This window comes from Mytilus californianus, unplaced genomic scaffold (assembly GCF_021869535.1).
Source record: "Mytilus californianus isolate M0D057914Y unplaced genomic scaffold, xbMytCali1.0.p SCAF_1, whole genome shotgun sequence".
NCBI classification, from domain to species: domain Eukaryota; kingdom Metazoa; phylum Mollusca; class Bivalvia; order Mytilida; family Mytilidae; genus Mytilus; species Mytilus californianus.
Window position 1 is genome coordinate 64,265,655 of NW_026262581.1, and position 60,697 is coordinate 64,326,351.

Consider the following 60,697-nt stretch of genomic DNA (forward strand, 5'->3'; position numbering starts at 1 on the left):
AATTCTTAAATTCGTGGTTCGCTGTGACCCACGAAACCCACGAAAATTGGTATACCACGAATAAAAATGAATCCACAGTATGGGATACATTTTCATATTCATTGCTCATTAACTTCCTACTTACCGAATACTTATATTTTGTTACACATAATCGCTATGTATGAAATTTTCGTTGCATGATCTTAGGAAGTACAGATTAGACCTTCCTTAAATTTTGCATTTGATTTTCTTCTTAAGAACAACTGAATCAAATTTGGAACAAATGCCACATTGGCGGCACTTCGTCAATGAACATGGTTGCCATGGCATATCTGGTTTCTGAATGGCTCAACTTCTTCTCAACTACCATTAAATAAATTGGAAGGAAAACGAAGCATATGAAAATATTGTGACCTACTTCATCTGGCATGTTATGATTAAGTTCTTTCACCCTTATTGGAAATGTGGCATACTCATATGTTATCAGTCTAGTATAAAACTCTTAATTATATCTCACGCTACGAAGAGCCAGGGATATAAAAGTTTTGACCCATCCGTCAGTCATTTTCGTTCCCAGATGCTAACACCAATACTACATTTTGGATTGCAACCATACTGTGATACATAGGCACATATAATGAGAGGAAACCCCAGTTGATTCTGAGGTCACTATGTCTAAGGTCAAGGTCATAGTAACTAAAAGATACTGACTGAAATATCTGCCGAAAAGAGGTTTCCGGATGATAAATCGAATACTACATATGGGGTTGCAGCCGTACTTGGGTATAGGGTTACATATAATGGCAGGAAGTAAAAATTTTACGTCCTGCCATTATATGTAACCCTATACCCAAGTACGAATATGTAACGCAGTTTCCGTCTGTATGTCCATTTTCCTTGACCTGGTTTTTGACTCTCGTTTTCATGGTTTAGCTACTATAGTTTTTTTTCTGTCTTCTGAATTTCTCACTTATTATTAGTAATAACATAACTATATATATGGTATATATGGGAGTCTTGTAAGGTCTACATATCTGCCAGACAGGGTTCATCTGATCTCGACCTCATTTTACGGATGTGATAAATGTTAAGTTTTTTTTTCAAGTTCATTTCTTAGATACTATATGCAATAGATCAACTATATTTGGTGTATGGAATGATTATAAGCTGTTTATATCTGTCTGGAAGGATTTATCTCATTTAATTGTTCATTGGTCAAATTTTTTTTTCTGTTTTTAAGATACTATAAGCAATATAACTGTATTTGGTATATGGAATGACTGCACTTTTAATAATGACAAGAATCAGTCAGTACATGAACTTATTTTAAAAAATTTAAGAATTGGTCAGTCTTGTATATATTCAAATTATATTAAATATTTGGATAAGTTCTTTGAAAGAACTAATATCAGTATAGTTTTCTTCCTAACTGTAAACAAAAAAAAATTGTAGTATGACCCAGGAATCAAAAGAATTATCCAAAATCAACACAACAATTTTAGATGTTGTATTTATTAACTTGAAAGTTCTCCATTACAGTTTAAATGTCTAGTTTCTTCCAGTCTGATGTCTTTATCGCTTACTTCAAGTTGTCTATCATATTTAGATATATCTTCTCTTCTCCAGTTTGAAACCAGACAAAATATTAAGCAGACCATTACAGAGATCACTATGGTTACACTAACACCAAGAAATACTTGTAATGTGTTTGTGGTTTCTTCTTCGAATGCATGCGCTATAGGAGCTGTAAAGAAAGAAATACAAAAAGATAGGTTAAAAAAGTAGAGAGAAATATATGATTCATTTTTGAAAAAATAAAGAATTTATAGACAGATTTTGTTATTCCTTATTCAAACTATTTTAAGAGAACTGCATTGTAAGCACTCTCACACATACATTTATTGTAGGATTATTATGAAATTTATATCAAAGGTGTATATCAGTAATGTCTTGGGTGAGTTCTAAAATCAGGGCTGATCAATTATTTTTACAGCATTTATATCTCTTTGAAATGTAATTTATATTGAATATTCCATTGTAATCACTTTCACACCTATATTTCTTGTCAATTTTTTTATGAAATGTATATCATAGGCTTATATCAGCATAGAAGGGTGCAGACCAACTTTTTTTACAGGGGTTGTGCCCTTGTAAACAGAAATTATATGGAAAATCACATTGTTGGCGATCTCATGCCTACATGTCTTGTAAAATATTTATTAAAAAGTTTAAAAGATAAAAAAGAAATACTTTCTTTTTCAAAAGTGTATAATACATAATACCCCCCCTCCCCCCCAAACCACCACCACCACCACACACCCTCCCCCTAAAAAAAATTTAAGACAAGATATTAAGTTGTTTTTTTAAACTGTTGAAATATATAAACTAGAGGTACTGCGAGCAAAGCTAACAAATGATATTTTCAATTCTTGTGAAGTCCTTGATTGGCTCAGGGAAAACCCGAAGATAATTCGAATTTAAAACAAAATAGAAGATCCATAATGTCATTGTATGGTTACGATTCTGAGAAAGTTTAAATAAGTTCTAATACGGGGTTTAGGAGGGTTGCAGATACAAAAAAAGATATCTTCAAGATAAGGCAATGCCAAAAATCGTGATTTGCTAAGAGTAATCCAAAACACTAATTCGGACCAAAACAGAAATGGATAATGATATTATATGGTGAAGATTCTGACAAAGTTTCAATGAATTATAATAAGGGGTATAACAAGGGGTTTTAGAAGAAGTATGTACTATGTGCGATGGAGTGTGCGGATATGACAAACTTCATGTCATGTCAAAGGTAATGCAAAAAATCATCCAGATGAAAAAAAATGAGCTGTTGCGGGTTAAAAAAAAAGTCGAACAGAAGGACAAACTCACGAATTCCGCAACCACCAGGGTATGAAAATATGTAATGTTAATCATAAGACTTGAACGAAACCTGTAAAGATCTACAGAGTTTAGCAGTAATCTGCATACGTATTTTGTTCTCTGGTGTAATTTTTTAGAGACAGTTGACAAGTGCTTATATTGACTAAGAGCTCAAATTTAAACAAGGCAAAACTTTGTCCCAGACTGTACACACATGAAACAGTACATGTGTTATAGTAGTCTCACCAATACATGATCATTAGAAAAAATTAAATTATGGGTTAATTGTGAAAAATACTGTAATGTATAATCAAAAGAAATAAAATATTTAAAATATGTAAAGCAATCTTCAATAATTTAAAATCATATTCGGTCATGTCTTTTGATAGTAAATGTTAAGGAAATTAACGTATATGAATCCCATTTCGTGTTAACGCAGAAGTGCTGACTCCTTGGTAAGTAATAACATCAGGGACAAAACGTTCACCAGCAGTGTCATCGACCTAACGGTTGTAAAAACTCATCGGAGATACCAAATCAAGCTTATATTTTGGTACGCCATTCACGGGTTTACATAAGACTTATCATTGGGGCTTGAATGAAAACAGTTGTGAGACCAAATCAAATACGTAGATGAAGAGCATTTAAAAAAAACCAAAATCTCCGTAAGTTGTGACTCATACATCTAAGACTGTCTTTGCTTTGGGAAGAATATTCAAATGTACGTATCAGTGCTATTTTAGGTCAATACAAAGGTAGTGACTACTGGGCTGGCCTAAATCGATCGACAAATCAAGAGTCTAAATGTGAATAAATTAAACAAAAACTATCAAAGCTCTGCCATCAACACCAAATTCTGCAAATAACAAAACATACTAAGAATTGACATATGACAACCATTGACGATGTTCCTTATCATGTAATGGGTTTCAACTGTTGTTTTTAGATTTAAAATATCCCCCAGGGGACTAACAAGTTTGAAAATGATATGGGTGTTATTTTGCTGGGCAACTCACAGCAAACAATATTACCAGTGGGTAGAATATAATTAGCTTTAAATGTAATGTACAACATGTCTTTAAGCCTTTGGCATAATCTTCAGTGACCGTATACATGGACAACTTTCATAATGTAAATTTACATATATATATTGGTGGTGTGCCTTAATGGTCAAGATTAAATATTTACATGCAGATGTCTGTGGCGTACAATGCTCGCCTCCAAATCCATCCAAACACCCATGAAGACATCTCCCATCGGTAGTATTACATACAGCTCCTTTACATTTACCACACACCTTTATACAATTCATTCCAAACATACCACTAGGACATTCCATGGAAAATATAATACATGTACTTGTGGCCAGAGCAAAAGCTTTAAATAAGTTGCAAAATATTGCATTTCGTATATATGGACATATTTTTTGTTCTTTTTACCACAGTTACAATGGTAAATAAATAATAAGACAAATTTGATATAAAAACATAAGTATGATCTTATCTTATAAATGCTGAATATGTTGAATTACCTTCTAAGCATTTATTTCCCGTCCATCCAGGTTCACACGCACTATCACATGTACCATTTACTAGATCGCATACTTTCTTTTGGCAGTGTCCACATAATTCACCACATCTTAAACCCCATCTACCAGGAGTACATTCTAGAAAGAACAATAAGTAGATGTTATGTGTCACGCGCCTATTTCTATTCATCTTACTTAAAAGGTCAGTGGGCTACTGTTATCATTTTGCATTTAAGTTTCGTCTTAAACAACTGGACGTTTAATCTTGATGCGTATGAATCTATAAATTGTTCCTAACAAAATCTCTCAAATTTCGCTAAGGTGAAAATGTTTAAATATTGCTAGTGTTTACGGCCATTTATATATATATTTTTTTCCTTTTTATATGTTTTATCTTTATTCGTATGACAGACTTTTTGCATAAGATTTACAAGAAAACCAAAAAGGGGCTAGTAAGATCATTTAATATAAGATTAAAGAGAATAAGTTAACTTTTGCTACTTTTGCATCGAAACTGACATTCATATAAAAAATTACAGTTAAAGGCCAGTTGAGAAAGATAGTTATCAATAAAAGAGATGACTTCAATTTCTGCATATGTATAATGCTTAAATACATGATGTACACGCCAATGAGACAGCCACCCAACGACACAAAAACCAATAGACAGAACAGGTCTTTGTCAATTTGAATAGACAATAATTACTTTTTATACTTATGAAAAAAGGGAAATGTTGTGTATTTCAAGCTGTAAATTACCCCCGAGTCTAAAAAGTTGTGAATAATTTGACAATGCTTTTTCAATTCTTATTTATAATTCCATAGAATCCTTATCCGGACTTCTTAGAGGATTGCTGATAGCAGTTGACTGCATGTTAGTACGTTCCTAAAGGTTAATGTGCAATGATCACTTTGATTTTATGGACGACATCTGGACTTTGTTCGGATGACCATAACGGAGTACGTTTGTCATATATGCAAACTTTGATGACAAGTTGACAGTAGACACATTTTTTTTATTTTCCCTCTCTCTTTGCAAATGAATAACTACGAATTTCAAGACTTTTGATATGATGGCTGCCACATGTGGAAATAGGTTTAGAACCTGCAATCATCCAATGTTATAGTGGTGTTCGTGCTTCGCGTCGGTTTTCTATGTTATATTAAAGTATTGATTGTTTTTGTATGTTTGTTCTTTTTTCATGTTTTGTCTGTTCTTCAGTTTACTGTTTAACTATTTCATAACACTCTTTTATAAATGGATAATTTATAAGAGTTCGATTGTACGAAAAGACTGTACTATTTGTAATACTATCATGGGAAAACTTGCAGATTCATTAAAATTTTACTATACGTATACTGTAAAATATGCAACCATTTAAGATATTTGCATGCCAAAATATAATAAATGATTATCTGTTATCACATGAGTGTAAACAACTATTAATGCCCTTAGTACCATCTGTCGATACCTGTATCACACCTGTTCCCTTGTAACCCAGGCTTACAGCCAGGTGTACATTCTCCAGTCTGTTTATAAAAACGCCAAAAAAAATCGGCTCCAAAGCAAAACATCACCTATCTGACAGTCTATTCCTAGATGACCAGTCTGATACCTGGATGCTATTGCTATTCAATACAAAAACCTAGCTGACAGTCTACTCCTAGACGACCAGTCTGACATCCGGATGTTATTGCTATTCAATACAAACCTATCTGACAGTCTATTCCTAGACAACCAGTCTGACATCCGGATGTTATTTCTATTCAATACAGACCTATCTGACAGTCTACTCCTTGACGACCAGTCTGACACCCGGATGAACATTCCCCAGTTTGTATATCACACTGTTCGTTTGGCTCTTTACATGAACAGTGTCGCTCACATCCTGGTCCAAAGCTATATTTACTACAAACTAGAAAAGAAAAAAAATCATCAGAAATTCGACTTTATTCCAGGACGAAAAGAGCTTGATATAAGGAATTCCTTGGTAAAACGTTGCTTGCAAGGAAGCTACTAATACAGAAGCTCTCAATTGTAGAATTAATCATTTCTTGGAAAGTTTAACGTGCGACATCTTGACTTGGTTACAGAATAATGACCACAGGTATGTTGCATTCGTCGTAGCCTCGATCCTGAAACTGCTTACCAATCCAAATCACCTGAGTAATCCCCAGGTTTTTTGGTTGGGTTCGTATATTGTTTTTTATTTTCTCTTTAATGTTTTTAGGAATAACGTGTGTCTTTCCACTTTTTTTTTCGTTTTGTCATGTTGTTGTCAGTCTTTCTTAGACAGCCATAATTCCGACTGCTCGATAGTATGAAGTCGAAAAATTGCCGATTGATCAATTTGACGCGAGGGTTTACTTAAACAATTTATACAGAATTTGATCATTTTAGTCTGCAAATTGTCTTTTCTATAGCCCACAAGATTGACAGAACAAATAATACTTGTATTCAAATATGAGGTAAAAAGTTCGTATTTGCTGCTACTGCGCCAAGCACATGGCAACTAGGTAAAAGAACAAATGTTGGTCGACTCGGAGTCAGAATAATCAAGGATTTGTGTAGTAAGTTCTTACTACACAAATCATACTATACAAATCCTTGGAATAATGTATCTTTGTACGGTAACATGTCTTCCTGTTGATGGTCTTGTGTATCATAGCCATTAGATCACTATTTATTAGTAGCTGATTATGTTGGCTGTTGTCAGTTTTGATATTTAGCTACTAGGTCTTAGCTTTCAACAGTTTCCTATTTCTTTCGTTATGTGATATTTTGCAAGAATGCATTTCAGCAACTGTAATTTAGGAGCCTTTAATCTTTAATAGATTGCCCAGTTCTATTTTAACACATCTTATTACCAGTTTTAAAGTTCTAAACCTAGTAAGCTGCCGGAAATACCTCTGCATGTCGTCTTTCCGTTTGTCTCTCCGTCTATGTTTCCATTCCATTAAATTTTTGTCGCAATTTACTTAATAGGAGCTACAAAACAGAGCTTCCTAAAGTTTATATCAAGCTTCATTTTAGCTTGCTGTAATATGGGATACATTTTCATATTCATTGCTCATTAACTTCCTACTTACCGAAAAACTTATATTTTGTTACACATAATCGCTATGTGTGAAATTTTCGTTGCATGATCTTAGGAATTACAGATTAGACCTTCCTTAAATTTTGCATTTGATTTTCTTCTTAAGAACAACTGAATCAAATTTGGAATAAATGCCACATTGGCGGCACTTCGTCAATGAACATGGTTGCCATGGCATATCTGGTTTCTGAATGGCTCAACTTCTTCTCAACTACCATTAAATAAATTGGAAGGAAAACGAAGCATATGAAAATATTGTGACCTACTTCATCTGGCATGTTATGATTAAGTTCTTTCACCCTTATTAGAAATGTGGCATACTCATATGTTATCAGTCTAGTATAAAACTCTTAATTATATCTCACGCTACGAAGAGCCAGGGATATAAAAGTTTTGACCTATCCGTCAGTCATTTTCGTTCCCAGATGCTAACACCAATACTACATTTTGGATTGCAACCATACTGTGATACATAGGCACATATAATGAGAGGAAACCCCAGTTGATTCTGAGGTCACTATGTCCAAGGTCAAGGTCATAGTAACTAAAAGATACTGACTGAAATATCTGCCGAAAAGAGGTTTCCGGATGATAAATCGAATACTACATATGGGGTTGCAGCCGTACTTGGGTATAGGGTTACATATAATGACAGGACGTAAAAATTATATGTAACCCTATACCCAAGTACGAATATGTAACGCAGTTTCCGTCTGTATGTCCATTTTTCTTGACCTGGTTTTTGACTCTCGTTTTCATGGTTTAGCTACTATAGTTTTTTTTTCTGTCTTCTGAATTTCTCACTTATTATGAGTAATAACATAACTATATTTGGTATATATGGGAGTCTTGCAAGGTCTACATATCTGCCAGACAGGGTTCATCTGACCTCGACCTCATTTTACGGATGTGATAAATGTTAAGTTTTTTTTTCAAGTTCATTTCTTAGATACTATATGCAATAGATCAACTATATTTGGTGTATGGAATGATTGTAAGCTGTTTATATCTGTCTGGAAGGATTTATCTCATTTTAATTGTTCATTGGTCAATTTTTTTTTATTTTTTTCTTTATTTTGTCTGTTTTTAAGATACTATAAGCAATATAACTGTATTTGGTATATGGAATGACTGCACTTTTAATAATGACAAGAATCAGTCAGTACATGAACTTATTTTAAAAATTTTAAGAATTGGTCAGTCTTGTATATATTCAAATGATATTAAATATTTGGATAAGTTCTTTGAAAGAACTAATATCAGTATAGTTTTCTTCCTAACTGTAAACAAAAAAAAATTGTGCTATAACCCAGGAATCAAAAGAATTATCCAAAATCAACACAACAATTTTAGATGTTGTATTTATTAACTTGAAAGTTCTCCATTACAGTTTAAATGTCTAGTTTCTTCCAGTCTGATGTCTTTATTGCTTACTTCAAGTTGTCTATCATATTTAGATATATCTTCTCTTCTCCAGTTTGAAACCAGACAAAATATTAAGCAGACCATTACAGAGATCACTATGGTTACACTAACACCAAGAAATACTTGTAATGTGTTTGTGGTTTCTTCTTCGAATGCATGCGCTATAGGAGCTGTAAAGAAAGAAATACAAAAAGATAGGTTAAAAAAGTAGAGAGAAATATATGATTCATTTTTGAAAAAATAAAGAATTTATAGACAGATTTTGTTATTCCTTATTCAAACTATTTTAAGAGAACTGCATTGTAAGCACTCTCACACATACATTTATTGTAGGATTATTATGAAATTTATATCAAAGGTGTATATCAGTAATGTCTTGGGTGAGTTCTAAAATCAGGGCTGATCAATTATTTTTACAGCATTTATATCTCTTTGAAATGTAATTTATATTGAATATTCCATTGTAATCACTTTCACACCTACATTTCTTGTCAATTTTTTTATGAAATGTATATCATAGGCTTATATCAGCATAGAAGAGTGCAGACCAACTTTTTACAGGGGTTGTGCCCTTGTAAACAGAAATTATATGGAAAATCACATTGTTGGCGATCTCATGCCTACACTAGTTTAATTGTAATATATTTATTAAAAAGTTTACAAGATAAAAAAGAAATACTTTCTTTTTCAAAAGTGTATAATACATAATACCCCCAAACCACCACCACCACCACCACCACCACACACCCTCCCCCTAAAAAAAATTTAAGACAAGATATAAAGTTGTTTTTTTAAACTGTTGAAATATATAAACTAGAGGTACTGCGAGCAAAGCTAACAAATGATATTATCAATTCTTGCGAAGTCCTTGATTTGCTCAGGGAAAACCCGAAGATAATTCGAATTTAAAACAAAATAGAAGATACACAATGTCATTGTATGGTTACGATTCTGAGAAAGTTTAAATAAGTTCTAATACGGGGTTTAGGAGGATTGCAGATACAAAATAGATATCTTCAAGATAAGGCAATGGCAAAAATCGTGATTTGCTAAGAGTAACCCAAAACACTAATTCGGACCAAAACAGAAATGCATAATGATATTATATGGTGAAGATTCTGACAAAGTTTCAATGAATTATAATAAGGGGTATAACAAGGGGTTTTAGAAGAAGTATGTACTATGTGCGATGGAGTGTGCGGATATGACAAACTTCATGTCATGTCAAAGGTAATGCAAAAAATCCTCCAGATGAAAAAAAATGAGCTGTTGTGGGTTAAAAAAAGTCGAACAGAAGGACAAACTCACGAATTCCGCAACCACCAGGGTATGAAAATATGTAATGTTAATCATAAGACTTGAACGAAACCTGTAAAGATCTACAGAGTTTAGCAGTAATCTGCATACGTATTTTGTTCTCTGGTGTCATTTTTTAGAGACAGTTGACAAGTGCTTATATTGACTTAGAGCTCAAATTTAAACAAGGCAAAACTTTGTCCCAGACTGTACACACATGCATAGATATATTATATCTATGACACATGTAACAGTACATGTGTTATAGTAGTCTCACCAATACATGATCATTAGAAAAAATTAAATTATGGGTTAATTGTGAAAAATACTGTAATGTATAATCAAAAGAAATAAAATATTTAAAATATGTAAAGCAATTTTCAATAATTTAAAATCATATTCGGTCATGTCTTTTGATAGTAAATGTTAAGTAAATTAACGTATATGAATCCCATTTCGTGTCAACGCAGAAGTGCTGACTCCTTGGTAAGTAATAACATCAGGGACAAAACGTTCACCAGCAGTGTCATCGACCTAACGGTTGAAAAAATCATCGGAGATACCAAATTAAGCTTATATGTTGGTACGCCATTCGCGGGTTTACATAAGACTTATCATTGGGGCTTGAATGAAAACAGTTGTGAGACCAAATCAAATACGTAGATGAAGAGCATTTAAAAAAAACCAAAATCTCCGTAAAGTTGTGACCAATACATCTAAGACTGTCTTTGCTTTGGGAAGAATAATCAAATGTACGTATCAGTGCTATTTTAGGTCAATACAAAGGTAGTGACTACTGGGCTGGTCTAAATCGATCGACAAATCAAGAGTCTAAATGTGAATAAATTAAACAAAAACCATCAAAGCTCTGCCATCAACACCAAATTCTGCAAATAACAAAACATACTAAGAATTGACATATGACAACCATTGACGATGTTCCTTATCATGTAATGGGTTTCAACTGTTGTTTTTAGATTTGAAATCTCCCCCAGGGGACTAACAATTTTGAAAATGATATGGGTGTTATTTTGCTGGGCAACTCACAGCAAACAATATTACCAGTGGGTAGAATATAATTAGCTTTGAATGTAATGTACAACATGTCTTTAAGCCTTTGGCATAATCTTCAGTGACTGTATACATGGACAACTTTCATAATGTAAATTTACATATATATATATTGGTGGTGTGCCTTAATGGTCAAGCTTAAATATTTACATGCAGATGTCTGTGGCGTACAATGCTCGCCTCCAAATCCATCCATACACCCATGAAGACATCTTCCATCGGTAGTATTACATACAGCTCCTTTACATTTACCACACACCTTTATACAATTCATTCCAAACATACCACCAGGACATTCTATGGAAAATATAATACATGTACTTGTGGCCAGAGCAAAAGCTTTAAATAATTTGCAAAATATTGCATTTCGTATATATGGACATATTTTTTGTTCTTTTTACCACAGTTACAATGGTAAATAAATAATAAGACAAATTTGATATAAAAACATAAGTATGATCTTATCTTATAAATGCTGAATATGTTGAATTACCTTCCAAGCATTTATTTCCCGTCCATCCAGGTTCACACGCACTATCACATGTACCATTTACTAGATCGCATACTTTCTTTTGGCAGTGTCCACATAATTCACCACATCTTAAACCCCATCTACCAGGAGTACATTCTAGAGAGAACAATAAGTAGATGTTATATGTCACGCGCCTATTTCTATTCATCTTACTTAACAGGTCACTGGGCTACTGTTTTCATTTTGCATTAAAGTTTCGTCTAAAACAACTGGACGTTTAATATTGATGCGTATGAATCTATAAATTGTTCCTAACAAAATCTCTCAAATTTCGCCAAGGTGAAAATGTTTAAATATTGCTAGTGTTTACGGCCATGTATATATATATATTTTTCCTTTTTATATGTTTTATCTTTATTCGTATGACAGACTTTTTGCATAAGATTTACAAGAAAACCAAAAAGGGGCTAGTAAGATCATTTAATATAAGATTAAACAGAATAAGTTAACTTTTGCTACTTTTGCATCGAAACTGACATTCATATAAAAACTTACAGTTAAAGGCCAGTTGAGAAAGATAGTTATCAATAAAAGAGATGACTTCAATTTCTGCATATGTATAATGCTTAAATACATGATGTACACGCCAATGAGACAGCCACCCAACGACACAAAAACCAATAGACAATACAGGTCTTTGTCAATTTGAATAGACAATAATTACTTTTTATACTGAAAAAAGGAAATGTTGTGTATTTCAAGCTGTAAATTACCCAGAGTCTAAAAAGTTGTGAATAATTTGACAATGCTTTTTCAATTCTTATTTATAATTCCATAGAATCCTTATCCGGACTTCTTAGAGGATTGCTGATAGCAGTTGACTGCATGTTAGTACGTTCCTAAAGGTTAATGTGCAATGATCACTTTGATTTTATGGACGACATCTGGACTTGGTTTGGGTGATCGTAACGGAGTACGTTTGTCATAAATGCAAACTTTGATGACAAGTTGACAGTAGGCACATTTTTTTTATTTTCCCTCTCTCTTTGCAAATGAATAACTTCGAATTTCAAGACTTTTAATATGATGGCTGCCACATGTGGAAATAGGTTTAGAACCTGCAATCATCCAATGTTATAGTGGTGTTCGTGCTTCGCGTCGGTTTTCTATGTTATATTAGGGTATTGATTGTTTTTGTATGTTTGTTCTTTTTTCATGTTTTGTCTGTTCTTCAGTTTACTGTTTAACTATTTCATAGTATCAAACACTCTTTTATAAATGGATAATTTATAAGAGTTCGATTGTACGAAAAGACTGTACTATTTGTAATACTATCATGGGAAATCTTGCAGATTCATTAAAATTTTACTATACGTATACTGTAAAATATGCAACTATTTAAGATATTTGCATGCCAAAATATAATAAATGATTATCTGTCATCACATGAGTGTAAACAACTATTAATGCCCTTAGTACCATCTGTCGATACCTGTATCACACCTGTCCCCTTGTAACCCAGGCTTACAGCCAGATGTACATTCTCCAGTCTGTTTATTACATGATCCATCAAAACAGTTTCCACACGGCTGTAAACAATCTTTACCAAAATGAGTAGTATTGCATTCTGAAATTCCGTTTAAATTTTTTTTTTAAATTATTCAATGTAAATATACGTACAGATTTCTTTTGCCTATCATGTTGGGTCGTTGGTTTGCTGTCTCATGGACATATACCCCACACTGATATCCTACATCTTTTTTTCGTATGTCCAAAGCATACTTCACATCCGTTTTGAAAGTATATGTCGTTTTAGGATTAGATGTGTTCAATAAGAAACAGACAGTCATAGTTAGTCTCTTTGGTCACAGTTGTTTTCTTTCGAAAAGAAATGTCCGACTTTCTCTTGTCATCTCAAAAACTCTGCAAAAAATATAGAGAGTAGATGTACTTTATGAGCAGCGCTAGTCAGTTAATAAATAATAATGCTATATTGTTCCTGAATATGCATTAGAGTTTCATTGAAATGTGTTCACCGATTGAGGAGAAATGAGGATGTTTGTGCAAATCTCTATTTGGAAAAAATACAAAGGCTATGTTTTCTCTCTGTAACTTGAAAAACCATTCGGTTAATAGCAACCAGGAGGTGAACAAAACATTACTAATCAGTCAATTCACTGATTTAGGAGGAGTAGCAGACAGACGAGGGTACTAGCGCACATCTAATCACTTCCACCACCGCTATCATTAGTCGGGTAGAGTAACAGCATATTATACAATTTACGATTTAGCCGTTTTTCATACCTTCCATACAGGTTTTGCCTCTCCAACCAGATTGGCATCCACTGGGACAACTTCCATTGACATGATGACAAATCAAGTTATCGCTGCAGTGCCCACACCTGCTATTACATTTGTATCCATAGAAACCGACACTGCACTCTGGTGTAATAGAAAAAAAAACATAACAGCATTATAAAGTTGTTTCATTGTTGTAATATATAATATTTGTAGTTACTTACTGTATACATGGAAAGAGTGACCGTAATTTTGTCTGGAATCATTGAAAGTATTTTAAGCTGGCATTTTACAAACTATCTTTTTTTTGCTTTTTCAATATTGTTGAGAATATGCAAATATTCCACTAGGTTTTAAACAAACGGATTTTCTTTTATCCAATGACAGGCTATCTAACTATTAAAACAACATTAATGTATGTTATGAATTGTATAATTGTTTGCTTAACTTGGGTTTCAATGATAGATAGATAGACCTTGGCCTACTGGCATGTTTTAGATTGATATTTCATGTTTCGCCTCGAGTTCATACGATTTCGATTGGTTTTCATTCCAATATTTGTCGATGTATTATATCTTGACTTGTTATATTCGAACTGACATCGGCATGCCATTAGCCCAGGATTCTTACTTTACCTCTATGACATGTTCTGCCTTCCCAGCCTGGGTCACATTTGTGTAGTGGACAGAGTCCAGACATAGACTCACATGTAGTACCATTTAAACAATGGCCACACTTATAGGAACAGCCTGGACCATAAGACCCAAGACATTCTGTAAACAAAACCAAAGTTAAATTATTTAGCTAAAGGTAGATAAAATAGAATAACAAAGGATAATTCGTCGGAAGTATATATATATATTTTTTTTCAAAATCAATGAACTCAACATCAAATTGTACGCCCTTTTTTGTTATCCACTATAAGTAAGCAAGTTTTAAAATAACAACCCTTTATCATGTCTTTGTAAAACAAAACAAAAGTAATGTGAATATGCGTGTTGTTATTTTATTTCAAGAACAAATCAAGGCAAAAGCAAGAAGAAAATACACCGTATTACGAACATGCGCCATAAAAAATCGGCTCCAAAGCAAAACATCACATTACCAGATATCCAGATGACCAGTGTTTCAATACCAGATATTAAGATTGCTTTTGCTATTCAATACAAACCTATCTGACAGTCTATTCCTACACGACCAGTGTGACACTCGGATTTATTGCTATTAAATACAAACCTGGATGCTATTGCTATTCAATACAAAAACCTAGCTGACAGTCTACTCCTAGACGACCAGTCTGACATCCGGATGTTATTGCTATTCAATACAAACCTATCTGACAGTCTATTCCTAGACAACCAGTCTGACATCCGGATGTTATTTCTATTCAATACAGACCTATCTGACAGTCTATTCCTAGACAACCAGTCTGACATCCGGATGTTATTTCTATTCAATACAGACCTATCTGACAGTCAACTCCTTGACGACCAGTCTGACACCCGGATGAACATCCCCCAGTTTGTATATCACACTGTTCGTTTGGCTCTTTACATGAACAGTGTCGCTCACATCCTGGTCCAAAGCTATATTTACTACAAACTAGAAAAGAAAAAAAATCATCAGAAATTCGACTTTACTCCAGGACGAAAAGAGCTTGATATAAGGAATTCCTTGGTAAAGCGTTGCTTGCAAGGAAGCTACTAATACAGAGGCTCTCAATTGTAGAATTAATCATTTCTTGGAAAGTTTAACGTGCGACATCTTGACTTGGTTACAGAATAATGACCACAGGTATGTTGCATTCGTCGTAGCCTCGATCCCGAAACTGCTTACCAATCCAAATCACCTGAGTAATCCCCAGGTTTTTTGGTTGGGTTCGTATATTGTTTTTTATTTTCTCTTTAATGTTTTTATGAATAACGTGTGTCTTTCCACTTTTTTTTCGTTTTGTCATGTTGTTGTCAGTCTTTCTTAGACAGCCATAATTCCGACTGCTCGATAGTATGAAGTCGAAAAATTGCCGATTGATCAATTTGACGCGAGGGTTTACTTAAACAATTTATACAGAATTTGATCATTTAAGTCTGCAAATTTTCTTTTCTATAGCCCACAAGATTGACAGAACAAATAATACTTGTATTCAAATATGAGGTAAAAAGTTCGTATTTGCTGCTACTGCGCCAAGCACATGGCAACTAGATAAAAGAACAAATGTTGGTCGACTCGGAGTCAGAATAATCAAGGATTTGTGTAGTAAGTTCTAACTACACAAATCATACTATACAAATCCTTGGAATAATGTATCTTTGTACGGTAACATGTCTTCCTGTTGATGGTAATTGTGTGAGCTAACACGGTAAAAAACAGTGTGTCAATACTTTATAAATTTGGTGCGTTCGAAGCGCTTTCCTCGATTGACCATCACAAGGAACGTTCAAACCCAAAACTGAGAAATTCCCAAAAAGTTTATGCTAGATTGAAAGTGTCCTTTACCACATTTTATTTGTAACAAAGTATTGAGAAATGCGTTCAATTTCATTTACATTGTTTTCATACTTATCCAGTACAATTAAAAGAGAAGAAATAAATGAAAAATAAACGGAGTACAATCTAGAATCAAACTAACTACATAGTTTCAATAGCATCCTGAATCATACCTGAATATATATATATCTAGTGTGATACGATATTTATACACTCAAATATTTAAAATGTAACTGTAGAGAGTGGATAAATATCGTATTGCACGAGATTTGGTGGTGGAATGTTTCCCTCATGATTTTAGACGCTATAAAGACAATCTTGATTCTTCTTTCGAATGATTTGCTAAGCGAGATGATCAATGAGATCAAACGAACCACACGTTGATTAAATAAAAATAATCAACAGGTCAGGAAAGGGATAAATCGGGTAAGAATTAAGAGAAGTATATACATATACATATATTACTAACATATATTTCCAGATCAGAGAAAATATGAAAAAAATGTATATTTACAACTTACTATAAACTGACAGATCACAAATAACAACAGGACCGTGTCTATTTAACACAGCTAGATATTGTCCTCTCTTTGGTCTATCACAAAACACAGACGCTGACGACTCATGAGATTTGATCTCGCTACATCTCACCATAGTAAATAGGTTACTGTCATCTCCTACTATGATCTGCCAATCAAATAATGAAGTGTTTGTACCTATTGTTTAAAATAGAAATAATGAGTACAAGAAATTCTGTCAGGCGATATTTTTGATTTGCAGGAATTCTGGCAGCTATTTAAATCATGTTTCATACTGATGTACAACAATAAAATAAATTGTTTGCTAATGACTTCTACAAATGTTCCATAATCACAAACATATGTATTTTGTCTTATAAATACCATATCATACATTATATAAATAAAGCCCGAATAGTTTAACCAAACAATGTCATAGAAATGTCCACCCTCAAATCGTCTGTACATACATATTTGATTTTAAAGTAATCTCTCGAGAGACGAACTTCAGCCATTTTCTATATCCTTCGAAGATCATGTGGCTAGCATATAAAGACAGATACGCTTACCACTACACCAGATCCGATCCTCAAAAGAGTTCGTTTAACTGGGGGAAGTGTTGCATTGGCTTGTCACGAAAACTTATATATATTAGTAGATATAAACAAGTCTAAATTGAAAACAACGTTCAAACCTATGATTGCGTTGGATAAAAACCGCAATTTTTATACGTGTGCATGCATAAAAAATTTCTTGGTAGAGGGGTTTAAATACAGCACAAACAACATTTTCCAAAAGACCAAATGAGTGAAAAAGTATATTTTAACAAAACGCATTTGGCTAGCAGGTCGAACAACTGATGTTCTTAAACCCTGCTGACTGCCATTGGCGATTGCCAAATAAACGGATCACAAGATGTAACAAAATAGATCTTAGTAGATATAAATATATTTGCAAACGTATGCGTCTTTACTTCAAAAACTTTTCATACCTGAGTTGAGATATATTTTATGGATTGTATGTGGTTTATCAAACTTGACCATCCACCAACCATTAACACCAGCCGAAGTTATAGCACAGGTACTAGTATTACCATCAACACCATACCAAGATTCTGTTGATCCTGTTCCTACTTTGTGTGATGTAGATGCGTTAAACGACACATTCTCTGAAAAAACAACATGTTAATCTTATGATCTGAATTCAGTTTTGTTACGGATCAATGTAATATGTCCCACCTCAACAACCACAAAAGTGTATATCGCAAAGGTCATTGTACGACATTTGGCCATGAACAAAATTCCGTTCTTTTTTCTAAATTACTTATAAATAAAGCACGCGAAAAAAAAAGTATCAAAATGTTGGTCGTTGATTGTTTCCTTGTTATCTCATCTTTATATCCTAGACGATAAAACCGCCTCGGTGGTCTCGTGATAGCGTGTTCGCCTCGAGTGCTGGAGGTCGTGGGTTGGAACCCCGGCAGGGTCAAACCACAGTCTTTAAAATTAGTATTTACTGCTTCTCCGCTAAGCACGCGGCATTAAAGAGTAAGAGAAAAGACCGGTCAGCTCGGAGTCAGAATAATGTGTCCAGTAAAGGTGACATGTCTTCCTTTGGACTGTTACCTTATGAACTAGCACGTTAAAAATCCGGCTCAACGTGTCGGTCTAGTATAAAGCAGGGCTAAATTTCATATTATATTTATAGTTCTCGTCCTGAATATGCATATTAATTTGCCGCTGGACATTAAGCAGCCATCCATCATCATCATCATCATCACCATCATCATCTAGACGATAACATTCAAGTCAAGTAGATTTTCTATATATTTGTTCGGCGTAGTAAGTGTTCTCACCTTGCTGACAGTTTCTACCGGACCATTGACCTGTGCATCCAGACTCACAGTTACCAGTGTTTTTATCACAATCTAGAGGCTCCTTACAATGGCAACGAAACTGACACATTGTTCCGAACGTACCAAAGGGACACGCACTTTCTGAAAGATAATAATTTTGACAGTTCAATATTGGAAAAAAAAAAGAACAATACTTAAGATTTTAACGCAGATGAACCAGGCACCTTTTAAAATGTACGTTGATTATAGACGTGTTTCTTACAAAAATGTTTCGGCAAAGCAGAAAAAAGAAGACTTTGAAACCAAAAGTTTACCTGTTATCAAAGAAAACATGACAACTCCAAATAAACAGAGTAGTGTTCGATGAATGTTTACGGACATTTTTATTTTATTATTCATAAACATGTGATGATAAAATGTCGATGTTCAAAACATTTATTCTTTTGGCACAGATAATCCTTTTAAACGTAACAATACAAGCGTGAATCTTTACCTTTATATGTGAGGTGTAAAGAAATTTCTTTTAAAATATGATCATATAAATTGTTTACATGAAAAGACTTGACTGAGAAACAGTGAAAGTAAAATATTAGATGTTTAATATCGTAAACTATGAATGTGGAGGGATATCATGACCGTTGTATATGTAGCTTGCACAACAAGAGGTCTCCTTTATTCTGGTCTACGTTTTAAGTCAAGTGTCCGAGGTCAGCTTAAGATGTTTTAAAGGCGACCAGAATATGTACATTGGAATATTTCTGACAAAGATTGAATAATTTCTTTTAATACAAATCTCATTGAGAATAACTACATATTAACATATTCAAACATTACCAAATTGAAGATTCTCTTCAACATTGTCATTTCAACAATGGGAAAATCTCAACATTTGTTTCTAAAAGATAATCTGAATTCTTAAGGTGAGAAAATAAATATCAATGAAGGCTACCAACCCTTTTTCATTTGACGGAAATAGGAAATAAACATCTTGATAAAACTATCTGTTTTATACGACTATTTAGGTTTATATATTTACCATAGGACTTTTTAGTATACGGCTGCGGGTGGTATACCGTACGTTGACAGTACATATATAAATCCGAATACTGACGGTAAGAATCTTATTAAAAAGACAGGAAAAAGGAAAAATACCATGACAATATCCCCATCCCTGTGGTGATAACACCCTCTTATAAATCAGTAAAGGCGCCTTTCCAATGGAAGAGTCTGTAATACATGTATAAAGATGCAAATGTTTTAGTTTATTATATTTATTCATTTACAGAGGATTACCAACAGCAAGTGACCACGTTTCAGGTATCCTCAAAACATTTTCCTTTACACTAAAACATTTAAAAATGTATACTAATTCAAACTGAAATAACATTCCATTCTGGTCATTCGTTCTATCATCGTTATAAAACTATTTTCTTCATTTATATGATTTTTGAGTTAACTAAATTGAGTCAGATTCGAATAGCCTTAAAACAACAACATTTCTGGAATACTAAATATAAATAAGAAGATGTGGTATGAGTGCCAATGAGACAACTATCCATTCAAGTCACAATGTGTAAAAAGTAAACAATTATAGGTCGTCAAAGTACGGCCTTCAACACGGAGCCTTGGCTCACACCGAGCAGCAAGCTATAAAAGGCCCAAAAAAAGACTAGTGTAAAACAATTCAAACAGGAAAACCAACGGTCTAATCTATACAAAAAAAAAAAATGAGAAACGAGAAACGAGAAACACTTATGAACCACACACACAAACAACAACCACTGAACAACAGGTTCCTGACTTAGGACAGGTGCATAAAAATGCAGCGGATTTAAACGCCAACCTTCACTCTAACCTGAAACAGTGGTATAGAATTACAACATAAAAGACAAACAATAAAATATCAATTGAAATGACTTAAATCGATCAAAAAGACAATACACAAAAACAAGTAAACATACACTGAACGAATAAGTTTGATCTATGACACAATATAAATAAAAAAGATGTTTCAATGTCAAAAAGACAACTTTATAAAAAATGGCGTTAATTAAAGTAACGTACACAGGTAAATTTAAATGTAATAATTTTGTTGTTAGGAGTTCAGAAACATTTTTCACAAAATAAATTTGTTAGTCTTTTTAGTACGTGTACAGAAGTGAAAATTTTTTCGTCATACTAAATACTTATTAACGGTGGTACATATTAAAAATAGTAAGGCGAAATATAACACAAAACAAGTAAACATTGAATAACAGAAATGCATTACAAATTGTGTCAACAGGTCAAATTAACACGAAAATACGATTTGAGAGTACTCGCAGTTACTGAAAGCTAGTTAAAAGCCAAAAACAATAAAAAATAAAAAATCATGCACCAGAGACTAAAATCAATTAAAACACATCCCCGGCAGGGGTTTAGTGATTTAACGCCATGGACAGTCAAAGAAGACATGACTTGTGCAATGCCAAAATAAAAGTAACGACAGATAGTAAGATAGTTAGGATTTAACCTTATAATAAATATGTATGATGTTATGTATAGATAAAACAATTTCTAAATAGAAAATAAACGTGGATGTGTATGTATACATCCCAAAAAACATTCGAAAAGAATGCTAATTTAGTTATGTTTTAATTGTGATGTAAGAAATTGGCACTCATACCACATCTTCCTATATCTATTATCTCATTTCTGATTTTTTTTTCATTTTGAAATATATTCTTTCACATATTAGTCAGAAAGAACTTATTTTTTACTTTTGTTCATCACAAGTTCATCAAACGGAAAATTAAGAAAATGTTGTAATCAATCAGTCAATGTTAAACGTAAATCTAATCTGTCAAGGAAAAAACGTACAGATTTTGTAGCATTAAATGTGCATTTCTGAAACTTTGACGTTTCAGATTTTGCCAGGAACTTTCAGGATTTTTATTTTAATCCACCTGCGCTGAAAAAAAAACCACATTGCTTTAATCCTGCATGGGGGATTTGCAACCCTGGTCATTGTGAAAAATTGAGTAGCTGCGTAAATTCATAAAAATGGACATAATGAATTATATTGCTAATTTCAAAATATTGACTCAAAGCGGATGATACCGCTGTATGGGGACTAGCAGTCAACCATCATGGGTATCGATTCAATGCTAGAGCGGGTGGTACCAGCAGTAAGTAACAGTCCACAATCATGATTATCGTTCCAGTTCTAGGGCGCACGATACCGCCTTTGACCACCAGCTTAAGCATCAATCCAGTGTCAGACCGGGTGATACTACCTCGTATTTACAGTATACGACCAGCATGGGTATTAATCCAGTTCTAGAGCAGGATATGCCGCCGGTAACTAACAGTCCACAAGGATGGGTATCGATTCAGTGTCAGACCGGGTGATACCAACGCGTATTTACAGTATACGATCAGCATGGGTATCAGTCAAGTGCTAGAGCAGGAGATATCACCGGTAACTAACAGTCCACAAGCATGGGTATCGATCCATTTCTAGAGAGAACGGTAACTCATTGGACTTATAATCTACCAGCATGGGTACTGATCCAGTACCAGAGCGGATGATACCGCCGGATACTTACAGCCTAAGACGAACATGACTAGAGCAATTGATACCTCCGGGGACTAACATTCCACTAGTATGAGTGTTGATCCAGTGCAATTAGATAAAAAAAATTATATTCATTAAGAACTTACGGAGTCAACAGTTGAGGCATTTAAATATTGGTGAATATTTATACACGGAGGGTTGTATATTTAAAATGCCCCCAAAATATGAGCAACATTTGACGGTCTTAATATCATATATTAATGAACTAGGTCAAGGTCAGATAAATCCTGTCAGACAGACATATAACCCAATTATTTCATACACCAAATATATTTGATCTATTGCTTCTGGTAATTGATAGACCAAAACACAAAAAATAATTCAAAGGGAAATACTCTTATAAATTCCTTTCAAGTTTTTGACAAAAATGTCTGACAATTTGACACGTTCAGTTACAATTTTCGTATGGAATGTATAGTTTCGCAGTCAGTTTGACATGAGCGGGTTGGTAGTGGCGTCTCACACTTCAAGGAACGAAACATTTCATTGCTGAAAACTGTTACAACAAAATGACATATATCGTAAATTTGCCAACACTTTTTAGTAAATTTTCCATTCTGGTCATTCGTTCTATCATCGTTATAAAACTATTTCTGGTTTTTTTTCTCCATCTGATGAGCTGAGACTTTTTCAACGGATTTTTATAGTTTGTTCTTATGTTGTACTGATACACCACTGCCCCAGGTTAGGGGAGGGTTGGCGCCTTCAAACTAGTTTTACCCCGCCACATTCTATATGTGCCTGTCCCAAGTCAGGAGCCTGTAATTGAGGGGTAGTTGTTGTTTGTTACTGTTTATCATATTTGTTTTTCGTTTATTGTTTTGTATAGTGTGTTCTTGTGTTGTGCTGTTGCACTACTGTCCCAGGTTAGGGGGAGGGTTTGGCGCCATCTTACTAGTTTATCCCCGCCACATTCTGTATGTGCCTGTCCCAAGTCAGGAGCCTGTAATTCAGTGGTTGTCGTTTATTGCTGTCTATCATATTCGTTTTTCGTTCATTATTTTGTACATAAATCAGGCCGTTGATTTTCTCGTTCGAATTGTTTTACATTTGTCATTTCGGGGCCTTTTAAAGGTGACTATGCGGTATGGGTTTTACTCACTACTCATGCCGTACGGTGACCTATAGTTGTTAATTTGTGTGTCGTTTGGTCTCTTGTGGAGAGTTGTCTCCTTGGCAATCTTAACACACCTTCATATTTTTATATTTATCACAAAATATAGATTCGTTTCTCGTTTTTATATAGATTAGACCGTTGGTTTTTCCGTTTGAACGGTTTTACACTAGTAATTTTTTGGGGCCCTTTAAAGCTTGCTATTCGGTGTGAGCCAATGCTCCGTGTTGAAGGCCGTACCTTGACCTATAATGGTTTACTTTTATAAATTGTAACTTGGATGGAGAGTTGTCTCATTGGCACTCATACCACATCTTCCTATATCTATTTATTGTGGAGGTAGGACTACAACTGTTGTAATCTAATAAAAAGTTATATTTCACAGAGAGGCGAAAGATACCAAAGGGACATTCAAACTCAAAAGTCAAAAATAAACTGACAACCGGCCACATTTGGCAAAATAAGAAAAAGACCAAAAGACAAACAATATAGAACATGTCAGTTAAGAAATTATCTTTCAAAATTTTCTATGTTGAATTTTTTTTAGATATTTATTCGCTTATTCAAAATTTGTTCAACTTATTTCAAATTTTGTTGCAAAATTAGATCATATTAATAGATAAATAAAAACGCATAAAATTATGTTTTGACCTGAAAATATGGAACTCGGTTTACTTTGAAGTAATACTTAATTACCAAAAATGACTTATATGTATATAATCTATGAAACATAATAAAGCAACACCAATAAATTCGCTTTCATCTGAAGATCTCAAACTTAGTTTGTGTTGTAAAGATAACATTAATTGTCGGCTCCTTGTACCACTGTAACAAAACTATCAAAAAATATACTGTACTGGAGCAACCGTTTGATCTTTTAAACTATGTGCAACTAGTAATTTGGCTCTAATTATTTATCATTCAACTGTACTTGAAGTGCATTATTAAAACAATACATTAAACATATAGTTTGTGTTCCGAAAGATAGTATCTATGAAGATGTTTCTTTTCAGTAAAGAATTTTCAATGATCAAAGTGTGTCATAATTTACGTTGTTTCAATTTGTCCATCTTCAATCCACCTTTTAAAATTATAAACATACTACTTCGTAATGAGCTTCTGTCTCCTTTAATAGTCACTTACATTCATCACTCTGCAAATACTCGTCATGGTGCATGTTACATTTCAATACGTGTCGAAATACTTAACTCTATCTTTTGTTCAATTACATTGTCACATCTAACGTTTGAAGGTGCATCCAATTACCATACTAGATGTATGTATGACATAAGAAGAGCAGGTAAGACAAAATATATTTTGTTGTTTGTTCTACATGGTCATTAAAATGCAAGGGTAAACCACAAAACATATGTTAGTGGTCCATAATTGATTTTTTATCTTATAGAATCTGGTACTCCCGACAAGCACATAACATATACTTTACATGCAACAGGTGTAAAAAGGACAATTTTTGCTGACCCCAGCATGACTAAAGGTAACGTAATAACGAGAATGTTCTAAAAAGAGATGTCTATTCTTTTATGTGCATTATCTACAAAATCATGAATCGCCGCTCGCTGCCAAGTACATTCATAAATTTACTAAGGTAATTAATAACTTTATTTCACAATAGTTAGGTGGCAGATAATAAGTCATCTAAGTTTATGACATAAAATACTATTGTTTTCATTACAAAAGACCACAGTGCTACTACTGTCATTTATAAATATCATAACTTAATTAACGACCATGCAAAGCTTACAGTGCACTAAAAGTGCATATACATGTGTACCCGAGTGCCTTTAAGTTTTGTCATTATATTAAAGTCCATGACAGAATACAAGAATAGATATACTATACAATGTTTCTGGTTATTCAAAGAAAACAAATATTAATTTTACAAAAGTTGACAAATTAATTTAAAACAGATCTCCCAAATGTCCACTCTCGTACATCTGATATGATAACTGGTGTTGTGGTGGACTCGGCTATCAACTGGATGTGACATTGGAGTCTAATAACAGGAAACATCTAGCAGATGTTTATCCTGTTAATTGATTGATTGGTGTTTAATAATAGTCCAGTGACAAATATTTCATGCTCATTCTTGACGAAAAAATTTGAATAAATTCAAGAGGTAGGTTTTGTATAGCCTTTCGCCTGCGAAAAAGAGGTTACGTTGAATAGGAGACAATGTGTCGTGTAACAGGCAACCAATGGAACCCTAAAAGAGTTTTTTTACTCTCCTTATACGTCCCTATTCCGACCGGACGTGACTACGTATTTATACATTCAGACAGTCAGACGGGTGACATTGGTTTTTCTGCCAGATAGGAGAACTCTAGATAGCCTCACCTCTTTCCATTCGTCAGTGTTCGGGGTCCTACCATGTCGACACACCTGGTTTTTCTTTTCCTTAGTCAGCTGGCGGGTTCCGACTCTATCGACAAACCTGGTAACACACCGTATTTCTTGAACTTAGGCAGCCCTTGATGTCTTATCCTTTGGACAGAACATGTATTAAACCGTATTACTTTACCATTGTCAGTCCTTGGGGTCTTACCCTGTCGAAACACCTGTTATCACAGTGGTCTTTTTTTCACCTTAGTCGGCCCTTCAGTTTTCACCCAATCGACACTCCTCCTTTCACCCCCCCCCCCCCCCCCCCCCCCCCCCGGTATTTCTAATTGTTTTTACTCAGAGTATGTCTATGTGTACCGTGATTTAATTGAAGTACTATCTTCTGTTCATATATATGTCCTATTCTATTCCTGACACAACTTGTGCCTTAAGGCCCGTTATGACTATCAAAGTTTTCTTGTACAATTATTCTTGGTCAAAGTTTTTGAAGGTATTTTTATAGTGACAACCGTCGAAGAAAACTTGGATGAAGAACTTTGACGGACTTGGATGGAATAGAATTTCATCCTACTTTTCTTGTAACTTGGATGGACTTGGACGGGAATTATCCAATCACAATGCAGGTTATTCTTTGACCAAAATAACTTTGATAATATGACAACCGATGACTTGGATCAAATTTACCTGGTCAAAGTTTTCTTTGACCAAGTTTTTGATGAAAAACTTTGATAGTGGCAACAGATGACTTGGACAATGTTTACGCGGTCAGAGTTTTACATTAATAGTGACAACCGGGCTTTATTAGTCTTGTAAATGTGGAGGGCTGGGTCAACTCCATTGGCATGTTGTTTAGTTTAACTACTACCGGATATCGAAGCTGTTTAACCATAAGATTTTTACACTGTTGATGCTTCTAATTCAATGTAACTTTGGTTTCATGCCACAAGTTAAAGATAAGAATATTTTGATGCAATTTCACGTTTAAGAAAGACCTTTCGGGTTCTCCTTAGTTAGTCCTTTCCTGCAAGAATAAAGCAAATATAGATATTTGCGGATCGTATACGAAATGTTTTGAAAAATGTAAAGGAGTAGTGTTTTATTGCAATAAAGTGTTTAAGAAATGAGCCTAAAGCATGGACACCTGTAGCACACTTTAATCCAGTAATTCTGATGTTTGGAAGATTATTAAAAGCTAATTGTCTAAAATCTATTTCCGAAACAATTGGATAAACACTGTACCTCTGAATTGTCTGCATATATCATTGTTAGGCGTCACAATAGTTTTAGAGTTGCAATACAGATCAATACAATATAAACAATCTTTGTTAGTTAAAAAGTCTGGAGTTAAACAATACGATTTGCATACATTTTATGAATCAACATATTTATAGAATTTTACAGATTGATTTTATTTTGATAATGAAATTTGTAGGAGTGCCCTAAAATTTTACTATTATGTACGACAGTAATTTTTAATTCATTCGAGTGACGTGAACATCATCTTGACTTTTGTGTCTTATTTTCTTTGATATAAAATTATTCAATATAAACTGCATCAACAAGGCAAAAGAGAACTATCAAGCATTTCTTTGTTTATAGATTCACATAGAAAACCTACCCTTAAAAGTCTTTTGATGTGCTTTAATGATACTCAACCGGAGCTTAGGCCCATTTAAAAGGTTAAAGGTTGCATCCTTCTTTTAAACTTGCAATTGTATATCTCCATTTAATTATCTTGTTTAATTCCACTTTAATATACCGATTATAGGAATTGCAATTATTAAGAAAATATTTGCTTATAAACTTTTCAAAAAAGTTAAATAAGTTGATAAATGTATAACATTATTAAATACTATTTTTAATGTTGTTGATTTAAGTAAGAATACAATAATGATAATCAGGGAGCTATTTAAGAGTCTCCATTTAATTTTAAATGTAAATTCTATGTACTTTAACGTATCATTGTCCATTTTGAATCTCCATTAAAGCAGGACAAGAATGACCAAACCCGTCTAATTATTTGATATTTCATTTGTCGATGTATAAATGAACAATAGTATTTCTGAATGTTCGTTTTAAAAATACATATTTGATTCATCATTTTCACCCATGTTGGCCCAAAACGCATTTTAATCCCTTAAAAGAAAAACCCAGGGTTTTCTGTCCAAGGCTAACTCGACTGAGCTGTAAGCTTCGCAAAAATACACTGCTGAAAATAAAAAAACGAAAAACGTGTTTTCTGTGCTGACAAACACATATATAATATGTGCGCAGTATTTGTTATTTTAATACGCTTGAACCATAAAAAGGCATATAGATAATTTTGTTAATTCGTCCACAATGAGAAAATACTTTACAGACGTCGGCTAAAGTCTTAACAACTATTGGAGTGAAACAATCTGAACCACATCATACCAAGTGGAGTGAGAACAGTCAAACAGGGTACGTATCTCCGACTGGGAATATATCACCCGTAACAAGGTAAACATCTCCAACCGGGAATATATCACCCGTCACAAGGTAAACATCTCCGACTAGTAAATATCACCCGTCACGACGGGCAAGCCTCTCCTGAGGAAAATGTATCAATCTTCACAAGGTAAACATTTCCGACTGGGAATGTATCACCCGTCCCAAGGTTGACATCTCCAACTGGGAATGTATCACCCGTCACAATGTAAACATCTCGGACTGGGAAATATCACCCGTCACAAGGTTGACATCTCCGACTGGGAATGTATCACCCGTCACAAGGTAAAAATCTCCGACTGGAAATGTATCACCCGTCACAAGGTAAACATCTCTGACTAGGATATTTCACCCGTCACAAGGGTAAGTCCCTCCTGAAGGAATTGTATCAATCTTCACAAGGATAAGTAGCTTCTGTTAAAAACTAATCAACCGTAACAAGGGTAATAATCTCCTGCTGGGAATATATCACTCGTCACAACAGTAAGCATATCTTGCTGGCAATGTATCAACCGTCACACATTGTAAGAATCTTCTTAAGTGAATATATCACTTTAATTAAGAAATAATTTGTATTGGACAGTATTTCTTCTGTTAAAATATGGTTACACGTCAAAACGAAAAAGAAAACGTCATGAAGGTCATATGTATGTCATTATGGTATACGACACGCCGATCTGTGTGCACTTTTCACCTGGAATAACTTTTGAAATGAAATATTTAAAATATTTGACCCTTAGATCAATGCATATGGCCATAGTAATGTTTTGGTCAAAATCAAGCTCAATAAATTTCTTGTAATGAATAAATATCATAATAAAGATAAGGAGATGTGGTATAATTATCAATGAACTACCCACCAGAATCAAAAAAGCATTCTAGTATTTAAGAACAATATGGTAGTTTTAGCCTTGACGTGACACGACTAAAATGAGTATAAAATTTTAAAACACAACATTCATAGTTTATTGTAACTATTTTGGTTTAATTTCATTAAAAGCTATTTGAACATCTCTAAAAATAAACAATATAAGAAGTTATGTAATTGTCATTAGGTTGTGTAATTTTCATGATTATGCTTCCTACTAAAAGTCAAATTAGATTATGTATAAGTAAAAAAGGGAAGCTGACGTAAATAAAACTAATGGAACAGAAACTTTTTAACAGGTATGCCAAGGTTACAGATACTGTATGCCAAGGTTACAGATACTGAAAAACATGCATTTTGAGAAGAAACCTTTTGATCAATTCGATCCTTTTAACATATCGTTTTTGTTTATTTTGTTTTGTTTTGTTTTTCTTTTTAATTCTTGACAAAAATGTAATGTGCATAAGTTGTTAGATATGATTATGTTTTTTGCTTTTATTTCGTTTTGAATCGATAAGATGTAAGTTAAAGCTTCCATATCAGTTTTTGCAGTAATTCTAAACTAAATATTGACGCAAAAGTATTGTGAAGTGATGAGCAGAAAAACGCAAGAATAACATCTGAATGTCTGGTGCGTTTGAAGGGTGTAGCTGTTTATAATGTAAACAGAAAATCTGTTGCAATTCCACATTCCTCTACAGTGTACATGTTTATGTAATAGACCGATAGTGCAGCTAGATGTCAAAAATTCAGATTTCTTCAAACACTTAAAAGTGTTTTACATCGTTTATAGAGCACAAAGTCGTTGCTGCTATAGAATTATCTTGTTTTCGTTTTAATTTTCTCCCATAATTCAACGTGAATTATGATTATTCAGGTCATGAGTGTTTGTCACAGAGGTACCATAATTAGAATAGTTAGCCATATTTAGATAGTCGGTGAACGAATCGTCATCATCTTCTTTGCTACAGAATGCGTCTTGTAACATCATAGTTGAGATAATCATTCCTCCTAATGCGATGAACCCCATACCCACTGTAATACAAATGTCTAAATTATATCCTAAAGTAATGTAAAAATTCTCAGTTGCTTCCATTTCACGGGCTGGTTTATTTGGATCGAAGTCATAGCCGCGTGGTACTGCAAATCCCACAACCATGAAAACCAAACCAACAATCATTATCACCATTGGTACGAGTGTACAGCGTTCATCACGTGCAGTACAGCAGCAGACGATCGATGTATCGTCTGGTGTTTCATCTGTTTGCCGCGGTAACATCGACACAAAACATAATACCTACAAATATTATGTAATTTAAATAATCTGAAATGATATGCATTATGTATTTATTCTTGTTTATTGTACTTTCAATGTCAAACAACATTTCATTCGTGTTTTGTAATAGTAAATCAAAAAAATGATAAAATCTTACACCTAATGTAAATTTAGTAGCAGGTACTTTGGTATCCTTCCAGTCTTTATGTAACTTCATTTATTTATACTTTGATCCAGTTTCTAATGGTTTATTTTCTATTATGATTATGCAATGTTCTAGTCGGAAGGAAATTTTCGTAATCATAACAACATCTTCACAAACATAAAACATTAGGATTTAAGAAATGCTTTTCATGATAATGTATCAAAAAATATATATGCTAAAGTAAAACTGATTAAGGACTTTATTCTAGTAATGGCATTTGGCACAACTAACGAAAGTCTTGCTTTCCCGTGATACGGTATTGAATTCTCTATCAAAGATGACTGAGCCAGCATTCAACATGTTTTTTTCAACATGAAGTACCTTTTTTTAAATGACTGATGTTTCCGTCTTATATTTTGTGTGATCTTGCTTCAAACATATAATGCCATGTCCTCTTTTTCTTTCATTATTCAACATTCCCTTGTTTTACAGTAGCAATCCAAATTTCCCGCTCGCCATCTCATTAAACTCATTATACTTATCAATGAATTGCTTGATTTGTTCTCGTCCTGATTGTGAATGGAATATTTGAAACTGGATGTTAAGTAAAATCAACTAATCAATCGTCTCAACATCACATAGCAGTAGGTCTTACGATTCTTTGTCAATTTTTGACCCGAACTGCTGAACAAATTGAGACCAAATCTGACAGAACTTCCTTGGGACGTTTACGAAAGATTGAATACTGGGCCTGCCAAATGCTCCACGAAACCTCTTTCAAAAATTATTAGCTTCTATTTAATAAGCTACCAAAACTTCCAAATTACTGTGAATTAGCTACTTTATTTTGTAGATATTAAAATATCTTTTCTTTGGGTGCACTTTATATCTTTTTCTAAGCCCCTCCTTGTAAAATAGTACTTAAACATTTGAGCTCTCTACCATTTACACAAGAAACCTCATTCTAAACTTTAAGACAGTGAATAATTCTCATGGCAGTTGAAACAATATTCGAAAGCTATCGTTTCTTATCATAAGTTCCTTCATATGCATTCATGTTTTTAGAACCGCTGTATCAACTAAAACCAAATATTGCCAAAAGAGAAATACTTTGGAGTACATACATGTCGAACATTGTAACTTTGACGTACGACTTAGCATAAAATTGTAGCACAGGGATAATACATAGAACAAATATTCTTTTTGTGACTCACTAAACCAAATTTGACAATGTGATGCACTTGCCTCATATTTTTTTTTGTGACGATCGGCTAACTAAAACGGTTATAGTAATAGATAAAGGGGGAAAACTTGCCCATGAAGATATTTTTCTTATTACTTTAGTTGAAGCAAATATGACTTGCAGTTTCCTTGTAAGTTACAGATTGAATGCAGTAACATGGAAAAGGAGATTCCTCGTCAATTAATAAGACATGGTTGTCTAATGATACACACGAACTCATGTGGGACTCTAGTTTAAAAATACATTACTCAAAACTGTTGTTAAATACGAAATATATCAATCTAGTTAAGTTTCATGTAAAGGGTCTAAAGTACTAGGTCAAATACGGATGTGCAGTTAGAAATTTACCTAAACTTAACTTTTACCTTTCTTTTTGAACATGTGATAAACTGTATAAGTTACAGTTGTTGACATTGATGACGGTCATGTCATCCCTTTGACGTGTCATCATAAGGTTAAAATTTTCAATAGGAATTATGATTTTTGACCATCAATAAATCTATCTGTCTAACATAATTAAACATATGCAAATAAAACCCAAAAAAATCTTTTCAACTTCCATCGATTGTAATAACTGAGAAGGTTGTCTTTATCAATTGACATTTTATAAGTGGAGGTCTACTCACAAAGTCAGTGAACTTCCACGCTTTGACCGAGGACACATAATTAAGCAACTTTTATGAAGAAAATAAAATCAGAATTTGTACTTACCACTATTTAATAGCCATTCAAATCGAGATATTTCGAGCGTGTTAGAAAGCAAGTACTAATATGAGTTATACACAACAGTGTAACAGATGTTGACATAGAAATGTTATAAAACCAATCAATGATTATAATGTTAGTTATCTATAATACTATTTATGGATATATTATTGTATTAATTCTCTTTAGGCACAGATCATTCTTCTTTTTTAGGGAGGGGCATGATTTTTGCTATGTACTTTACAGTGTTATGAGGAAGAAGTATCTACATGTAATTTAATAATAACGTATAAAAGCTTTCTTTCTTTGAACGGAAACGATAGGGTTGTAAGCATATGCTCTTATTGGTTTGACCCCCCTTTTTAGCTCACCGGGGCCCGAAGGGCCCCATGTGAGCTTATGCCATCACTTGGCGTCCGTCGTCGTCCGTCGTCTGTCGTCTTCGTCTGTCGTCGTCTGTTGTCGTCTGTTGTCGTCTGTCGTCGTAAACTATTTCAAAAATCTTCTCCTCTGAAACTACTAAGCCAAATACCTTCAAACTTTAATTAAATGTTCCTTATGGTATCTAGTTTATAAATTGTATTCGAAGTTTTGATCCATCGACAAACATGGCCGCCATGGCTAAAAATAGAACAAAGGGGTCAAATGCAGTTTTTTGCTTATATCTCAAAAACTCAAGCTTTCAGAGCAAATCTGACATGATGTAAAATTGTTCAATTGGTCAAGATCTATCAGCCCTGAAATTTTCAGACGAATCGAACAACTCATTGTTGGGTTGCTGCCACTAAATTGATAGTTTAAAGGAAATTTTGCTGTTTTTTGTTATTATCTTGAATATTATTATAGATAGATATAAACTGTAAACAGCAATAATTTTCAGCAAAGTAAGATCTACAAAAAAGTTTTATATGACCAAAATTGTCAATTGACCCCTTAAAGAGTTATTGCCCTTTAAAGACAATTTTACACAATTTGTTTTTCAAGTTTGCTAACATTTAAAAATCTTCTCCTCTGAAACTACTGGGCCAAATACCTTCAAACTTCGTCTAAATGTTCCTTAGGATATCTAGTTTATAAATTGTATCCGAAGTTTTAATCCATCGACAAACATGGCCGCCATGGCTAAAAATATAACATAGGGGTAAAATGCAGTTTTTGGCTTATATCTCCAAGACTAAAGCTTTTAGAGTAAATCTGACTGGGTAAAACTGTTCAATTGGTCAAGATCTATCAGCCCTGAAATTTTCAGACAAATCGAACAACCCATTGTTGGTTTGCTGCCACTAAATTGGAGGTTTTGAGGAAATTTTGCAGTTTTTTGTTATTATCTTGAATATTATTATAGATATATATAAACTGTAAATAGCAATAATGTTCAGCAAAGTAAGATCTACAGAAAAGTTGAATGACGAAATTTGTCAATTGACCCTTTAAGGAGTTATTGCCCTTTAAAGACAATTTTACACAATTTGTTCATCAAGTTTGCTAACATTTAAAAATCTTCTCCTCTGAAATACAGGTGAGCGATTCAGGCTCTTGAGAGCCTCTTGTTTTCTTTTTCATTATTTGTGTTGAATTCTTTGTGTGGATATATCTTTATTATCTTAACTTATTTTCATACATTTAATGTGTTTTTGCTCGTATCCATACGATAGTACAATAACAGGAGTTTATATATGCTGTTCCTTTATCCTTAATTTCCACAGGATAGATGAGCAGCATGTATACACTACTGTTATTGTTATACGTATGGATAAGAGCAAGAACACCAGTTAAAAAAGTGAAAATAACTTTTAAAAAATAATAAAAATATATAATATACTAAAAAAAATATACAAAGTAAAAAAATTTAAAAAGGGTACATGCCCCAAGCGCCTGCAGTTGCAAGGTGCTTTTGTTTTAAAGAAATAGCTACCTCGAATTGTACAAAGAAACTTTTGGTTTATAAAATGTCAATTCCAGTTGCCCATTCTTAAGGTCAAAGTTCAATGAGTGAACACATTACGCACAATAAGTTTATTTCAATTGAATGAAAAAATAATGTTAAATATAAAAAAAATGGAATTGTGGTATGATTGGCAATGAGACAAATATCCATCGAGACCAAAAGGACGAGAATGTGACAACAATAGGTCATCGTTCGGTCTTTAACATTGAGCAACACGCATAAGGTATAGTAATCTATACAAAGTACATGCATAACAAAATGTGAAACAACACAAAAGAAAAACCCAACGGCCGGACATTATTGGTCTCATTTTTTTCAAGTTCTGTATATAATGAAAACAACACTTTATAAGTTCCACGCATCCGAAGCGCTTTTCTAGTTTTACATTCACCAAGAACGCTCAAGGCCGAATATTTGAAAGCCAAGAATTTATAAGAGCAGTTAAAGAGCTATAAGACCAAAAAGGACCTTAAAATAATAGCCAAATCCATCTAAGCTCAACTTTGCCTGAGGGATTTGACAGCCTAGTTACTAAATAACTTCTTAATTTATAATCGGACAATTTTAGAAAGGTTTGTTTTAAATCATGTCAGTACCGAAGTTCAGACTGCAGAGCTGGCAATACCCTTTGGGACTGATAGTCCTACAGCAGCTGTATCGACCTGTAAAATAATGAAAACAACACTTTATGAATTGCATGCGTTCGAAGCGCTTTTCTGGATTTATCTTCATCAGGAACGCCCAAAGCCGAATGATTGTATCTAGTATCTAAATCGTTCACCATTTCTAAAAACAGAACCATTTGAAGCAAGTTTTTGCTTGGCGGATAGGGAACTGAATATCGTTTGGAAAAGACCAAGTTCGACGAACCATCGTCGCATTTTTTTCCTTTGCATGAAAGCAGATAAATACAAAACAAGACCGAAAACGTGTTTTCCCGTAGGAGAACTTTAAATCAAAATAAAAAAAAATGTCATTTTTACTATTCTATATTAATTTAAGTAATCATGTGTTTTGCTCTTGAGTATTTTTCTAAGCAAGCGTGCCATGTAAGACGGTACAGCATATGGAGCATTTAAATACATATATTACTCCAGGACAGGTGGCTCTTATGCAAGATATTTTACCACGTTATAATTTCTTTTAAAAGAAGAGTCCTGGTAAATTGATTATAAAAAAACTGCAATAAAATATTGATATTGTCTTACATTAATGAATTTATAGTGTGTTTGATTAAATCCAATTAGGCACATGCGTTGTATGTCATCATGGATTTATGAGGGGCCTGATGGGTTATTTTCGTTCTTCGTGATCGGCGCATTTTCGCTATCGTGATCCGTTTTTCTACAGATTTATTTTTTTTTATATTTTCGTGATCCGTGATCATGGAAATTTATTTTCTGTGAATCGTGATTGACAAAAAAATCAACTCGTGAATCGTGATGAGACCCCCCCCAATCAGGCCCCTCATTTATATGCTGCTGATTCACCATGGCATTTTCATGATACGAAACTTGAAAAAAAAATAACAGCATATTTCAAAATGATTTAAATGCTGTAAAATCTTGGTGTGACAATAATAGTATAAAAAATTAATGCACAAAAACCAAAGTGTATGAAATTGAGTTGAAAACAAAAACTTACACAACTATCAGAATTATGTTTTACCATCAACGAAACCTGTATTCAGAATGTCCATTCTTTCAAATTACTTGGAATTGACATTAATGAAAATTTAAGCTGGGAAGAATATGTTGGTCGTATATGTAAGATTATCTCATCTAACATATCACTTTTGTATAAACTTAAAGAATATTTGCCTATATACATAAGACCACTATTTTATAATACATATATTCTACCATATATAGACTATTGTAGTTCAGTTTGGGGAAGTTTATTACAAAACGATTCAGATAGAATCATAAAACTTCAAAAAAGAGTAGCAAGAATTATACTGGTTAGAATATGAAAACTTTATAAATTGCTGCCATTTAAATGTTTAAATGATTGATTTGTATATATTTAAATTGTATTTTGATGTATGAATGTTAACTGTTAACCTTCGGCTGTTTTCTGCTCTTTGGTCGGGTTGTTGTCTCTTTGCCACATTCCCCATTTCCATTCTCAATTTTATTCTGTTTGAGGGCCTCAATGAAAATTAGACTAATTCTAATTGAGTCGCCCTCCTTAAATAAAGAATTTATTATTATTATTATTATTATTATTATTATTATTATTATTATTATTATTATTATTATTATTATTATTATTATCAAAGAATATATTAAACCTGGCAAATATAATCTTTGCAACATTACTGGTGCAACACGTCTACTCATTTTGTTATCACGCTTACATTCTCTAATAAATATTTGCACTGGAGTTTCAGCCTTTCCGGTGAAGACCTTCCGTCTAGACTATTGTTTTTTTTGCATATTTAGTATATGAAATTTGTGTTTCAAATTGATGATTTTTGCTGAAGATATAACAGTTCGTTATTCCAAAACATTTCACATAATTTCCATTGTAATCAGATATGGTATGACACTTACAACTGTAATAACTGCTATTTTTATTCAGGTAATTTTAGAAATGTTAAAAGGCAAAACATTTGCATTTCACGACTTGTGATAAACTTAATTTCTTCATAATTGCTACGATAAACGTATTTCCAGATTCCATAATCACTTTGACTTAATATTATGATCAAAATATGATAGTATCTGTAGTTAACTCCATTATAGTGTTGCAGTCTTCATCTACTTGCTAAAATTAAATTATACACATTAAAGAATATAATCTGCACCAATTTGACAAACATGTGAATAAAATGCTGTAATATGTTAACATGAGATGAAAAACGTATAATAGACATTTGCAGTGCCAGTGCATTCAGATAGTAACAAACAATTTATGGTATTCTGCTTGCTAAAATTAAATTATACACATTAAAGAATATAATCTGCACCAATTTGACAAACATGTGAATAAAATGCTGTAATATGTTAACATGAGATGAAAAACGTATAATAGACATTTGCAGTGCCAGTGCATTCAGATAGTAACAAACAATTTATGGTATTCTGCTCAGGTATAACTGTATATGTTATACTTTAGACTGTTCACGTAGAACTGAATAACGTGTTTAAACTAGGTTTAGTTTTTATCATTCTTCAGTGGGGTATGATTTTTCCAAAAAAGTATTGCATTCTCAATTCTATATTCAACTAACCATAAAATGCTCAAACCTTTACTCTCAACTCACCTTGGTGATATGGAGATGTGTTTTACTACGGAAATGGAGAATGTAGATCTAAAATAATATTTTAGTTAGAAAGATGTTTTTGAACGAGTTAATTGATGTACAAACTAAGCCTACTCACTCACAAACTGAAATAATTCCGAAGGAATTTAATAAAAGGCTTAGTTCATAAACAAATAAACTATTTAAAAACGATCTTTATTATGTATAATTGCAATAAAATGCATTAGATTAAAACCAGATAAAATATCTATCAAAAACTTTCAGAACTATTTCGCCTGTGTAGGAATTCATACTTTTGACGTTATGAAATTGATCTATATATGTATATCACTTTTCTCGCTAATAAGATGAGGCACAACAAACAACTTTAGAATTATACAAACATATATATATATGTATCTTTTGGTTTGTTGTGACGTTTGGATGTTGTCTCATTAACGTTTGCGTCGCACCTCTTTTATTCACATATACTTACGTATGCATACATGTATTTTTTTGTAGCGAAAGTACAAGGTTATTTTGTACCTTACATGTATGTGTCTTCTAGTTGTTATTTGTAGTCATAACGAAGTCTATCGAGTCTAGTAAACTACGACGTGATGTAATGTAATTATGGATTTACAACAGCATGCACTGCACACAAACATTTTGGAAAACACTACAGCTTTATTGTTCCATTTTCGTATTATGAGTCAGTCGACACTTTTCGGATATAGATATGTCTGTTCTGTTTAACTCGCGTATACGACAAAGGTCTTTCTGTTCTGCTCTTGTTATAAAAAACCCAACTCCAAGGTCATCAGTTGCTATCATCTGTTTTGATAAAGAGATAAATAAAGACTTGATAATTTACATTGGCAAAGGGAATGTTTATTTAACTTACATCAAATTGAACCAACCGCTTCAGTGGTCTCGTGGTAGCGTGTTCGCCTCGAGTGCGGGAGGTCGTGGGTTCGAACCTCGGGAGGGTCATACCAAAGACTTTGAAATTGGTATTTGCTGCTTCTCAGCTAAGCACGCGGCATTAAGGAATAAAGGCAAAGACTGGTCGGCTCGGAGTCAGAATAATGTGTCTGGGTAAAGTGACATGTCTTTCTGCGAACTATCAACTGTGAACTAGCACGTTAAAAAAATCCGGCTCAGCGTGTCGGTCTAGTACAAATCAGGGTTAATATTACGTTAAGATTTTCTCGTCCTGAATATGCATATTAATTTGGCGCTGGACGTTAAGCAGTCATTCACCATCATCATCAAAATTGAAACAAACATTGAAAATACACGCATGTGAGTAAGTCAAAACAATCCATGAGAAAAACACATGTAATAGTGTGTAGATCACCATTTGAAGTAAGTCAAACATAAAAATAAAGCTTGTATTTAAACTTTCAGACTCAAAATAAGACAATAGAAGAACTTTTGTTCGACAAATAAATTGACGAACTTGATAATTGTAGAGAGCATGATTTGGTGATTATATTTCCTTTGGTGGTAATTACAAATTAAAAATTCTTTTAGTAGGTAAGAGTTCAGCTGTGTCGAACGTAACTGTAGTTATAGTTAGTATTGTAAACTTATTTTAATATCAAAGCTGAATAAAAATACAAGGTATATATAAAACAATGTTAGTTTCTTAACGTCCAGTGGCAAATATTTCATGCATGTTCAAGAGGAGAACAAATTAGCAATAAATACAATAGGTATATCCTGTAATTGAGGCCGTCGGGTATGAAGGTCAGGGAAATCTAGTCTGCCACTGGAAAATGAGGGTAAATTGGATAGGGACAGACATTTGGCCTTGCAACAAGCCACACACGGACCCATCAAAGAGTTGTTGCAAGGGTTCTTAACGTGCAAAGGGCGTGGCACTCTCTCTACACGAGGCATCGGATTTAACGTCCCCAATCTACCCGGACGTGGCTGCGTACTTGTACATCCCGCACATCCAAACGAACGCCCCACTTCGGCAAGGGTTTTACTGCTGGACGGAAGAAGGCCTGTAGTGACAATATATATATTCCCCAGTCACCCTTGGGGGTATAAAACAATGAAAGCTTTTAAATATCCCAATCTCCAAATCGCAACATTATTTTTTTATACCATCTACATGTACTATTTCAGACTACAAGACCTTGCGATTGCGGTTTTAATCATAGCTTATGAGCTCTCTCATTGTCCTTATGCAATTAATACGATTTCCAAGTAATTAAAGCAAAATATGTTGCAGTTTACTTACGTAAAAATACATTTCATTTTTCTTTTTTTTTTTCTCTCTTGGTTTTGGTTCCTCTATTACATATTTTCGTTTAAGAAGCGATCTATTCAGGGTTTTTTTTCTGTTCGCCTTCTTTAAGCAAACATCGACCACATAAAAACACACAAATTATAGAAAAAAAAACGTTTGAAATCAATTCGAGTTCTGATGATGGAGAAAAGATCGCAAGCAATCAATCTTTTTCTATATTCGGAGAAAACATTGTGTTCTGTGAGTTTTGGAAACCAAACACCAAAACATACTGGTACCTCAAAACCAAACAAGACCTATAAAACAAACAAAAGCTGAAACAAGTAAATTTTACCTTGGTTTTCGAACAATTATATAATTGATTAATAGAAAATTTACACAATAAAGTTGATAATTCAAAGAAGCAGTGGTTACCAGGTGACTGTTGGCATTGACGTTTTGATAGCAACATACATAAGGTACCGATTATAAGGCACTTTACACGTATTTCTACATTAACAACCTTCATCAAGTATAGCATGATACGCTCAAGACGTAGCATTTCAACGATGTTTAATGATCAGCACTCAAAACCTTTCAAGTTATAACTTTGCCTAAAAGAGTTACAACTTTGTATTAAGTACAAGCTATTAATTAATAAACTTAAATGAAAGGAACATTAGTAATAGAGTATTCAACACTATTTGTCTTTTCTCCCGTCTCGATCAGTGGAAGAACACACTCTACGGTTAAAAAAGCACTTATAACAAACCAACCAGAAGAATCACTCAATCCAGTTATGTCGGTATTACAGAGTACAGAAGCTCTTTTCTTAAAAAATATTGGGATAAAAATCACTCGTAAGTCACGAGCAATGCAGTATATGGTTAATATTATTATTAATCGAATATTTTTAAAGATTTGTGATTCGTTAAAACTTGATCAAATGTACGTTTGTATTTACTCAGTTTGCACGCCAATACTGTTATGTTTAGCTTTTAGTGGGTCAAAAGCAGCATATTGCACAGGGCATACAGCATGTTACTAAAAATACATTCTAGAAATCCCCAATTTTACATTGTTCATGCAATAGTTGTTGATTAATAATATATCAATTGTAGCCTTTGGTTGAGGTCAATACGATGTTATATCGACCTAGAGAAGCATATCGACCTCGGACTTCGTCCTCGGTCAATATACTTCTCTGGGTGCCAATGAGACAACTCTCCATCCAAGTCAAACTTTATAAATGTAAACCATTATAGATCAAAGTACGGTCTTCAACACGGAGCCTTGGCTCACACCGAACAGCAAGCTATGAAAGGGCCCCAAAAATTACTAGTGTAAAACCATTCAAACGGGGAAACCAACGGTCTAATCTATATAAAAAACGAGAAACACTTATGAACCACACCAACAAACGACAACTACTGAACATCAGGTACTAATGAATGTTCTTATTTCAAACGGTAAATCAATTACAATAAAATATATCGTCTAAATTATGCATGTACCGAATGACTGCTTACTTGGATGCGATTGACTTATTTGTAACACATTAGAAATCATTACTCAGCAAGATTTTATGTAAACATATGTATCTCTGTCAAGTTTTCGATTACGTGTTTCAACATTCAAATGATTTTTACTGAAAAATTACGTTTCGTGTGTTGTATTTAGATGATATGAAATATACATCATGTGTACAACACCAATCAATCAAAACTAAATCGTTACATTTCTTATAAAAGTACAAATTTAACAAAGGATAACACAGAGTATAAAGGCTGGAACGTGTGCTTTATAGCTAGATCTTTTACTTTAAGTTCCAATGAAGACAAGTCAAAAATAGGATCTATGATAAATGCAACGATTTGATTTTGTAGTTGTCATCCTTAAGTTTTAAGAACTAACATACCAACTGTCACAGAATTTAGTGTATACATTCGAATGAGTATTATTAGAATAGATGTTCTCATTTTAATGTCGAAGTCACCAGCTTCTGTTGTTTGTAATTTATGACCCAAACATAACGAAAGTTTGTTGACCAATGTAGTTTTGCATGTAAAAAATGAAGTCAAATACGAAAATATTGGCACATTACGCGAAAAGAAACCTCCTAGTTATCGTTGAACCTTATATAAAACTCACTAACTTTCGTTCTGTAGAATAAACTTTAATATTTTGTTCCTTCGAGCCAGGTGCATAAACTTAATTATTTTAAGTCCAACGTCTTTTTATGATGGAACAATAATTGAAACGTTTGACTTCAGCTTCTTGAAATAATTTTGAAAACAAATTCGCTTTGGAATAATAATTTTTCAAAATGAATATTGGACTTTTATTGAACATGATGGTAAATGCAAAACACAATGACCACCACATCAAGAATTAATAAAATTGCAATTAAAGCTGCGGAAATATAAAAAGCCTGCGTATGAGTGCATAATTGAACAGCTGTCCTTTTATAATTGAATGATAATTTACTGCTGACCTTTCACCGAATGATAAGAATTTTAACGCCTTCCTTTAGTCGTTATTTTTTAGTCCATTGGTTCTTCAGAAGCTATATCAGATGATCATTACGGACTTCTTATGTTTTTGAACATTTCAAAGATATCAACTTCTACCTTTAGATGAGATAGCTTAAGTCAAAGGGACAGGGCAATATAATATTCATATCTTTTGCTTAAAATATGCTACAAATTTGTTACACTGCAAGACCATTGAACAATAAAGACCAACAGACGGAAATTATGTTGTCTTACAGATAAATATTGTAAGTATTCAATTAATTCTTTTGATCATTTAGCAATGAAGGGCAGTTGCCTTGGAGAGGCCCGGTATCTTCATGTAATTGAATTATTAAAATGTATACAGTTTTGTAAAATGCTTTTTCTAATTTCAACACATTTTTACATTTTACAGTGTTATAATTTCGATAGAGTTTACAATTCATTAACAGATCAGTTTTTTTGTATAGATAGATCAAGAATATTGTCCGATTTCATTTTTTATCTGTCATGCTGTCGTTTGACTTAAATTTCTTTTCCATTTTGGATTAAGGGGTTAGATTCTTGAATAGTAGATTCTTTGCATTTTTTATGGACGTTCCTGTATATGTGGAAAAATTTGAAAAAAATAATTACAATTTGGTTCAACCTAATTTTGACATATGGATTGGGGACATTCAAGCCTAAGTCACTTGTTTTGAATCTTAATTTACTATCAACAATGTTCTCCTTAATGAAAAGTCTATTAATAATGATCAATTCACGACAAACGCTTCAAGTGTGCCTATAATATTGTACACTGGACGTTTAATCAATCTTACTTTGAAAATGCAAGTGCTCATAGATTGTAAGACTATCATTCTTCGTAAAAATACATTTTTTCCCCTTTATATCACTTTGGTGATATTGAATATTATTATACTAAATGCTGTAAAATGACAGATATCACTTTTAACAAAACATTTAGTCTTATAAGACCCTCAAACGTGAAACAGCATCGAAAACTTTGGACTTAAGTTATTTTAAATTACTTTAACAGACGTATAATTGTTTTCGACCTCTTTCAAGTATTTGTAATTTACCCTTGACAATTTGTGAAAAAACCCGTCAGTCATCCATTTATTACGCCTTCCTCATATCAAGTGCCGATTCAAATTAAGTTGCACATCATTATACTTTATTATTTTAAAATTATTGTAAAAAAGCAGCAAATGACACTCCATAAATAAATACCACTAAACGTTCATAATAAGGCAATTAATGTATAATTGATTTTATCTTGTTAATGCTATTCTTTGATAAAGCATGTTTCAATTAATATTATTCTTATTGAAATTAAATTTCACAAATAGGTGTCAAACTGGCTTTACTCAAGATAGAAGATGAATTAAAACATGACTACTAATAGTAATTATATTAAATTTCGCGAGTAAACAAAATATTGAGTGAAAAAGGGGATAAAATGTTGATATATTGTCTTCTTGTCATGGTGACATTGAATTATCATTACAATGGTTTTTATATATACAAACTCTAAATCGTGACCCGAAACATCATTACTTAGAAAAAACATGTACATTTTTATATTGTTAATACATAAATACAAATTTAATCATTGTAAAGATTTAAAAAAAAAATTCAATGACTTTCAATCAAATTTTTCCTTGAGCTTCAATTGATAATATTCTGTCATTTGTCATTTGAAAAAAAACTCTGTGAAGAAACCTAAGATGTCAAAAGCAACAGGCAGAGATAGGAATGCAAAAGCCATGCCGAAAAAGGTGAAAATATAAGAGTAACAGTTTACAAAAAATCGACATAGAAAAGTTCAGATCGAGTCACTCAACTTAACCCGTGTAATACAACAGCTTTGCAATTTAATTAATATCTAATTCAACTAGACAAGACTGATTTTATCACATTTCTTGGTTATTCCATTACCGTTTTATACTCATGAATCTGATTCTGTTTGGATATACATACCATGCGCGAAATAACTGTTATTTGTTTTGCTTATATCCTCAATCTAAAATGTTGTACTTTTTCAGTACAAGATTCGTTTTAAACATTTTCTGTTATACCATTAAGTAAATTGTAAATTATTATTTATGGGTTTAGTTGTCTCGTGAATCAAATGTTCTTGTGTCTGGTTTAAGGCGACATAATCTTCATGTCTCAGTGATGCAGAAATTTTCATATTCAATAAATACATTCAACAATTCTCCTTTTCTTAAACAATTCTTTTTATGAATGAATTTGTCTGTTATGTGAAACCGATATTTGAAAAATTGAATGCTTCAATGCAATAATTTTGATAATTTAGATGTAATTGTGAAACTTAATGAGTCAAAATAGTGTTTTAGAACAATACATTATATTTGCCATTTTCACACAAAAGAGTTTTGTCGAGCAGTTAACTGTGAAAACAGATATATAATTAGAGCTTTTGTTGGTGGGAAACTTTGTACATTACCCTTAAATATCGCAATACTTGTCATACATGGTCATAAATATTGATGAAATCTTTACCCAGTGAAGGAAGAATTTGTAACATGTCTGTACGATTGAGCAAGCGTGCAAAGATTGAAATCTATTCTAATTGCTAAATGTAAATTTGGCTTAATCGCTTTTCTCAAAAACAATCGTATCAAAAACATATTATATTATATGGTTTAAGTCGATGGACATTAGATAACCCTGTTGCGGACACAATCAAACAGACGTTCAAACACAAAAAAATTCTGATGAAGTCTTTGACTTTTTCGTATGAACAAGCAAGTCCTATTCAATGTCCATGTTTTCCATTGTTTCTGGAACCCGGTAATCTTATAAATCAAAATACCTCTAGCAACGAGACTTCAAAGACTAGACAACAATACTCTGATGTGAGACCACCATTTTGAAAAACAGTAGTGCAACGCACCACACTAATCATCCGCCTCATTAAGTAGACCATAATATCGACTATGTCAGAGCAACCGGGCTGTATTGTCAAATTAAAATTTATAAGTGATCAAAGCAAATAAATTAAACTTTATTCTTTTTAACAATTCAATACCTTTTAATCGAGCATGTATCTGTTTATTCGTCAGACTGATTTTGAACCGCAAAGCGTCGTTTAACTCAGCATTTTATAAGTTAACACATTCCTTTTTATAGTAGACACCTTCGACAGAGTTTTAATTATAGAGAAGTCAACATTTTCAGAATATGCCCATACCAATTAGTCCTGATTCTTGAGGAGACAATTAATAATGAATTGAACACAAATCACAATAAAAAAGATATGCCTTCAAAAACTAACTTTCTCATTACAGTGACTGCCGAGGTTCTTTTTTTTTAATACTGGGGAGGATGGAGTACAAGCCAACCATGTAGCATTCAAATAAAATTGAGAATGGAAATGGGGAATGTGTCAAAGAGACAACAACCCGACCAAAGAGGAGAAAACAGCCGAAGGCCAACAATGGGTCTTCAACACAGAGAGAGAATCCCGCAACCGGAGGCGGGCTTCAGCTGGCCCCTAAACAAAAATATGTACTAGTTGAATGAAAATCGACGTCAAACTAAACTCCAAAACATATAAAAGAACTAAAATTAGAAAACATACAAGACTAACAAAGGCCAGAGGCTCCTGACTTGGTACAGGCGCAAAAATGCGGTGGGGTTAAACATGTTTTGTGAGATCTCAACCCTCCCCTATACCTCTAGCCAATGTAGAATAAACAAATACACAGCAATACGCACAGCAAAACTCAGTTTAAAAGAAGTCCGAGTCCGATTTCATAATAGGTAACAAAAGAAACTAAGCAAAATGACAATGATACATAAATTAACAAAGGACTACTAGCAGTTACTGACATACCAGCTCCAGACCTCAATTAAACTGATTGAAAGATTATGTCTTCATCATATGAAAATCAAGCACAATCCCTCCTGTTAGGGGTTTAGTATTAAACAATCATAAAATATATGAGAAGAACATAACCCGTATCATGTCAAGAACTGGTTTTAGTATAAATGTGTTTATTTCCGATGCAAAGACCCTATGAGTGAATCAATATTAATACCAAAATATGCCATCTTAAATGATCTGTTTCGTAACTATATTCCTCCTGAATAAGTCTGTTTAAAGGTTTGGTTAGCTTTTGAGGTGAATGTCGACATTTTTGTGCTTTGTATAGACTATTACCATAAAAGATTGGATGTGAAATACCTGAATGTATAAGATACCTGCATGTTGATTTATATTTACAAATGATGGCCTTGTACCGATGATAAAATTTACTAAATGTTTTGACTAGTTTGCGATATCGAAAACCCTGGTGTAATATTTGCATGTATAAATATGTACCAATTGTAACCTGGTGTAAATTACGCCATATGCAAGTGTGGTTTTGGAGTAAAATATTGTTCAGAAGCGATTTGTATACCGTAATCTTCTTTTAATAAAGTTATATTAAATACACTTTTTTCTGGATAACAATTTGGGGCAAGTGCAGGAATATGCATTTCTCTAATGTCAGTCCAATTTTAAGACAATAGATTTAGACAATACAAATATTTGAGTAAGATTTACAATAATTGGTAACATTTGTCTTGTCAAATTGACACCGTGAGAAAAACAATACGATTTTTTTACAATTGCCAAATATTTCAGTCACTAATATAACCCAAACTGTTTTAATGAGTAATGAACTATATAGTTGCTTAAATCTACGTCATTTGGTCTGTGATGGATAGTTGTCTAATTTGGCTTTCATACTACATTTTATATCTAGAACTACATGTAGTTGAATGTATATAATCTGCGATGTTTACAAAAATTCAGGTAAAAAATGTTCTTTCTAAAGCCCTGCAAATTAGATACATCCAATTTATACAGTACTATAGTATTAATAAATTATTTTGACAGGCTAATTATACTCCCCCTAAGTTTTTCAGAATCACCTGTTTCAAAAACATGATTGTTATTGTTACATATCTGTGGCTGTCAGAATTACAGATACCTACAGCATTTTCTTGGTTTTATATACTTCGCTAACATATCTGAAAGACCGTCAAATTCTTTGATAAAAGATAAGAAATTTACAGAAGCCTATCCATCACAACAGATGTTTCACTAAAGATGTAAAATGAATGAACCAATGTTCTTAAAAATATGATTTAAGTAATACCTAACCTACATAGGGATTTTATATTTATTCATAACTGTGGTTCGTTATCTATTTCATTTACTATAGTATATTGAATAAATATTTCTGATGACTTGGAAAATCACAGTCGGCAAAACTATATCGTCATAAATTATTGCATTAACTCTCTGAGGGGTTTCCGGGTGGCGTAATGCAAGACAATACTCCTTTCCCGATCTAACATCCCCAATGTATTAAGAAACTAAGGTTCCAACTCCCTCATGCGATCTTAAATGAATTTGGCTATTCTATTTATATCCCTTTTTGACATGACGATACTGCGTATTTTAATATATCCATAGCTTTCAAATGCTTATGTTTCGGATGCACGAAATTTATAATGTGCTATTTTAATTTACTAGCACTGTGTCGATACCACTGCTGGTGGACTGTTAGTCCCTTAGTCTTTATATTCTATGGAATTTTCTACAATTCCACTGGTAGAAAATTCCATAGAATATAAAGTCTGCGAAAAAGTATACATTGTATTTACAATAATGTCAGCAGACAAGTTCTTAAATATAAAATGAGCGCGAAGCTCTCCCTACACGAGACAGCGGAGTAACGCCGCCATTCCGACCAGACCCGGTTTTTATACACCGGTGCAGCCCAAAAGACTTAAGAATGTGTACTATTGTCTGGGAAAGGTCCAGGTGACCATGTTTTTATATCCCAGTCAACCATATGGTTTTTATATTAGATCTATAAAAATGTGTTCTGTAGTCGTTTTCAGTCATGGTCCGAATTCATGGTGTTGATTAAGTTCTATAAAAGTCTACATCTTTAGAACATCTTAATTGTTCCTATTCCTTCTGCATGCATGGTAGCTCTTAATTTAATGAAGTAACGAGACCACACCTTTCAGCAAATTCAAGACTGTTTTAATAGTATTGTGTAAATTTAATTAAAATTTGCATAAAATGATATTGGAAATGTATTCCAATGAAGAACGGAATAAATTTTGTTAACCAAAAGGTCCTTTGCACCATAACTGTGAAGTCGTTATACTTCATGTTGGTTTCTCTTGACTATTTCGAAGCGCACTTTTGTATTTATTTTATTTTATGATACTTTAATTACAATTTGCCAAAGGTATGACTATCTTCGACCAAATGACTCCTGTGTACTGAATTGTATATCATCAGAGGTGTTGAGTTAAACATTTTATCAATCTATAACTAATTCAATGGTTTCTGTTCATTGTTTTGTTTAATAGCAATTTTCATCTCTGCTGGACGTTAATCTTGTAAACAGACAATTTGATATGTTTTATTTTAATCAATGTTATTTGATTGCTGCTTCTCTATTCTGATGGTATGCGTAATTTTACATTATATTGTAAAAAAGGTGAAGGATATCATCTTGTATACAAAGGTGAAGGAGATAATAGGGTATCATGCGATAAAAAAACAGATACCACCATGACCAAACAGAAAAAGGCAACAACACACTTTACTAAAGTATGAGTAACCGGAACCCCATCAAAATCCGAGATAAGTTAAATGATTTCTGTTTGTTTTTCTATTTTCATATTTAGTTCATTACTGACCGATGCAGGTTTATCCATGCAGACAAATGTTAAAAAAGTATATCTACCTACTATGTCTTCGGGTTTATATCGTGATGCCCAGATCTTATCTTAGTCTAGGAGATCTCTTGTTTAGATGTATATTGTGGCATGATCGCTTTGGCCATCGGAATGCAAAATGACATTTTCGGGTCGACCATGTTCAAACTTGGTTGTATAGCATTCAAATTGGACTCTGTGGGTAGTATTTATTTTAGCATACAATACTGCGGTGGTATTGCAGAGTAATGCAGATTTAAACTGCACAAAAAATTTGTGTCTTGTTGATGTGAAAATTTTTATGAGATATAACATGTTAGATATGAAACCTATGACTTCTGCAAAGCGGTTCTTCGAATGGAGTTGGTGAGAAAAAAAACCCGAATCCTGACGGGTCTTGAAGACACTCTATTAAACGCAGCCAAGAGAGAAAACAAACCTAGCGGCCAGTCATAACAACAATTCTTCCTTTGCAAGATTATTTAGACCTGTCAGCTTGTCTTTACTTTTTAAAACATGTTTGTTCTCGATAAATTCTGAAAAAATAGTAAACTATCAATCCGCGAGGGTATAATCAGCTCAGTAGTCAATACTTCGGTACTGACATGATTTATAACAAACCTTGCTAAAATTGTCCGCTAATAAATTATGAAATTTTAAGAAACTAAGGTTTCAACTCCCTCAGCAAAGTTGACCTTAGATGGATTTGGCTATTTCTTAAGGTCCTTTTTGGTCATATAGCTCTTCAACTGTTTCGGTTCTAATACATCCTTGGCTTTCAAATATTCGACTTTGAGCGTTCCAAATGAAGGTAAATCCAGAAAAGCGCTTCGGGCGCATGAAATTTATAACGTGTTGTTTTCAGTTTTTATGCATATGACTAATCACATGGACCAAGCTGATACAAACCATGTTTACAGAAAGTTTATTTTAGTTCACATTTCTTTTGAAATCATTTTCATAAATAACAATTAGTTCTTTTCGATAACAAGTGTGCAAGGTCGCAGGTTCTGATAAAATTATACTTTCATCTTGCAAATATGATCTAAAATCCACGTTTTGCATGTGTGCTTTAAAAGAAGTTTTACTTGATACAAGTCATGCAACCAACATGCACATCTAATCTGGACATTTTTTTTTACACAACTTTAATTCCAAATCTAATTGACAATGAGCAACTATATAATATTAAGGACCGGCCGAACAACCGAGAAACTTGACAAAATAGATAAACATATTCATCCCATGCATTAATTGTCCGTTTATAAATTTACAAATTAGTACAGTATAGGAAAATAAGGTTTCAAATCCCTTAAGCAAAGTTTGCCTTAAATTGCATGTTATATTATGGACCGGCCAAACACAACCGAGAAACTTGGCAAAATCGATAAACATATTCACCCCATGCATTAATTGTCCGTTTATAAATTAACAAATTCGTACAGTATAAGAAACTAAGGCTTCAACTCCCGTAGGCAAAGTTTGCTTTAAATTGTTTTGGCTATTTTTATGCCCTTTTTGGTCATATAGCTCTTCAACTGTTTCGGTTCTTATACATCTTTGGCTTTTAAAATTTCAAATATTCGGCTTTAAGCGTTCCTGATGAAGGTAAATCCAGAAAAGAGCTTCGGACGCATTAAATTTATAACGTGTTGTTTTCAGTTTTTGCAATAACATATGTTACATGGACATTAACTGAGTGTTATTAACGACAGGATTTTCAGACTGATATATCTGTCATATTGTAGAAAGCAGTATATCTCTCAATACATTGCTCTTGTCCAGATGGTATCTAAGCACATTTAACTTGTTATTTTGCAGCCTCCTGATAAAGGTCTTTTTATGTTAGTGTAGGGTTTGGTATTAGGGGCTTGGGCTAGTTTTAGGGTTAGGTATCATGGATAGGGTTTGTGTAAGGGTTAATATATTATATCCCCGTATGAGTTAGGTCACAATACTGCTAAACCCTAGTTTTGAAATATAGTCTAAAATCTGTTAAGAGTTAAAGTTATTTCCCGATATTTAATTGGCAGTTAATCCAATATCGTTCAGATGTTTCACTTGAAGCCAATAATATGCTGTTCAGTTTATTTTCAAATAATTCAGTAGTTACTGTTTTTGCATTGATAACAGTGCAACACGTGGAATGCAATGGAATGTGCACGGTAATTCTATTTTTGTGCTGCTTAACATTTTATATAGTTTGTCTCGAGCGTACCTGATGAGGACTTTTCCAGAAGCCAGTTTTATGCGTATGGTTATTATAATTTTTGTACTATCTGTCATTTTATATATTTTCTCGAGCGTATCTAATTCAGATTATTCAAAAAAAGTAACACGTGGTATGTGCACGGTAATCACGTTATACGTTTTATTAAGTTTCTACACAACAGTACCATATACATATAGTACGCCATGCATATCAGGCTTCAATCAGCAGTACTCAAGTTACTTAGACAGATGTGAATTAAGCATTATCGGCTTTGCATATGACTAGATTTAAATAAACACATCACCACAACTGGTATCCCAGACCCTTTCCTTCTTTCTTGGTCTCATCTTTTATAATTTTTGATGTTGTTTTTGTTGATAATGTTTGAATCTGTTTTACCCCCTTTTCCGATTCTATCTTGTACCATTTACTGCACAAACTATAACGTGTCACCCGTAACTAAATAATACCGCGACTTAGGGCCAACACATTTCGTAAATGGCACAATTGAAGAAATAAACACAAATAAAAGGAGGAACATCATATCTTCAGCCGCTTTTGATATTTTGACAAATTAAAACGATCGGTCTGTGTTAGAACAATGTCATGATGGTCGTTTTGGCAAAAGACTTTTTAGATATAGTACGATGACATTGAAGGAGGGTTGCATGACACCGGGTAAACCTGATCCGAAATCCGCATCCCGAGGAACAATTGATGAAAAGTTTGTAATGGTAGGTAGGTAAAATCTGGTTCGGTTTCCATAGAGCAGGTAAAATCTGGATCAGATTCCCATGGAGCAGGTAAAATCTGGATCATATTCCCACGGAGCAGATAAAATCTGGATCAGATTCTCATGTAGCAGGTAAAATCTGGATCAGATTCCCACGGAGCAGGTAAAATCTGGATCAGAATCCCACGAAGTATAACTCCTCCGTGGGAATCGAATGCAGATATTACTTACCCATCGTTACCAACTTTTCATGAATGGCTCCGCGGGATTCGGACCCCCTCCCGCGATTTCGGATCGGGATACGCGGTGGTGCATTTTGATGATAATATTTAGCGAACTGGACTTTGGTCAAATGGTATTACTAAACGGAAGCTAAAGGACCAACCAGAAACAGATGTACTGTCAGAAATTTAATATTTAGCATTAATATTCCAGTTAATATATTTGTAAAAAATATTGAATCCATATGCTTAGTTAAATTCATAAATCGATATGTTGTATGGATCATTTGATTATGACAAATAACCAAATAATTCAATTCATAAGAAATGCCAAAATGAATTACAGGTCAAAGAACTAGACACCCTGCTTTGTTGAATCATAGATGTCTTCTGCTTAAACCTTTGATGTCTGCAAAACTAACCATTTCAACACCGTATGACAATAATTAATTATTGCAGACAGAAGCTCATTAATTACAGGTACTCAATCACGGTTAATTAGTTTCAATTATCTCATATCATAATTAAAAGATAAACGTGATTAATTAGGCGTAATAGTTTGGTCTTAGACGTGTGTAACCCAGACCAACCAGATATCGTTGACTCGTATACTTTTTTTATTCCCGCACACAATCCTTAAATTTCATATAAAGATTTGTCCATATTTGATTTCTAGATCGTCCCTGGGAATTCACGTACTTTCTTAATCGATATTGTTGGCAATCACTGAATTCAATGTTTAAAAAGTCACAAAATATCTGTTTTTATTCGTTCACTCTTATGCGAAGTGACAAGGCGTAAAAGGAATCGCATTTTAAATCTTTTTCACAGATGTATGTTATCATAAGGAGACCACGTACCTTTATAACCTACAACCCGTAAAACTGCGATCACCAATATATTAAAATATTTGTTACAATTGGTGTTGCATGTGATCAACACACCCTTTGTAAATTATAGACCCAAATAGACTGATATCTCAATATGCACATATTGTTTTCAAATAAATGCAAAGATATTAACATTATTTAAAGAGAATTATGAAATATGCACATTAGATATTTCCTGTCTTTCGAATGTGATATATATCGAAGTTTTATCTCTATTGGCAGGAATTTTATTTGCGTGAGAAGAAAATATAAATTATTATACATTCGAAGAAGATTATCTTAAAAAAATATAATCAGACAGAAAATAAATCCCTCATTTGATATACAATGATATGATATAATAAAGTAAAATACATCAAATTAAATAAGTCAACATAAAATTTGTAACAAAACATCTTTGTCTATACAATAATTGATAATATCTAGAAGACAAAACCTGGAATGACCTATATCTAGTTTTACATTTTGAATTTGTGATATTTTTATATCTGTTACACAAACTGATAGAAGTTTGAAAATGGATAATCCCATACGAGAAGCATGATTTCACTCTATACCAGACATCTACTGATAAACATCAATGAGGCAAACTTAAATTTCATATGACATATCATGCTAACACATAAATCTCTCCAAACTTCCGCTTATTTGCATTTCAGCATCTTGGGGTGAATCTTCCTTAACTTATGCAAAGTTTTTTTTCAATGAAAATAACACTTTATAAATTCCGTATGTTTGGCGCGCTTTTCTGGATTTCCTTCATTGTGAAGGCTAAAACCTAAACATTTGAAAGTCAGAGATATATAAATACGTAGAAACGTTTAAGAGTCAGATTACCAAAAAGGGACATAGAAAGCTTAGCCAAAATTTATCTAAGATCAACTTATATTATATTCAAATATATTTTGTTTTCTTCTTTTCTACATTTTTCTGGCGGACTGAGCAAACTTAGACGGGTATAATGTTTTTGCGGTTTTATACGCTTCGAGCATTATTCACAAAGACTATAATGTGGTTCAGAAACATAAATAATATACACATTTTTCTTGGATTTTCCGTTTATTTTGCAGTATTTATCATATAAGTTTATATGTTTTTCTATCTTTGTTATATTAGTGTAAGTGGATTGTTTACACTATTGGTTATGTAATTTTTAATTAGCACTACAGTCCATAGATCAAATTTTGATTAGTCTGAGAGTAAAGCATAAATAACTCGAATCAGAAGAAGATTTGTGACTTGGTGATATGATAACAGTCTGCTTAAACCACAAGTCATAGTTCCTATCAACGAGATACAATATGCAAGCTTCGGTGCAGTATTCGAATTGGTTAAATTGGCATATCAGATGCATTCAATACAATAGTAATCGAAGAACAAAAAGGTAATTAAGCATAAAGCTGCATTTTAAAAATGGTGCATGCACAATAATATAGACGAGAATCCTCTATTGTTTTGAATGTATTGACATGGGTTGCCAATGTTGAGTATCCTACAGTATAAATCTTTATTGGTTTATTTCTGTTGACAGCGATCAGAAAACCCGCCGACGGTAAATCACGAAGATTAAAACAACCAGAAGTAAGGCTGAGTTAAAAATTTTCTCTGTAAAAACACAAATAGGTATCTAGATGTCTTTGGGTTATTTTAATCGGTTGGTTGTTGTTAAACCGATGTTTTTTCTCACATTTCGTTTTTTTTATTCATATTCTGAAATATATCATACATTTGTCATAGCTACTTGCAATTAAATTTAACAAAACTAACTGTACTTTTACACTAAGTGGTTGTATAGTTAGACAAGTATAATGTCACTAAATTGCCTATAATATAGGGGTTTATGTATCTAGCGGATGTATAAAATAATTAGGAGGTACATCAGATGTTATCGCGCTATAATTACGTCTATTTGATACACTTAAAACACGGTCGTTGATGCTTCAGTATTGTCACCAAGACACAAAATAACGCAATGGACAAATCAATTTAAAAAGGCGACAATTTGTCAAATTGATTATAACAAATAGCGTGAAATATAAGAAATTGGCCAGCAAGTTAGTCGAGTCATCAAGACATAAAATATAACTCTAATGACCTACTAATACCAGTCTGTCCTGTCTCGTATAGTATAATATAAACCGTTTGAAGATATCATTACAATCGTTTAATGTTTAAAACAATATAATGGCAGTACTAAATGGTATGAATTACTGATAACTAGTCACCATAGCCCATCTCCACCCTTGAGGACGAACTATTAGACAGTACCTTGGACCAGACAGTACGTACTGCAGATTCTTCTGAAGTACTATTGTATTATCGACGGCCTTGTTCATAGACGTAACTATACCGCCCCTTTAATTCGCTGTTACTATTACACAACCCATTTAACGTAAGACTATACACCCATACCAGAATTTGTTAGAACAATATACTGAGATCATGTAGAAGTCTGTGAAACACTATACATAAATTTTGGCTGAACGGCTTCATGTTAAACATCTGCTTTCAGATCTACTCTTTTATATTTAGTCATCTGGACTAATTGGTAGATAATATAAATAAATAGTTACATTTTTTAGTATTTCTTCTAAAGCAAAGTGCAATTTTGCACGCTAGCAGCATGTTTCGCGGGTAATATATGCCACCTTTTGCTAATAAATACTATTCGTTTTAACGTGATACTCAGACACTATTTCTCTTAAATCAAATGACTATATACGAAAGAGTTTGTGATACTTAAATAAGAATATCGGAAGAATATAAACTTGATACTAGAAGACTAGAATATGATGCTGCTTGTTTTCTTTAATAGACATGTTTCTGATTGTGAAAACAAAAAATCAAACTATCATTTGACATTCTTAATACCTATAATTTGATTTGCACGGATTGGAAGGACTTTGTGAATCACTTGGCTTTGAAAATATTGAATACAAAATGTTTAAGCCTGGTTATAGTGAAATTACTCTGAATTTTATTGAAATTTGATCATTTAAAATCAAACCTTTTTAAAAAAATATGTTTTTCGACCTACTACATGTATGTTAGGCATGATAAATTGTTCTTAATTTCATACATAATGAACTCTTCAAACTGAAATAAGTATTTGTTCCAAGCTAATGCGATATTAGACACTAAGATTATAGGTAAATAAATAACCCGAGGCAGGCTGGAGGAATCCTGTCCTAAGTCGGGAGCCTGTAATTCAGTGGTTGTCGTTTGTTGCTGTATATCATATTTGTTTTTCGTTTATTGTTTTGTATATAAATCAGGACGTTAGTTTTCCCGTTTGAATTGTTTTACATTTGTCATTTCGGCGCATTTTATAACTTTCTATGCGGTATGGGTTTTGCTCATTGTTGAAGACCATACGATGAACTAAAGTTACTATCATTCTACGTCATTTGGTCTCCGGTTGAGAGTTGTCTCATTAGCAATCATATCACATCGTCTTATCTATATATGGACGAATATTTTTTATAGAATGAAGATAATAACATCTGTCTGAACTTTTTAATGTTTCATTCTGTTACAGATCATGATGTATTGTTTTATGTGTACATGTTATGCTGCCCATCAAGGGCCCTTGATTGGAATAATAAATTCTTATTCTTATTTTTTATGGACGAACAAAAAATATGTCGGAATCAATGTAGAAAATACAATATAAGCTTAAAAAGCACAGAAACTCCTTAGAAATCATGTGTCATAGGTAAGATTTAATAACTTTTTGCAAATTAAACCATGCTACTGCTAAAATATTCAATTTTTGAAATATAATATCCTACTACATTAAATTGTATTTGCTGAATTTATTGTTCATGTTTAAAGTTGAAGGATCGATTTACTTATATTTACTCCTCAAGTATGGTCATTTTCAAAAGTCAACATATCTTAATTCACTGTAATAACTTTCCATAATTTTTTTTCAGGAAAACGCGGTTAAATGTAGTCAGCACTTCTGTTTTGACATGAACTATCATTTATATGGTCATAATTATAAATTAACTGTTTACAAAACTTTACATTTTTGAAATACTAAGGCTTTTCTACCTCAAGAATAGATTACCTTAGCTGCATTTGGCAAAACTTTTAGGAATGTTTGGTCTCAATGCTCTTCAACTTCGTACTTTATTTGGCATTTTTAACTTTTTTTTTATTCGAGCGTCACTGATGAGTCTTTTGTAGACGAAACGCGCGTCTGGCGCAAATACAAAATTTCAATCATTTTATCTATGATGAGTTTATTTAAAACTGAATGAGATATAGTCTAGATTGAACAGGTACACTGTCATTTGATCTGTAAGAATCCGGACCGTTTCGATTCAGATACTCCTTTATAATTAGCTCAGATTTCCGTTCGCCCGGATCTTTGAGTATAAGTCTGTTCAAATCTCGGTCATTAAATATTAGTCATTGAGAGGTTTTACGAGCCACTTTTATAAGTAATTTATCTTTGAGTTTACTACATTTACTATAACAAATGTTTTGAATTGCAAGAAATGTTTTTAAAACATATAACCGTAGGTATGCACTTCTAGGATAGTACCAAATACCGATAATGATAAGGTCTACTTAATTCAGCTTTTCCTGAAAGAGTTGCAACCTGGGAACGGTTACGTCATTTTTATAAACTGACAATTTACAATCAAATCGTTTAAAATCATGCACGTACCGAACTATACTTCTCTAGCGGTGGTACCGATCCTAGGTAGTACTTAAGACTATAGTATCAATTTTGAAACATCTGACATGTGTTTCTAAAATATGCTTCAACAGATATTCTTGAGGACGGCAACATTTTGGGAAACAGAATACAGATAAAATTGGGCGCATCAAAACCAATTTTCACTGAAGCATTTACAACCTTATTTTTAGTACAGGTTCAGTTAAATGATACATATAAACTGACAATTAACATTCAAAATGTACCGTATGAATCCGACAAGTGAATGTTGTTTTTTTTATAGATTTTATTTGATGGTTCTAGATGGTTAGTTTGACGACTTCAGATAATCATGCGGATTCGTCATTGTTTATTCCAGTCATTTTCCCTAGAAAAAGACCGTTTTTGGAAAATACCATATCAATTTTTTATAACTTTTTGGGGAATCTAGTAGTTACCCTGTTATAGGAAGTATGCAAGATAAATTTGTCAACTGTACCAAACTTTAAGTCTTTAACTGGTAACACCCATACACCAGATGTTTTTGAATAGTAGTTTTATGTATGGTTGAACTTGTTAAAGCTTTGGATATTCATGGAACTTCATGAACCAACAATCTCATAAAGAAAATACGGTCAAACATAAACGAACTTTAGAAAAATATTCTATAAAAGTATTTTTTAGATATTTTTAGAAGGTAATATACAAATCTGTAGCTCGCCTTCGGATGAGGGATTTACTCGCTGCGTTGACGCCTCATTGGTTGCCCTGGGGTGTTTTCTGTTCTTATGTCGGGTTGTTGTCTCTTTGACACATTCCCCGTTTCCTTTCTCTGTTCTATGTCAGTGACCAAATATTGCTTCTATTTTGATGTCTGTAAATTTACCTTATTGTCAGTCAAACGAGACAAACACAATTATCACAAAGTCTATCATACATAAAACAATGAGAATTCGGAAAAAATAAAACAAATAAGCATAATCATAATCTGAATTACACTATGCGCTTATACAAAATTATTTGATTTCAACATGGGCGACCAATAAGATATGAAAAGACAATTTCCAGTCAATCGAATTTTTAACAATATCTTGATCTGAAAATATTTCTATTTGTGCTATATGACAGATCTTGTCAAAAACCTAACAATGTGTAAATTTGTAGAAAAGGGTTTTGATGGAACGGATGATTAAAAATGCATGTCATTTTTAAAGCAATGTAGATAACATAGGTCAAACAAGTTTGAGGCCGTTACAAAAAGAAATGTTCAAATCAGTTAACCCATCAAATAGTATTTTTTTTGTAAATTTTAGAAAGGGTCTTACCTCCCATCAAACGTTGCCCCTATCTTGATTGACACAATGTCTACAAGAAATTATATAAACTAATTTAATAAGAAATAGAAAAGTATGTCAATATTAATTAGAATAGAACAACTTGACAATCACAGATTCAAGATAACCTATATTTTAAAATAACTGTATATATAAGACATTGAAATGTTATTGCAAAACTACATGTATATGTTTATAGATTGCTAACAATCGCATTAATATTTATTTTAAGCGCACAATTTTCAACGCTGTAAGTGGCACCAATTGAGTATTCACATCCAAACTTCTCCATTGTTTACTGTGTGTTTTAAGAGAACTTAGCCTTTATTGCAGATCTTTGATCGTTTCTGTTAAATTTTTCTCAACTTTAAAGACTTTTAACGATTTAGAGCTTGATGTATTATACAGGAACCAGGTCTGATGTAGGCTGTATGGTGTCTTTTTGGATGTCTTTTTATATTTGTGTCGTAGGTTTCATTGACATATGGCAATTATTTCCTTTTATTTATATCATATCCAAACGATAAGACGAGACTAAGCAAGCTGACAAACCATCCATTTAGCTGAGGACGAGAACATACTTGTCTTTACTCTAAATCCGTAAGAAGCTTGGTAATTGATATTTTAGTCTGAAAAACATAGTTTATGTTTATTTCTAGTAGTTGGTATTGGGCTTTAAACTAGGTTTTAGTAATATTCTAATATTGATACTTTGTATCTTTTGTCTTTTTAGTTGTGTTTGAGCTTAATCTCGGTTTGTTCTTATGTTGTGCTGTTACACCGCTGTAAATGAATATGGTAGGGTTTAGAGAACATGTTTATTCCCGCCACAATCTGTATATATCATGTCTTAAGACAGGAGCCTGTAGTCTCGATTGGTTGCAGTCTGTCATAATTGCTTTTCATTTAATGTTAATAGCCGAAATCTGGTGGTTATTTTTCTCTGTGGTATTGTTTCATATTTGTTATCCAGAGCCTTGTAGCTAACAATTCTTTATGTGTCACACCTTTTCAATTTAGACATGTCTCCATAATCTCTCTCCAAATAAAACAACCCGGGAAAACGACACTATTTAATGGCCAGTTGAAAGGATTTGATATTATAAAATGAGGATTGATTGATTTTGCGTTTCGTCTAGTTTATATATCTTATGCTTGTAAAGTCTTGACGAATTCAAATTTTCAATCAGAAACTTTTTATCGTTTACAGTTAATAATTGATCGATGG

General features: G+C 33.1%; 1 protein-coding gene and 1 long non-coding RNA gene across 5 annotated transcripts; both read right to left on the minus strand.

Annotated features, from left to right (window-relative positions):
- Positions 1-1,471: 1,471 nt before the first annotated feature.
- Positions 1,472-19,370, minus strand: LOC127706190 (multiple epidermal growth factor-like domains protein 10). Of its 4 annotated transcripts, none has more exons than XM_052210687.1 (12): positions 19,216-19,370; positions 18,902-19,042; positions 18,038-18,214; positions 17,050-17,244; positions 15,506-15,643; positions 14,677-14,814; positions 14,048-14,185; positions 13,236-13,370; positions 11,765-11,899; positions 11,531-11,568; positions 4,042-4,150; positions 1,472-1,723 (listed from the first exon to the last, which is right to left on the minus strand). In XM_052210687.1, exons 1-12 carry the CDS (start codon positions 19,304-19,306, stop codon positions 1,494-1,496), a joined length of 1,665 nt encoding a protein of 554 aa, XP_052066647.1. In that variant the 5' UTR covers positions 19,307-19,370; the 3' UTR covers positions 1,472-1,493. The 4 variants fall into 4 exon arrangements, with proteins under 4 accessions (XP_052066647.1, XP_052066637.1, XP_052066633.1 ...); XM_052210673.1 differs by lacking the exons at positions 1,472-1,723; positions 4,042-4,150 and adding exons at positions 5,978-6,297; positions 8,914-9,074 and having other exon boundaries at positions 11,422-11,568; XM_052210677.1 differs by lacking the exon at positions 4,042-4,150 and having other exon boundaries at positions 11,422-11,568.
- A 10,043-nt stretch (positions 19,371-29,413) lies between these two features.
- Positions 29,414-32,792, minus strand: LOC127706528 (uncharacterized). The gene is made up of 2 exons (XR_007984506.1): positions 32,705-32,792; positions 29,414-30,626 (listed from the first exon to the last, which is right to left on the minus strand). It is a non-coding gene; the product is annotated as an uncharacterized LOC127706528 (long non-coding RNA).
- Between the last annotated feature and the right edge of the window lie 27,905 nt (positions 32,793-60,697).

What these genes read in the sequence shown, in the direction of transcription:
- LOC127706190 (XM_052210673.1), bottom strand. Translation starts at nt 19,306, where the DNA reads ATGTTTATGAATAATAAAATAAAAATGTCCGTAAACATTCATCGAACA. An exon ending in TTGTGATCTGTCAGTTTATA is followed by an intron (nt 15,644 to 17,049) that starts GTAAGTTGTAAA and finishes TTTCTTTTCTAG; the next exon opens with TTTGTAGTAAATATAGCTTT. An exon ending in GGGAAATAAATGCTTGGAAG is followed by an intron (nt 11,569 to 11,764) that starts GTAATTCAACAT and finishes TATTTTCCATAG; the next exon opens with AATGTCCTGGTGGTATGTTT.